This window comes from Fukomys damarensis, unplaced genomic scaffold (genome assembly GCF_012274545.1).
Source record: "Fukomys damarensis isolate Sample0158 unplaced genomic scaffold, DMR_v1.0_HiC HiC_scaffold_14, whole genome shotgun sequence".
Taxonomy (NCBI): domain Eukaryota; kingdom Metazoa; phylum Chordata; class Mammalia; order Rodentia; family Bathyergidae; genus Fukomys; species Fukomys damarensis.
Genome location: NW_022900926.1, coordinates 61,615,972 through 61,688,060, shown reverse-complemented (window position 1 = coordinate 61,688,060; position 72,089 = coordinate 61,615,972). Strand labels below are relative to the sequence as shown.

The 72,089-nt window shown below is 43.9% G+C and overlaps 1 long non-coding RNA gene across 1 annotated transcript; it reads left to right on the top strand.

Moving 5' to 3' along the window:
* Positions 1-26,608: 26,608 nt before the first annotated feature.
* LOC104855232 lies at positions 26,609-46,719 on the top strand. Its single transcript, XR_778351.1, has 3 exons — positions 26,609-26,819; positions 44,317-44,491; positions 46,491-46,719. It is a non-coding gene; the product is annotated as an uncharacterized LOC104855232 (long non-coding RNA).
* Positions 46,720-72,089: the final 25,370 nt, after the last annotated feature.

Here is a 72,089-nt window from a genome sequence, read left to right as displayed (position 1 = left end):
TTGTTGGCGCTGCCTGTTTCTCTGCCCGAGACCATTTGGAAGATAATGATACTGTGTATATGTCCTTCTTCGAAAAAGAACGATTTATGTGGGAGACTTCCGTGGTTTTTCCTTGAAATGACAATACACGCATTTTAGCGACCAAGCTGCGGACTAGCGAGCCTGTAAGGTGCTCTCGCGCTGGCCGAGGGCTGTCACTCCAGTGAGTAGAGGCAGCACGATGTCTGGCTCCGCTCTCCTTTCGAGTGAGGAAAGCGGCCCAAGGAGACCTCAGGTGCTGGAACCGGGAATAGGGCTCGCGGTTTTGTAATTCTGAACCCCGGCTTCCCTCAGCTGGTCGTTTGCCCTCTCTAGGGCCAGGGAGAGGCTATAGGTGTCATTTAACACCAGGAAGGAATATGGGCGTGTTCTTTTTTATTATTCTTTTCTAAAAACTTAAAATGTTAAGAAAAAGCGTGAAAGTAAAGATTAAATATGTTTCAAGAAAAATGTAAAAGATGAGGGCCACTTTCTAGATTCCAAATAAAATGTCCCCTTCGTGGAAACGTTCAGGCAACCTTCGCAGCATAGGGGCCCCCGCTGGTTCTCCATCCTTCACAGTGTAGATTTCATTCGGGATCTTTTTGTTTTGTTTTCTGTTTTTTGAGACAGGGTCTCGCTATGTACTTGAGACTGAGCTGGAACTCAGTGTGTAGCCCAGGCTCAACTCGAACTCACAGGGATCCTCCTGCCTCAGCCTCACAAATGCTGGGATTACAGGCATGCACCACAACGCCAGGCTCATGCGGGATCTTTAATGCCCCAGAAATTGATTACCGTAGAGCAGTGGGAAGCCAAATAGACACCACCCCTTCATTTCTTCAGCAAATATTTATTGATTCCTGTCATGCACTGTACACTTGGGATGTATTAAGGAACAAAGCAGCCAAGAAATCTTTATGCAATACCTGTGATTGGGTGGAGGAAAACACCAGTTAATAAATGTGAGCGACTTGAGATATTAGAAGTCTGTAAGTGTTGTGAGGGGAGAAAAAGCCCACAGTGAAGTGAGGGAGAAACTCCTCATTGGTCAGGAAAGACTCCATGGAGAAGGTAAACTGAGCACATTGGAAGTGGGGGAACTAAGGCTAGCAGCTCACTCAAGTGCTTTTTAGTAGCAAGAAAGGGAGAAGGCAGAATTAAGATGATGGCACATAGAAATGTAATTTTATGCAGTGCTTGTATGTGCCCTGCGGGGCAACGAGGAGTGCTGTAAGGCAGTAAGATTTGATTAGGAACACTGGAGAAGTCCTTTTCGGAGCGTTGAGGTGGAAAGCCAGGGCAGAAGCAGGCCTTGGCCAAGCAAAGAGCTGCAAAGTCGGTCCAGATGGGACAAGTAGCAATGGCCCCCCGAGAAGAAAAGCGATCGGCACACAGGTGGCGGGAATGCCAGAAGATTGGCTGGACGTACTTTGTGGTGTCTGTAAGACATCCAGGAGGAAAGTCAAGGGCACAGGTATACGAGTCTGGAGTTCACCAGGACTTAAATATAAATGTGATCTTGTGATTATCCCACATGTAAGTGCTTTCAGAAGGCACAGGAATTTACGAAAGGTCCTAAGGATTACGCATAAGACTGCAGGGTCCGGAATCGCTGGGCAACTTCTTCTGTAAGAGGACAGAGAGAAGTGGAGGTGAGAAGTCAGAAACAGAGCTGTCCAGGAGCGGACAGGAAGCCAGCGTGACTGCAGGATGAGTGGTTAGTGCTGTCACATGCACAGGGGCAGAGAGGAAGGACTGGAGAGTTGCCCCTGGGTGTTGCCGTGCCTGAGTTACTGGTCATCGCCTCCAGAGCAGCTTTGTGATGGATAGAGAGTGGAGATGTCTTTAGGGTTTAATGTGCTGAGGAGGAAATGGAGGAGAGTCTCCTTTTTTGAATTTTTAATTTTTGAGGTAGTGGGGATTAAATCTGGGCCTTCACACCGAGTTTATCCTCCCACCTGCCTCTGAGACAGGATCTGGCTAAATTGCTAAATTGCCCGGGCTGGGCTTGAACTTGGGATCCGCCTGCCTCAGCCTCCAAGGATGCTGGGATGACAGGCATGTGACACTGTGCCCAGCTGGGATAGTCTAGTGTATGAAGCTTGATTGAGAGGACAGTCGCCGGAGAGAGCTGGTGCTATATAATGATACAGTGTTTATTGTCTTGGATGGCAGATATAAACACGTTTGGCAGATATGGTTATCAACCCAGAAGAAAGGACAGTGAAGATACAGAATGGAGCAAAGTCCTTGAGAAAGAAAGGGAATGGGGACATAGGACACCTGAGGAACCGGCTTGTGGGGCAGACCTGCTCCTCTCCTGAAACGGGGAAGAAGAAGGCGGCTGTAGATGTACGGGAGGGAAGATGAGAAGTTGCCTGCTGGTGGTTTCCATTTGTCCTTCACGTCATCTGGTGGAGATGACAGATGGAGTTCCGTGACGTCTTAGGGAGTGCAGAGTATCCACGGGAGGTGCGGAGTGAGGCTCAGCCTGCGATGAGACTTTCCAGGCAACAAGTGCGCCCATTTGGGCTTGGTAAACCCCAGTGTGGCCCAGTCAGGGCAGCAGTTTCTCTCTGCTGTGAACTTTCCACTGAGCAATGCAGTCCACCCCAGTACATTTAGGAACTGCCATTCAGCCTATGCCCAATTTCTTCTGTACCTGTATGGTCACAACTGCACAGGCATGGGTTAAAGGAGCTCAGCCTTGGTTAACTCTATAGGAGTCCGTACAGATATGTATGAGGAGGAGGACCTACTGTGTACCAGGCTCTGTCCTGGGTAAGTCTCGCTGAGCTTGTGTTTTACCCTTATAATGCCTCCCTGGCTTCATATCATTAATCTCATCTTACAGATTTAGAAATTGATGTTCAATCAGATTAGGAAAGTAAAACTCAACAGTATACTAACCATTTCCATGGAGGGGTACAGAATCTGGCTTCTATTCTTCCTTGTAGGAATCTGTTAGAAGCTCAAATGATAATCACAAGTATGGAACCTTATAAATGAAGGTTTTATTTTAAAACTTGATGTCAAAACTGGAGTTCTGTGTAGGCTTTGTTTCAGTGTACTTTAGTCTACCTTATTAGTGTTCTGCCCAGTCCCACTCACATGGATTCCCTCATACTCAGGTGTGTCACTGCCCCTTGACCTTATTGAAGGATCAAGGACTGACATAGCCACACCGCAGTGAAGGTCTCGGAATGCTAGGCTCTTCCCAGATTCACCAGTGGTCCTTATGACACCCATGTGTGCTCCTGATTGCTGCTAGCCACTGCTCCTCAGGCAGGCGTGCCGACTGAACTACCAAGAAGTTTGTATTGGAAAAAAAAAAATTAGGAGCCACTCTAGAGACAGGTGAACAAGAGCCAGAAAATTATTTTATTTATTTTTTTTTATTGAGTTTATTGGTACATTTAGGGATACAGTACAGTTACATTAATTAGGAGCCACTCTAGAGACAGGTGAACAAGAGCCAGAAAATTATTATTATTTTTTTTTTATTGAGTTTATTGGTACATTTAGGGATACAGTACAGTTACATTCATTGTTGGGATCATGTACCTTTACATGGCAAGTCTTGATTCTCATTTTTTTCCCCTTACCTCTCAGAAAATTATTAAACAAGAAGTTTCCCCCAGAAATTTTGAGTCGTATCTAATTCACAGAAGTATTTCTCAGAATTCCCAATATTTACCCTCTGGGGACAGACACAAAACTTTGCATATAAGCTTTTGCAAGAACAGAATTGGAAAGGGGCCCCAGCACAATTCCCTTCTCAACTGTGTTCTCAGCAGTCACAGTGGGTAAATAAAAGCACTCTTTTACTTCCTTTGTTAGATTGAGTCCTAAGTGCTTCATTTTGTGGATGCTATTGTGAAAGATTCAGTTTCCCTAACTTCTCTCACAGTGGGTTTGTTGTTTGTATACAGGGACTCTTACTGATTTTTTTAGAGCTGCCTTTGCATCTAGCTATGGCTCTGAATTTGGTTATTAAGTCTAGAAGGCTTTTGGTGGAGTTCTTGGGGTCTTTTATGTAAAGTATCATGGCATCTGCAAATAATGATAATTTAGCTTTGAAAAGTGCAGCACTCTGAAAAAGGAGATAGAAGAGGATATCAGAAAGTGGAAAGATATCCCTTGTGTTTGGATAGGAAGAACCAGTATAATAAAAATGGTCATACTCTCAAAACTATTATACAGATTTAACACAATCCTTATCAAAATTCCAATAGCATATTTCACAGAATTAGAGAACTCAATCCTAAAAGTCATTTAGAACCAAAGGAGACCTAGAATAGCAAAAGCAATTCTGGGCAACAAAGGCAAGGGAGGGGGCATCACAATCCCTGATTTGAAACTATACTGTGAAGCTTTTGTGATAAAAACAGCATGGTAATGGCAACTCCCCCCCCAAGAAAACAACAACAACAAAACAACAACAGCAGCAACAACAAAACAGACCCAAGGATTAATGAAACAGACCAGAGATTGTAAAAGAGCTCCAAACACACTCAGCCACCTTATCTTTGACAAAGGGGTCAAACACCTTCACTGGAAGAAAGATAGCTTTTTTAATAATGGTGCTGGAAAAACTGGCTTTCCACGTGCCAAAGATTGAAACTAGATCCATATCTCTCACTATGCACTAAATTAAAGTCAAAATGGATCAATGATCTAAACATTAAGACAGAAACACTAAATCTGCTGGAAGATAGAACAGGTACAACTCTTGAAGACATGGGTGCAGGCAAAGACTATATGAACAAAACTCCAATCACCCAGGAAATATCACCAAGAATCCACGACTGGGACCTCATTTTATTAAAAAGGTTTTGCACAGCAGAAGAAATCACTAATGGAAAAAACTTCTTTTGCCAGCCATTCCTCAAAGGACTAATACCTAGAATTTACAAAGAACTCAAAAAATCTGAACCCCCAAATTTGAAGACCCAGTCCAAAAATGGGCATCTGAAATGAATAGACATTTCTCAAAGAAGCAGAAATAGCAAATAAATACATGAAAAAATGTTCAATATCACTGATCACTCAAGAGATGTAAATTAAAACAACACTGAGATTTCATCTCACTCCAGAAAGAATGGTGTTCATCAAGAAATTAACCAATAACAAATGCTGGCTTGGCTGTGGGGAAAAAAGAACCCTTCTCTACTGTTGTTGGGAGTGTAGACTGGTGCAACTGCTGTGGAAATCAGTGTGGAGATTCCTCAAAAACTTTAAACTAGAGTTCCATTTGACCCAGATGTTCCCATCCTTAGTATCTTCCCAAAAGAATTAAGAGCATCATACCACAGTGATATATGCATACCCATGTTTATAGCGGCACAGTTTGTAATAGCTAAACCTTGGAAACAGCCCAAATGCCCACCAACCATGAGTGTATAAAGATTTTTTTTTATACAATGGTGTGCTACTCTATGATAAAGAAGTATAAACTTGAGACATTTCTAGGTAAATGGATGCACCTTGAAAACATGCTCTTAAGTGAAGTAAAATAGACACACATGTTCAGATATTGCATGGTTTCTCTGGTGTGAAAAACTGAAAGTGTAAATAAGGACAATATGTATAATAGATATTGGGAGAAAGGAAGAATATATTCAAATGAGAAGGGGGAGAGGGAAAGGAAGGAATGGAAAAGGAAAAAAGAATAGAAGGAAAAATGGAAACAAAGCTTTTGTAAATAAGAAGGGAAAAGGGTTGGGAGGAAAAGGGAAAGAAGAATCAAGATGTGTTCAGCTACAAATTCCATATGATGAGTGTTATTATGTATATCTAAAACATACCAATGCAATTAATTTAAAATAAATAAAATAAATGTCCATCAGATCTAAATACTCTTGCCAATTAAAGAAAAGCAATCAAAGTTTTCACTAAAAGGATCAGGTTCCTAGTCTTACCGAGTTATGTACTCTCCTTTCCCATCGTTCCAGTATCGAGTGAGTTCCCTGGCTGGAGAAAAGGGAGGGTAGAAAACTCATGTAGCTGAATCTTTGCCATAATGACATAGGAACTGTGCAAAGGGAAACTTTTCATTGTTATTTTAAAGTTATAAGTATTTTCTAATATTAAAAGGGAAATTAAAAACCTCACTAAAATGAGGTTTTTGAACTATTCTTTCGTTTTAGAAATTAAAATTCCAAACTATATTTAAAATGTCCTTTATTCAAAATGGTAATTTAGTTTTTTTAAAGGATCTATTAACCCTTAGAAATTGTTTGATGTAATCAATAAATGAAGTTTTTATTATGCTGCCATTGACCCAGAGCCTCTGTCGGGCTCCCGCAGTCTGGCGGCCTGCACTGCCTTTGGCACGGCGAGGGACTGAGGCAGGACGAGCAAGAGCCCTGACTTTCCTTTGCTCAGCAGACACGTGGAAAGCACCTTCCCCAAGCCAGGTGCTGGTTATGATGCTTCACTGAGAAAGGAAGCCACTACTCCCTCTCTTCCATCTGTCAAGTCCCCAAGAGGTTGCATAATGTGCTCAAATCTACACATCTCATTATATAGTCTGGGGCTGATATTGGAGTCCAGGTTTTGGTGACTCCAAATCTTGGGCTGTGGTTTCCCTGGCTGTACCACGTTACCTTAGAGACACAACCTGTTGAGAGGTTTCCATTTCTCTTGGAGGCTACACAAATGTACAAGGTGCTAAGAGTCAGTAAAAGGTATTAAACTTTATGCATCATGAGAGAAGTAGTTAAGGTCATGTCTACGAAATGGGAATTAACATTCAAAGAAGTGAACACACACACACACACAATCTGACAGATTGGATTTCCACATATGGAGACATCTTTATAACTTTAATGAAATGGGAATTAACATTCAAAGAAGTGAACACACACACACACACACACACAATCTGACAGATTGGATTTCCACATATGGAGACATCTTTATAACTTTACACAGAATATAGTCACTACAAATCACTTTTTGGCATGTGTGAATAAAAACAAGCATGGTGAAGTTGCAGAAAGAACTTCCTCTACTTTTCCTGAGTACAAGTGTGTGTGCGCTGTCGAGGGCAGAGTGAAGCTATCGGGGAAGTAGGCAAAATAGAGTGCAGAGCTTGGGAGGAGTCACAGGGAGGAAGGAAAATGGCTGTGAGACATGGCTGGGAGGAAGGCTGAAGGTCAGGAGATAGAGACCTTCATGGAGTTTCTGTGAGGCAGTAAGGATTCCTGGGACAGAGAGCACTCACTGAGGAGAGTGTAGGTGTCTTGGTTACCTTTCTCCTCGCAGGGACAAAATGCCAGACACCCACAAGGAGGAGCAGTTTATTTTGGCTCACAGTTTGTAGGAGTTTCAGTCCACGGTTGGCATTTCCTCAAACCAAGATTATCATTTTCCCACCAAACCAGCTTTACTTTCTAAGGATTTCTTCAGTTTTCTTGGAGACAGGCAGGGCCACATGGCAGAGGGCAGAGCAGAGCAGAAGCAGTCCATGGCAGGGCCCACAGCAGGAAGCAGAGAAGGATCCAGGGAGGAGGAGGCCTCTAGGCCTTTCCGGGCAACACCCACCGTGACTTCCCTCTTGTCACCATGCTTCATCTCCCAACATCCCACCCAGCTACAAACATCAACAGACAGACTCATCTGGGCTGAGTGTCACAGACCCATGATCTGGCTTCTTACCAAAACCCCCTCCCATGAGCACATGAGGCTTTGGGGGACATCTGCATATCAACCATAGCAATAGGGGATGATGAAAAGGGGCTATTTCCTGCTGGGCATGGTGATGCACACCTGCAGTCTCAGCACCCTGGGAAGCTGAAGTAGGAGATGCTCACATTCAAACCCAACCTGGGCTATGTGTGATTCAGAAGGAGCACAGTAAGAGCCCGTCTCCAAAAGAGGAAGGGTATTACCACGGAGGCAATACTTGGAATTTGATCTATACTTTGATTGCAGGTGTAAATACTTGACTGTTTTTAAATGTAAAGGGCTTCTTTCAGATATTATTTTATCTCATATACACTGTAAGGTCAGATAACTAGCATCACATCCAATTATTTGGAAGTTATAGAATGTGCTATGAACCTAACAGTAGCTGATGAAGACCAGCAAGGGTCTCATGGTCTGTGGGACTGGACAGGGCCTTCCTCACTGCCTCTCCTATAACCTGACTTCCAGTCACATTCTCTCCAGCACGTAAGAAAAAGATCCTTATGATGCTAATTTAGAGATTTATTCTCAAGGTTTTAAATGCAGATTCAATGTTCATGACAGAATTCCTGACCCCACCCCCAAAATCAGAATTTCCTGTCCTAGTAACTCAAACTTCAAATCTATATTTTCTGCCTGTCTGATACGGTCATTATTGCTTATATATTTCTCAGCAATCCCTCAAGCGCAGGTGATCATTTTCCTGCCCAAGACAGCTTTTCCTTCTGAAGTGATTTCTTCAACTTTCTTGGAGTCATTTTTAACTCATTCCTTCAATTTCCAGGTGAAGAATAGAATCAGGGATGAGACCTCCTTTGAATTCCATAGGACCAAACATTCTAATACTAATGAGAAGAAAAAACGAAAACAAAAACTAAAAAGCCCTGAAGCTGCTCACTTGGTCGTCAGTAATCTGTCTGCTACCAGTGTCTTTCCTCACACCCTAGGCTCGTGTTCTGAGTGTCTCCTCCCCTGCTTTAAAATTCCCATTGATTAGACTTTACCAAGTACAAAAATAACTGACTAACCAAGAGGCCTGGAGTCTCACTGTGTGATTTGTCACAACTCCGAGACCCCTGGAGCCATCCTGTCCAATTCTGTTTCTGTCCTTTCAAATTTCTCTGACATTCTCTCCCTTCTCAGGGCTAAAACTGAAGTCAAAATTTTTGATACTTTCTGCCTAAATTATCTCCTAGGTCATCTTTTCTTTCTCCAGGGTACTATATGCCATGAGTGTCTCCCTTGTCCCTCCCCTGATCAATAATAGACTCTTAGCTTCCCAGGAGTTAACCCTCCATGACCAATCCCCAAGGCTCTTTTATAATATGTCCCTATACTCTCATGACAGAGAAGTAGTTTAGATTACTATGTGATAATTTACTCCACTTTTCCCTGCAACCATTTTAACTTGCTTTCTGGTCCTGAACCATTAAGTACAAGTTTTTAGTAGAGCTATAGAACAATATTCCTGTTGGCAGAGCATCTCGACTTTGAACTTCTCCTCGTCCTTGCACAGCCTCCTGTTTGTCTGACTCAGTGGTCTCAGCAACATTTTGCATTGAAACATCGTCCTGAGAGGACAGGAGAGAGCGACAATTGGTGGGCAGCATCTCCTTCTGATTATGGGGCCGAGAATAATTTTTTTCTTGCCCTGGGTATTACTTCCCATCCTTAGCCTGGTGTTTTCTCACACGGACACTTAATTACTTTAACCCACCTTGTGTTTTTTTCTTTCTTTTTTCCTCCCACTGTGTCTTTAAATGTGCTGAGTGCTTTGAGATTAAACTCTACAGCGGCCATTAATGAAATAAAACAGGTAATACGTTTTCTTGCATCTAATTTTATATTCATTGCTCTAGATTGGCAAAAAAATCTCAGCGCCTTTTCATTTACAAAATCCATATTTTGCAATTGTGCTGTTTGGAGAGCATCTAATAGTGAACAGCACAAAGAATTGTGATATTTCAGACATCATCATGGCTTTTTGAAAATAATTTGACTTTTTACTTCATCTTCTTTTACTTACACAGTCAAAAGATTCATTCATTTTAACTGGGGTGCAGTGGGAGTCAAGTAAAAATTATTTGATACTTCATAGGCAAATATCTAGTTACATTGTATGTGTCATCATTTTTATTTTATTCTTTACTGAGTACCTATCATTAATACGTCTAATGAATTCCTCAGGACTATTTCATGAGTCATATTAAAATGGAGTTTGTGTCATTTTATGAATATATACATTTTATAGTAAATATCTCTGCAGAAATAATACTGATTTTCATTGTCATCATGTCAGAGTTCATGGAAATAAGCTGCTATTCTTTGAAATTATTACTTTAGCATAGTAAAAAAGTCTTTCTTTTGTTAAAAAAGAAAAGAAAACTCTGTCTTAATATTTTATAATTGTATTTAGTGTGAGGATTTTTATTACTGGAAATTGTATTACCTGCTTGGATCTTTTTTTTTAATAATACTAAATATTTCCGGGGGTAGTAAATACTTGGGTATTCAACTTCCTCTCAAAATATAGTTGTTTTGCTTTGTTTTTGGTACCAGGGATTGAGCTCAGGTCCTTGCGTTTGCAAGGCAGGCAGCAGAACCACTGAGCTAAATCCCCGGCCCTCAAAATATAGTTTTATTTGTAGTGCTTTGGCCGCCCCTAAAATTAAACCTTGTTCTTTAATCTAACTTGTTCTTTTTGGTGAAACAGCTGCAGTGTAGGGATTATGAGGGTCCGATTTCAGCCTCAAACCTGGGGACGCCGACTCATGGCCTTGTGCCGCCGACTTGGTTTCTTCGAGCCAGTTCCCCTAGGGGAAGAGTGGACAAGGGCTCTCTCATCACAGCACTGTTCAGATTTCACAGCACAGACGTGTCTAGAGGCCGGGTTGTAAGAAATTTCTAGGGGACTGGGACGCGCGTTGCGAGGTGATGCGCAGCAGCTCAAGACCCCGCGTTGAGAGACCCACAACATAGGCTGCTTTCCCTCGCCATCCTAGAATGGAGAGGGCTGACAAAAGTCTCGGAATAGATTTGAAGGTGAATGGAAAATAAGAAACACAAAGAGCGGCAGAAATGCTGCACTCATTTGTAGGTTAAGAATTCGTAGTGAACCCAGTTTTCGATTTTTCCCTTGAGCAGAATTCCTAGAGAAATTCTGAAAGCAGTGAGGGCCTTCGAAGGCGCTGGATGGTGACTTCAGGCTGGAAGCTGTTTTTTTCTTCAGACTCTTGCTTAAAGAAAGGTGGGATTATATTTTTTAATTAATGTCAATTTCAATTAACATTTAGACTTTCACATGATTAAGCAAACGCCATATCCTTATGCTTCGTGTTTCTCATAATTATCTTTTCTTAATCTATGCTTTTCCTCAAATATTTTACAGGTCTGAACTGTTTAATCTTCTTTGGACATCTCATCAGAGGTTTAACTACGCATGCCACCAGAGGGATGTTAAGGGTAAACAGCAATTTGAAAAATTTGCATTCGATTTTTTAAATCCTATCCTACTCATGGGAAATTCAGATGAGGTAATGAGATTTCTTCAGTTTCTTCCCACTCCTGGTCTCTCTTTATCCTGAGTGCTAATTATAAGTCTTGTCAGCAGCAATGTATAATAATTGGTTTACACCTGGAATTTTTTGACAATATTTCTATATATATGCAAATTTTATTTCTGCAGGTTTATTTTTCCTCCAATTTTGAGTAAACCTGAAAAAAGATAATTTATAGCATCAGAATCATCATAGTGATGATTATCAGCTTCCTTATCACTAAAAGATTCCAAACATGAACAACCCAGGAGGCAGGATTCTGTGTGGAGTAAGTTAAGAGTTCTGGGCTGGGGTTTAGCTCAGTGGTTCTACCACCTGAGGCCCTGAGTTCGATCTTCTGTACTGCCCCCCAAAAAAGTTCTCAAACCCAGTGTATTTGGCTTCTAGTCCTGGCTGTACTATTTTCTTGCCTGCAACTTGGGGCTGGGTACCTTGTCTTTTTCCTCATCTGAGAAATGGGGGTTATAGGAGTATTATCTTCCAGAACTGTTTTGAGATTTATCCTAAGGACTTGTACACAAAGGAAATTTTCATGAAATGATGGCCTGATTCCAGTCCACGAGGAAAAAAGGGAGGAGGTGGTGGGGATACAGATTCCCTTGGCATTTGTGGGAAATCAAACATCTACATACTGGTCAAAGCCAGTGCCTTCTGACAGCCTCCCGAGAATTTCAGATTGGCTGCTGTACTTAATCTGTTCCTACTGCGAGGTGAGAGCTGGTATCACTTCTGTGACCAGACAGATACCAAGGCCTGGAAAGATGCAGCAATTTTCCCCAGCTGTGTTGCAAATATGTAGCGGAAAGTGGTCTCAAATGCCTGGTAACTGGGCTCCAAAGCACTCTTTCCCCAAAGCAGCAAGAGCCATAAAACTTCACATCAGAGAGGTCACCAAGTTTGAATCTGGTCTTCCTTCTGCAGTCACCAGTACCACGCAGCTGAAGGCTGATGCTCAGCCCGGAGTGCCAGGGTACAGCGGCATTTTCACAGTGGCAGCCAGGGGGCCACTGCACCCTTGGGACAAGTCACAGATGGTTCAATCATGCTTCTAGTGAGGAAGATTTACAAGTCAGCTCTGTATATATTTAAATGGGGCTCAGAGGATACTCACAAAATGTTTCATTGCTCCTGTATTAACAGAATCTACAAAAACCATAGTAATTGCCAGGCATGGTGGTGCACACCTGGAACCCCAGCAGTCTGGAGGCTGAGGCAGGAGGATTGCTGTGAGTTTGAGGCTAGCCTGCGCTACATAGCAAGATTTCACCTAAAAAAAAAAACCTTCCGAAAAACTATAATTATTTTTGTAAATGAAAATAAGCAAGCCAAAAAAATAAATGTGATTCAAAAAAAAGCTCTGGATTTTGTAAGTCTTTGCTGTTATATATTTTTTTATTACCAAGTAGCTCTACATAAAGTGAGAAGTTTTTAATAATGCACTTGGGTTATTCCTATTTTGTCCTTTAAATTTTTCATTGAGAAAGTATGTGCATATCCCCCTAAGAGTATATAGAAAACAATCTCATTCCTTTAAGTAGTCATATAATGTTTCATTGTTCTTATGGAAATGTTAAAATTTATTTAGTCATTCCCTCTATTGAATATTTAAGTTGTGCAAAATTTTTCTTATTACATCTTTATATATATATATATGTATATGTATTCACACACATGTATGTGTGTGTATTTTTTGTATGTATTTTTGTAGGATAAAATTTAAGATTTGCCTGCTAATTACTGAAATATTTTTTCTTCTGAATATTTGTGGGTTCATACTGAATGAGATCAACCTGCACAAAATTTATAAACTTTACTATCATGTTTGCCCTTCAGAAACCCGAAATGACTGAATTCAAGTTGTTTTATACCCTTAAGTATCGATTTGGTGTGGCCTTCATGACACACCATACAGTACAGTTGCTCCTGGGTGGTCTACCAGTGTCCTCCTCCTGTTGCTTTAAAGTGGATTGCTTATGCATGTGCCACGGCGGGAAGGGGTGGCAGAGGATTTGGTGATTTGGCCAAGGACAGCTGGTTAAGAGCTCCTCTGTGTCTCAACTTCCTTAATGTGGCTTTCTATTGGATAGTGGATCTGAGCCAAGAGAATATATCACAGACCTTTAAGTTTTGGAGCTGTAAGAACTTGGAAAAATAACTCCCATGAGGTTAGAATTTCTTAAATTTTATCCATGTTTGAAACAAGTACTATTTATATTAATAGTTTTTAATTTCATGGATTACCTACATCATAATACTATAAAAGGTCATCTTATTCAGAGTTTACATTTCATTAAAGATTGAAAGTCATGACAGTCAAGCTTCACAATTGTCTTATTTAGTGTGGCTGTGAAACCAAGCTGTTTAATCACCAGAAATGATGCATTTGCTGTGACTCTGCTACTGAGTATTTTGATGCAAGGATAAGTCTGTGGCAATCAATAAATACATCTAGAAATAAATAAAACTAGTGTTATTTTGACCAAACTTTAACTTGGGGCCGTAAGTGTCATGCCGTTCCCTGACCATCCCTTCCTTGCACAGCAGCCTGGCTGGGGAAGAATCCGGATGGATCCGTCCTGTGAGAGGCCTCAGCCCTTTCTTTAGAGATAGTAGGTGTGTATGCTGATTCCACTTCACAAGAAGAAACCGCAGGGTCTTCCCCCTGTTCTTAAGCACAGAGCCTCAGGAGGGATGCTGGTTAGCGCCGCTGGATCACTCAGGCCTCGGAACTCAGGCTCTCGGGCAGGTGGTGGTCAGGTGCCTCTGAGGAAGCTGCCCCTTGTTACCTCCACAGTGAGGCAGATGGAGATGAGCCCTCTTTCAGCTCTGTAGGTGAGTGGAAGCAAGTGGCGTCTCCTACAGCCGAGCGGTGGCGTTTGGGTGAGTCTCGTACGAGAGGGAAGCCTGCGTGTCAGTGTTCATGCGGCCTCACCGAGTGGCTTTGCCTCTGAACGCGAATGTCTGTGGCACCATTCTGCCGAGAAGGGTCCCAGGAAGACGTGGTGCAGAAGGTGACCTTTTCTTGTTCTGCTAGTTTCTCTCCAAGACGTGCTTTCGTTTCATAAATGAAAACATCTAAAACCACTGCACAGGAGCCTCAGTATCTTTATCCTTTCATTCCTATGGGATTCACAGGAAGGCCCTCGATTATCAACCTGCAAGTTTCCCGCCTCTCTTCTTGTACATGTGGCCACCTCCAAATGGGAGCCGCTGGAATCTGGTGCCGCAGGACTCTCAGGATGGGGGCGCCCAGCTTTTCACCAAGGGGCTGATGCTTCTTTGGCTGACCCATTATCTGCTCTACTAAAGCACATTTGGAAGGAGGCTGCACAGTATAACTTGGCTACTTGGCAGTCTCCTGTCTTTCCTAGCCAAGAAGTAAGGGGCTCATCAAACCAAATTCGGGCCTTCAGCTCCACTTGAAAAATCATAGTGGTTGATGTAGGAATCAGCAAAGTCTTTGAAGTTCTCTGGCATGCAAGGAAATTACAACTTGGTTCTTAACTGAAATGTGAGTTTCCTTTCGCCTCGTTTGGTATCCCGAGCAGAGCTTCGCAGACTTCCAAAGCCAGTATCATGGGTATTTTTGTATCACAATTACATATGACATTTTTCCTTTCTCTTTCTAGATGAATTTCATCCTTTTTTATGTGAATAATTCGGCCAAGAGAGTTTAAATCTAGTCTGGAGAGTCAAATACACTCAAATAATACAAAAATTGAGTGGCTATGGAAAAAGAGGCCTTTTATTAGCCACAGGTTGTGTCTTTATATTCATTGAGCACCAGCAATAAAGATCTTGGAATCAAATGTGACTGAAATAAAAAATCCAAGTCTTCTTTAAGTCTTCCTCATTAATAAAATAAATGTCAGTTAGTGAATCAGCGTTTTCTGAGTGTCTGTGAGTTTAAAGGTGAGGAAAGAGCCCGGGATTTAGCTCAGTGATTCCAGTGCCTGTCTTGTGAGTGAAAGGAACTGAGTTCAGTTCCTAGTACCAAAAAAAAAAAAAAAAACCCTGCTGCTGGATTCTGCAGTGGTGGCAGCATGACTTCCGGAATCTGTAAGGGGCCACTCTGGCGCTCCAGGTTTGGGCTGAGCTGCAGAGCGTCTGAGCACCAGCACTCGCCTCTGGGTCTTGCCTTGATCCTCAGCCCCATGTGCTATGAAAAGGACTTCCAGTCACCAACTTCCTGCCAATCGGAAGAAAATACAAAGAACAGTGAAAGAAAATACAAGAACAGTGCTCCTGACATTTTAAGTGGAAATGCCATTATCGAAATTCATGCAATGCAAACTGTTGCACAACCGACAACTAAAATTGGTGGTTCTTATTTTTAAATCCATAACATTAATAAAAACTACATGTTAACTAAGACCATGGTTTGTAAGAACTGCCTCTCCAATACTTTTCCTGTAGCCTTTTTACCGTTTTCTGCCTTTTCCAAGGCCCAGCAGCACTGCCCAGTTGAGATGGCCTCAGGTGGCCTCTATGTGTGTTTTCTTCTAGGGACAGTCTGTATGCCAAGGTCAGCAACACTTTTGTGTAAATTGCCAGCTAGTTTAGATTTGGTGACTATATTAGTTTCCTAGGCTTCTGTAACTAAATTCCACAAAGTAGGTGGCTTAACACAACAGTTTTTTATTCCAGGTTAGCTCTGGAGGCCACTCATGTCTCCTTCCTACCTCTGCAAGGAGGTGGCCCAAGACCCTTAGCACACTCCTTGGCTAGTAAGTTCCATACATCAGTGTCAGCTGGCATCTGCATCTGGCTCTTTTCCATCTGGTCTACTCCAGGGACACTAGGCTTTGAATTTAGAACCCATCTGAGTCCATCATGATCTCATTTTACCTTACTCACATCTACAAAGTGTTTTTTCTACTCAAGGCCGCACTCTGAGGTTCTAGGGAGGAATGAACATTTAGGAGACACCATCATCGCTTCTCGGCCTTTTGGCTAAGATCAAGTGTAGGAGACACCATCACACCAGCACAAGCACGCTGGCCCATCTGTTACACACTGGGACTTCCAAACCTGAGGAGCTGTCACTTCAATTCTTTCGTAGCACTGAGCATCCAGAAATAAAACATAAATGTCCAAAAAACATTTATTTGTGGATACTGCAATTTGAATTTTATATATTTTTTCACATACCCTTACACGTTATTTTCCTTTTGATCTATTCAGCAATTCATGGCATCATTGTTAGTCTGTGGGCTGTGGCAGAACAGGCAAGTGCACAGAGGCACATTTGACCCTGAGGCCAGTTTGGCAGTAACTGAAATATAATGTTAGTGAGCAGGCAAAGGTAACTCTAGGGCAATTTTTCTTCCTTCCGCTTATAAAAAGAGCCAAATTCTGTGAAAATCTGTTTGTGATTTGCATTAAGGAAGTTTCATTTAACAGCCTCATGTTTCAGGAGAGAGGAAGCCCCACTGATCAGTCCCGATGCCTGTTTGGCAGGATTGTGCCTGGTGCGCTTGCCAAAATTTTGGTGAGGATTTTGCTGTCAAGAGGAAGAGGTGATGCAGGCTTAAGTGAAGAGCGTGATCTAAAGTCTTTGTGTTGAAGGATTAGAACATCTCCCCCGTGGGCTCATACCATTCCCTGTGCCAAATATTGAGTGTGTTTTGGAGGTACTTTTAAATAAAGGCGTTTGTGACTTGATACAACGTGGCATTCTGGCATTGTCTGTGGGTCCCTAGACACGCACTTGAGGCCAGATATTAGGTAATACCCTGGACATCTGGACAGAGTTCAGCTTCTAATGCTAAGACTTGTTCCATCATGCAGGGACACAAAGAAAAATCTAATCTAGTGAAATAAAGGCGTTTCAATTTAAAATGTCAGCAGTACCTCGAGTAAAATTTATGTAATGTAAAATGAAGTTATTGTTAAAGACTGTACTTATGTAATTGACTTTTCTAATTATAAAGTCAATACTTGCTCATTGTAGAAGATTAAAATTAAGAATACTGTAAAAAGTGAAAGTTTCTCTTAATCCCAATTCCCACAGATACTTTCTGAGATTTTGGTATTTCTTTTTCCAAATATCCTTCCCATTCTGGAATTGTAGAGGTAACTGAAAACATACGCCCTGAACAAATATTCCACATGTTTTTAAGAAGAACATAAAGAGCAAAGCATGATTAGGTATTAACCCTAGTTATTCACCGAACTCACAGCATGCTGATAACAGGACAGGAAATCGTTCTGGCTTATGTCTTTGCTCTTTGTTTGTTTTTGTTTTTATTTTGTTTCCAATGAGTAGCGAATGACCAAGTATAAGCCATAACTTTCACGTATATGAAGTCCTATTGTTCAGGAATCACTATGGCTCCAATTGAACAATAGATCTTTCCCCTCCACTACACAAAACTTTGAAGCAGGTACCTATCATCTTCAGTGACACCAACACTTGAATAGTACTTCTCATCCACAACACACTTTACTAGCAGGGGTTTTATCTGGCTAAGAATTGAGCAAATTCTGTGAGCCAGCCTCAGTTTGATGTAGTGAGGAATCCACTGCGGGCTCTCTAGTGGACTTTGTAATGACTGGCATGTGCTTCATGTACTTAGTGGCCCCAAATGGGGTGGCCAGATTATTACCGTTCTTAAACAACATGGAAACCTTTGTTCCTGGACGTAGACAGACAATCTTCTACTTGGGTACAGAAGTGCGTAGAATCCCCTAGCACTGGGGACATATCGCGGACATGCCAGCACGCTTTGTTACTAGTGTCTTCACACGTAATGTGGGCCCTGCAACAGCACAGACCTGGCTGTGAACCCTCAGTCTATGGCCTCACTATCTGAGGGCTGTGGCCTTTGGCAAGGTTTTCAACTGACGTTTGGGGTCCTCATCTGTGCAATGGAAATAGACAGTATCTACCTGCAGGAGTGCTGGGAGGATTAGGGTTGCCGTGTGTGTAAAGCACTCTGCTAACGCCTCACACTGGGTGAAGCTTCAAAAAAATTGTTTTGTTTCGTCTGTGGTGCTGGGACCAAACACAGGACCTCATAGGTGAAAGACAGTGCTCTACTAACTCGGCCACACACCCAGCGCCTATATTCTTTTTAAACTGATATTATTGGAGACAGATGAACCAGTCAGGCCCTCTTATTTAGTAGAACAAGAAAATGACTTCAGAAAGCTTACTGTGGTTGGATTGCTGAAATAGCTACCAGAAGACAATGAAAGGTACTTTTCTCACTCTGATCCTCACTGCAGCCTCATTTATGTTGTCTTTATTCACCATTAATTATGCACCCATAAAATTCCAAGTATTGTGCTGTCTTGAAACCTCACACTCCAGTCAGGAAAATGCAGAAATACATGAATTACAGTTTCTTAGGTGTCGTGATGGAAATAGTCTGAATGTATACTCATGCACATTAGTTGAATAACTAATCCAACTCCAAAGAGCCAGGAAGGCCCATAGTGGCACTGAGGTATTTGAATTAAGCTCTGAAGTCTGTATTAGTGATTGCCAGGCACAGTGTGTGTGCATGTGTGTGTGTGTGTGTGTGTGTGTGTGTGTGTGTAGGGAGAGGAGTAGCCAATGGGAAAGGTTGGACATCACAGTGGGTACCCTCACGGCAGCTTGGTGGCATGACAGGGTTTGCAGATTGAGAACTGACTGGACCAGGGGGTGCTCAGCAAGTCCACCAGACCTGGACCCTCTTTTCCTCCTGAAAAGCTTCCATGTTCTGTGTGGTAGTGGAAATGTTAATAAGAATGAACTATACATAAAGGAATAAATGACTCTTTGGGAACTCATCAGCAAACTGCCTATCATTTATAATGAAACATGTGGTCCAATTTAAAAGCTTTCAAAATAAACCTTTGGAACCTTAGTCCATTTGAACTGCTGCAGCAAAAGTCCCCGAGTGGGTAACTTACAAACGAGACATTTATTGCTCATAGTTTTGGAGGCGGGACAGGTAAGACTGAGCTGCCGGTATATTTTCTGCTTGGTGAGGGCACGCATCTCACGGGTGGTGGTTTCCTGATGTGTCCTCTCTTGGCTAAGGGGTGAAAGGTCCCTTGAGCCTCTTCTATAAAAGGCCCTAATCCCAGCTGTGCCCTAATTACCCCAGAGGCCCTCCCTGCCCTACCATGGCCTGGAAGGGCAGGTCTCCACAGATGGATTCCAGAAGGACGTGAACATTCAGGCCAAGGGAGAACCCAGTTCTCATCAGGGACTCTATGATTTCCTTTATCCAGTAAGTAAACTCTACTCAGAGAGTTTTGTACAGTGGTCCAGTTATGTTTTCAGTAACTTTTGATCTGGAGTGTTAGGACAGCATAATGATTTATGTAAGTCCATAAAGCACAATAAAACTTTACTGATCTGTACTAAAACCTTAGGTGCCTGATTATTTATTCACCATTATAACCCGATTAATGTAAGTTTAATTTGGGGAACTTAATCCAGGTCAGTTTAATTTTGATAGTTACTAACTGGACAAGAGGAATGGTCTAATTCACGACCATATCCTCTTAGTTATATCACATTTCAGGCCAGATGAAAGTATGCCTCTTATGGTAAATATTTTTGCTGTCTTTGTGTCCTTGCATGAACAGATATCCCTTATTTTTTATTTCATTGAGGAGGTTTGTAGAAGCTTGTGTGATTTTTAAAAAGTTCACTGTGTATTTCTTTTTAGTGCAGTCTAAATTATGTTACAATATATTATATTTACATAAATTATATCTCTGGAAATACAGTACTATCAGTTCATTATGTTAGGGTTTTCTGGTTACTATAACCATGTTTTCTATTTGGTCGATTCGGCAATTATTGTTTCTCTTTTGAGTTTTTCATGGAGTTATCATGGGGTATATTTGTTACACTGAATTTATTCACAAAATCTTAAAGCTTTGCCACAATTCTGATCACGACCCATGTATGTATAGCTTAGGCTTTATTTTGTGAAATAAACAATCCTTAAGTGCCTCTTCCAACATCCATCCTTAGGTAACTGAGAAAGAGGACAGTGACGGTGGAAGGAAGTAGACCTAACTTCGCTGTGCAGGGGCAGGGGGAGGTGAGGAGGGTGGGGTGGCAGGATAAAGTATCAGTTTTGGGGTTTGGTTGAACAGAAATGGTGGTTAAGGGGCCTCTGATAAAATTTCTAAAGTTAGCATTTAACAACTTTACCAAAACTCTTCACTTCCTGGGCCACCTTTAGGAACACTAAGGTGTAAGGTCTGCTTAGGCAGTTGGTTCCATTAGTTGAGTAACATTTTCAGATAAAATAATTGCACAACATCATAGCCAGTCCTCTGTATCCATGAGTTCCACAGCAATGAATTCAGCCAATTACAAGAAACATCCGTAATGATCATATATAGATTTTTTTTTTCTTGTCATTATTCACTCAAGAGTATAACAATGATTCATGTAACATTTACATTTTTAGGGTTCTTTGCTAAGTACATTCTCTTTAATTGAAGGACTACTTGATGAATTTTAAGTGCATCAGTCACTAATTTTGAATGTGTTTTAAAGTATATGCATTATATCAGTTTACAGCAGGCAAACTACCATTCACGTGAAGATATGGAACAGAAATCTCGCATGGGAGTGCCACATCATCTCTTAAATGTGGAATTTCTTGAAACATTTTTGTTTTTGCCTAACAAAATGTTCCTCTCCACTTCCATGACCTAAAGAGTTTCCATTACCTTTAAACCCCGTTTTATTTGTTTTATACAAATGTGAGTATCTCAAATTAGAGACTAATTTTTTAAAACTCAATTTGGATCTTATTAATTGGGAATTTAACCAGTTTTATGAATGTAATTCCCCTCTATCTCTGTCAATATCTTTTATGCAAATTTTAATATTTCTTGGTATTTTTCTTCTGCTGCTTTTTCTTGGGTTTTCCATTCCAGAAACTCAGAATGTATATAACCTGTTTTTTGTCTGCAACTCAGTGACAAATTGCCTTAAGAGAACAACCATTCAATGCAGTAATTGCTGGGTTTCTCAACCAGTACTTCAAACATCCACCCCTCTCCGACCAGTGCTTGGGAAATTCTCTCCTGCATGTTAGTATTAACATTATTAACTTGTTTGTTTTTTTAAAAAAGAATTAAAACTGCACCATTTTCCAGTTTCGTTGGGTGCACTGTTAGTATGTCTTTCCTGTGTTTGTCTTGCCCACAGTGACAAAGCACTTTTATTTAACACACCTTTGGCTTAATGGTATGCATCTTGATAATGTTACTTGGCAGAATTAAATCACTATTCATTTACATTGATTATTTGGCATACATTCTGGCACTCTAAAACTACATAAACTGAGAGTTTTAGATCTAGCTTACAAATCTACTTGCATTTAGGTTTATTATCCTACATGTAACAATTTATGACTTTATGTCCTTAACTAGTTTTAACAATCAAATCTTGTATGCACCTCTCTTCCTACTCTCCATTTTTCCTGGTTGCAGGAAACCATTCAGCAAACTTTTCAGAAAAGGTTCTTGGTTGCTGCACTTCCTTAACCCCTTGGCATCTGAGAATATCTTCTAGCTGCCTTCATACACGAATACTAACAGGGCAGGGTCTATAATTCTTGGTTCAAAATATTTTCCTTAAAACTCTGTAAATGTTGTTCCATTGTTTTCTGACACTTAAAATTGTAGGAGAAAATCTGAGGTCAGTCTGACTTTTGCCCCTTTATAGGAAACCTGCTTTCTCTGATAGATACTAGACTGGATATGTCTAGTTGTTGCTGTCTTGCCAACCCCCTTGTCCTCCTCCTCTTCCTCCTTCTTTGACAGGGCCTTGCTATGTAGTTCAGGCTGGCCTTGCATTCACTATGTAACCCAGGCTGGCCTCAAACTTGCAGTGATCCCCCTGCCTCACCCACTTAGTACTTGGGTCACAGGCATGCACCACCGTTCCTGGCCTTCTCATTAAAATTTAAAGGTATGCTGTGAGCCCTCTTTATTTGCAGGCCTACTTTGTTCTCCAACTCTAGAAAGTTTTCATCAATTAGTTCTATAATTATTGTTTCAGTTTCCTTTGTTTTGTCCTCACTTTCAGGTATTCTTAGTACACATAGATTATATCTCCTGGTCAAGGTCCTCTACATCTCTTTTTTCTTTAATTCTCATCTTAATTTCTTTGCCCCATTCCCCTGCGTTCTGTAAGAATTTCTCTTGTTTTCCATTTACTTCCAGGATTTTGTTTTTTAACTGACCCTTTTACGTGCTTCCTTTAAATGGAAGCCCTTCATCCTTTCAGTGTGGTCACACACCACCTGCTTTACAATTAAGCGCACTGGGTAATTAACTCTCTTATAGGACAGTCAGTACTTTGCAAAAGATCATTGTGGGCTAATACACCTGTGTCAAGAGGAAGCATTTTTTCGATCACTTAGCTCTACAGTTTTCTTCTGAACTGTGGTCTTACGGTCTTTTCAATCTCTGCAATGGAGTCCAAAAGTGCAGTGTTCCTAAGCATTGGAGTTGAAAAACAAACAAAATGGCTTCCTACATCATCCTTGGATGCCTTACATCTACATTACATATGATACATAATATAGAGGTGGTTTAAAGTATGCAAGGAGGATATAGGTAGGTTATATGCAAATACTATGGTCTTTATGTAAGAGAATTAAACACCTGTGAATTTTAGCATTGGTGGGGCCCTGAAACCTATTCCCCACAGGTGACACGGATGACTGGATAGTGGTTTGATGTCTTCAAGATAGACATAGCTATTCCCTAAATAAGCCACTGAAGACTTGCTTCTAGAAACTTCCATAGCTAAGGGAACAACTTTAGGTGGATATATCAATAAATCTTTGCTGCAAATCAAGTAACTCAAACTTCAGTAGTTTAAAAAAACAGTGTTAATTTTTTCCGATACTTCTGGGAGCTGACTTAGTTGGGGACAAATGGTCAAGGGTGACCTCACCCAGTGTACATCCAGGGACTTGCTGGGGTGGCTTGGAAGACTGGCATGGCTGGGGCCTCTCTTCCAAGGCATTACCCGGCAGACCAGCCCAGGCTTGTTCATGAGCGTTCCAGGTAGCAGAGGGTGGTGGGTCCCCATGTGCAAGCCTTTTCAAGTGTCCACATGTACCTTGTTTTCTAACCCCCATCAGCTACAGCAGATAACATATCTGAATCCAGGTTAAAAGGTGAAAGTGCAGGTGCTACTTCTCATTGGGAGGAGCGGCAGAGGTGTTTGCCTGCAGGGCTTAGAGCGGTTTGTGGTCATTTGACATTGACCCCAACCAGTCACCATAGAAACTGTTCGACTTCTTCAGTAAGAGGCTACAGCACAGAGCTCCACTATCTGTGGCTTTAGAAAACACCATGCTTAAACACAATACTTGTATGAGCTAGGCCTATAAAAATTTAAAAGCCTATCAATTTTAAAGGCTGACTTTAAGAAAAGAAATGCAAAAATGGAGTAACATTTCTCTACTACTTTACATTGCGTGAAACTTTTTCACATGTACTTCTTTTTAAATAACCTTTTAGGACTCTCTGTAAGCAGTCATTGTTCCGCTTTGCACATACATGTTAAGACCAGCCAAGTGCCAGAATGGCATTTGAACTCAGTTCTTCTGATGGTGAAGCGTGCACCTACTTCTCCTGCCTGTACCCAGAAGCCTGGGGCACACCAAGGAACATTTCATTCAATAAGGGAAAAATGCAGGTGTTTATAGAAATGCCTGGAATTTTGTTAGCCACACCACTTACTATACATCACTTTCTCATTCAGGGAAAAGTTTGAATCCATAAATTTTCATAAAAGAAAAAAGTCTATATAAATAATGCATTCATTAAGGACTCAGTAAATTCTCCTTTTGTATCTGTTTTCTATTTCTTGTGTTTGTTAATATCTTATTCAGTTGTTTTCACACTGTACCTATATCACAAGAAGAGCTACATTCTACAAATCTGTCAGGACACTTAGCATTAACAATCCTGGTGTCTGTTGTTCCGTGAGAAATGAGCTTATCTCATATCTTTCATAAACTTCAGTGCATGCGTGTGCATGTGCATGCATGTGTCCATATACATATGTGTGACTTATTGGACACCACACTGTCAGGCTTCTCCCCGAGAATGTGTGGGTTTCCACTTAGGCATTAGCTCAGTAAATGGCACGGGAGACAAGCAGGCTCCACAGTCTCCCTTAGTGGGAGATCAAACTCCTCAAGCTGCATCTGTCACAGGTAACTGGAGGGCAGTTTTCAAGGACACCTTCTCATCTACAGACCGCTGGGCATGCAGTCCTGGGTATAGGCTGACATGTGACGCAGCCCTTGACCCAACAGCTCGCCTTGGCGGAAGGACCCAGAGAAGCTCTGATTGGAGAATTCCGGGAGCCATCAGAGTATGAGCTGACTTGAGCCTGCTTCACCGCCTCAGCTTTAGCTGACTGCGCTGCACGCTCGGTGGGGCACTCATACTAGGTGCTCTGGGTGGAAAACCATGAAAAGCCCAAGAAACATGAGTTCATAACCTAAACGTGCCCTAACAATGTATCAGCAGAAGGGGCTAAGACAATCATCTTAAATTCTTCATTACTGGGCTCACAAAACAATCAAGGGTTTTGGAACCATTCTTTGTACCTTTGGGGTTAGGAAGACTTGAGCTGCCTTCCAAATCTGGGAGTAATCACAGCTGCTCCCGATTGCACCAAGCCAGGAATTCAGGCCAGTAGTGAAATATTTACCGTTAACCTTTTGTCTCCGTTAGGAGGCCTCAGCCCAAAGGAGGCTGGAGAGTCTGCAGAATCACTTCGGGGGTGCTTTCCAAGAAGAACTAATGCTCCTATTCGTGTATTCTTTGGTTGCTTTCCTCACTTCACGGTACTTAGCCTCCTTTTTATCCTTGGTCTGGATTCTTTCATTGAGTCCCAATTATACCTCTGGCCTTGGCTTTCAGTTTGGGGTAAACTTCATGGCAAACATATACACTGTTTTCTGAGAAATTAGGTGTTTTACAGGGACTTTTTGTACTTTCATAAGACCCATCAATGTATTCATTATAAAGAGCCTGTCAGTTCGCTTTTCTGCTCTTTCTTTCCTTCCACCTGTATGGGAAATCACATGGCAGGCGGAGGCCCCACACAGAGAAATGTTATCTCCTTATTCACGGGAGGCAGTACCTTTCTCAAGTGTTACTGTGACAGTCACAACTCTCGATTATTGCTCACAAGCTCCTTTTAGGCCCTGGTGCTACCTGCCTGTGAGTGGATAGCGGGTGGATCTAGTCTGTCACCGCATAAGGAGGTCAGGGCTGTCCCTATGTCAGCTGTCACACAATCCCTGGACTCCCTGTGGCTGCCCCCAGGAGGGGTACCGCCGCCCAGCCTTCACTCCGGCCTAGTCGGGGGCAGCGTGACTGAGCTCAGGGCAGCAGATCTTCCTCAGGGGCTCCGTCATGCAACTCCTTGGGGTTCAATCACTCTGTCCCCCCAGCGGAACACAAGCTAATGATTAATCGTCTACACGGGCTCGTCACAAACAGTACACACGGCACATCTGTGCAGCTATCTTCAGGCACTCTCCTGCTGCCTCCATGGTTGAAACCAGGGTGCTTAATTCCCCCTGGAAAGAAGGGATTTGCAGGGGCAGTTTAGAGCTACAGACCTGAAAATCAGGATCTGTGTAAACACTTTATTGGCTCTCAAGTTCTGCCCACCTCCAGAACAACTCAAATCTCACACACCTCTGTTAGATCATAGCCCAAGACCTGGGCAGACCAGAACATTAAAGAAATACGAACCTGGGTGTGGTGGTACACCCTGGGGAGTTGAGGCAGCAGGACTGCCAGTTTGAGTGTAGCTTGCTCAAATTAGCGATTTAGTGGATTGTCTCAGGAAAAAAAAGGTGTAGGCGTCACTCAGCATGAAGGCCCCGTATTCAGTCCCTGATCCTGGAAAAAGTCTATCTTTGGCTGAGAACTGCCTGTAGAACATCGGGCATCTCCAGTTTTCTAACCTTTGTCATTGGGTTAGTGGATAATGTTTGATAAATTACTTTGTAGTGTGTCCATTTTCATCATTTATTATAAATTATCTAATAAGTATATATTCATGGAGAATCTAGTATGTTTAAGACAATAGAAAGTGCTATCCAAATTTTAGGACTTTCTAATTTTCTTACAGTACTTAAATACTAATACAGATTAATGTACTTTCTGAGTCTGCTCCGTTTCTTAGAGAAGAAGTTTTGCTCATCTTGGATCCTCTAAATCACCTAGCACGCCCTCTTTTCCGTTCCGGATGCTCATGGATACGTAATAGAAGACACACAATAATAGTAAGGAGAGTCCTGTAATGTCATATAGGAATGCGGGCACCTGGGGGAGAGGGAAGGTGAGCTGATGAGCAGGGAAAGGCTCCCTGGGGTGCTGCTGGTGCAGAGGAGGTGGAAGCATTCTGAGAAAAAGAAACGTCAGATAGGGGCTTCCGGTGCGGCTGGCAGCGCCGGAGGCGGGATGTGGCAACCTGAAGCTAAGATGATCAGGCTCTCTGCAAGTCAGGATTAGATACCCCAGACCTTTGAGCAGGTGAGTCAAAGTCCGTGAGAGGAAGGGAGCAGAGAGATGGCGGGGGGGAGAATGAAGGTGCGCAGTGCACACGCACTAGCACGCGCCCCTGTGACGGACGCATCACATACTGCAGGCTCCGGCTAGCAAAAAGTCTCAGTGAGGTGTGCTGGGACATTTCTCAGATAACAGCACACTCAATAGTGAGAGAGTAACGGGGAGGAGTCAGAGAAATGAACTCTTCAAGCAAGAGCAACAGCAAGAGCGCATGGCCATCTCTTCCCAGATACAGAGGCCTGAGTGACCAGGGGATGGAAAGCCTCAGAGAGAAGACTCTCAGCAGGATGCAAGGATGAATCTGAGGGAAAGGGTGGAATAACAGTGACTTCCAGATCTTCTATTTGGATGACACTGATAATAAAATGACTTAATAAAAACTGGACAGTCAACTCTAGATGAAAAGGGCTTCATGTAGTGTGGGCCTCTTCGTGTTGGGACACTGGAAAGACAGGGTCACCAGCTTGTTAAACATTCAGGACAGGAGCTCAGGAGGGAATCAGTGGTTCCAAAGCGAAATGGATAGAATAGATTTGCCCAGTTTCTTGCTTTTGTTATAATTTCTTTTTTATAAGCTCCCTGACAATAGGACCACATTCTACTTATTTGTTTTCTGCCTGTACAGGTAAAGTACTTGGCAGTTAACAGGCATTTTCTGAATCATTCTTATTGAAAGTTGCCTTTCAATAAGGCAACTTTGCCTGAAACAGCAAAGAGGCTCCATTGCCTGTGCCATGAAGGCATGAAGAGAGAACTTTAATGTGAAATTCGGAGACAGATAGTATTTTTAGGTAGCAGGCTCAAACCTCTCTCTCTTTGGAAATATTTTATTAGCACAACTTGCCAAGTTAAAACTCAGACTTTCTCTTCAGTCCCCGGATGAAAGACTTTAAGGGTGCTTAGGGTGCTTCCACTCACGGGTGTTTGGTTCTCACTGACTCTGAGGTCCCTCAAAATTCTAAGATCTGTGAAGTCAGAAAAAGAGGAACCAAATACAACTGCGAACCCTGTGGTACTGGGCATGTGCACCTCACCTAGAGTCCCTCCCCTTGTGCATGCCTGTGTGCACCAGTCCAGTGCTGGGCAGTCCCTTGCCCAGCCTAGGGAAGGAAGCACTCTCTGCTTCAAGTCTGTAGCTTCTCGATCTGCTTATCCTGGGAGCTCTGTGCATCTCTCCAAGCACTGAGGAAAGCCTGCTCCAGCTCTGACTGCTCTCAGAGGACCTGGATGGCTGCCTGGTGGCCCTGGGAATTGTGCAGCTGCCAGCGCAGCTGTGCTCCTCCTTGTGCAGTGGCCAAGAAAAGTGCTTTCTCTGAGCTGGCCTTTTAGTCCATAGACACTGGGGCACCAGCATGTTGTAGGGGATTTGGAGGCGCTCTTCCCTATAAGTATGACCTCCCACTCCCCTTGCTCCAGCCTGGTCTACAGTCCAAGTGGTAACAGCAGACTGCACAGTTAAGTCCTCTCTCTCCTGGAGACCTTCTCTCCTGCTGAGGTACAGAGAAAGAGAGGAAAATAGAAAATGAGGTTTCTTTGTTTTCCTCCAGTGTCTGGAGGTGCTGTGGTGTCTGAGAAGAGTCTAAATCAGAGATAGGAAGTAGACTCCTTCCTGGCTATGAGATGATTTTCCAGTTTCTCTACCACTCTGGCCTCCATTTCCTTTTCATAGAAAGAGGGGCCCTAACAAAATGATCTTTCTTCAGCTAATAGGAAACCACATTGTCCCCCCTGGGGGACAAAAGACAGAACACACTCCACGTGATTGTTGTCTTGTTCCTGCGGGAGTAGTAGGCAATGGTTAGCTTGCATCTGCTTCGGTGGGGCTTTTAAGTATTGTAGGGAGAATAAATAAAGAGCAAATTTCATAGGGCAAAATTGGTCCTGATATCTCAGTGAAATTCAGGAAACTGCACTCTTGAACTAGGGTTTGTAGGTGGAGGAGAACCTGAGCTTTGAAGAGGCAACTGTAGGCTGAGCTCCCTTTTGAGCAGGTGAGGCTCCCAGTTGAAGGACTGTGGTTCAGACTGGGGGTCCCTGGCTCTTCTCCCCTCCACTAGTGGGGATGAACCCAGGAGCGCTCAGCTCTCGCTGTCTTTACTTTGAGACAGGGTCTTCCTGAATTGTGCAGGCTGCCTTCAGACTTGCAGTCCTCCTGCATCAGCCTCCCAGGTAGCTGGGTTTGCAGGTGTGTGTCAGAGTGCGCGTGAATCTGGCTTGTGGTGGTATGTTCCATCCAGCCTGCCTCCGGTACTGTGGGTGTGCTGCTGGGGCCACTGCGAGGGAGAAGGGGGTCTCTGCAGACCCTTGGCCAGGGCTGGCATTCCTGTCCCACGTGTGCTGCTGGTGCTGACATCACATAATATCTTTGTGCTGGGGCGGAACCAACTCGAATAACTAAAGTGAAGGTCTGACAGCATTGTGCTTGTGCGCAACACCTCAGGAGGAGGAGCTGGGGGTCTTCTGTCACGCAAACGCGGGCTTTGTAACATGTAACTCTTCAACGGGCGCCAAGGGGGCGCTGGAGAGCAGGTCTGTGAGGCGTGGGTGGGCCCGTCGGGCAGGGATCTCCCGGTCACCCCGCGAAGTGCTTCTGTAAACACTTTTCCCAACAGTCTCTAGACGACAGTAAGCAAACTGTTTAGGGAAGGAAAGACAGTTCTTCAGAACAACCGAAAATGTGGTGTCTTCTTTTTATAGCTCTCCGATAACCGTAAAGATTGAAAAAGACAGATGACTCTGGCTATTAGATGTGGCAGAACTTTGTATATTTGCAAAAGTTTCTTCCCTGCTGTTTTTTCTTATTGAGTGACGCTTTCAAAAATAAAAATAAAGAGGTTCTTAAGAAGAAACTGATGCTCTGACCCTAGATCTGGAAACGCTGTGGTGAAAAGCTTCTCTTTACCCGGAGTGTGACGGCTTTTTGTCCCCGAGCAGGACAAGGATCTTTTGAGAGTCACAGAGAAATTGCGCTTAGCTTCAAAGATTTCTGCACTGCAGCGTTAGCGCCCTGAATACTTGCAGATTAGGGTGTGATTTTAAAACGCGGTCAGTTGTTATACGACTTCCATGCCTGCATGTCAGAAGTCCTTCCCTTTTTTCTGGTACCAGGGATCGAACTCAGGACCTTGCGATTTCGAGGCAGGCGCGGTGCCCCAGGACTACACCCCCGGCCCTGGAGAAGCCACTCCTATCAGGCTTTTGTTTCGGAATTAATATCACTGCGCTACATTGATCTCCTCAGAAGAGTCCATTCGTACTGGAGCTGGAGCTCGGCAGTACAGCATCTGCCCAGCCCCGTGTACAAGGCTGGGTTTGACCCCAGCCCCTCAAATCGGTTTACCTCCAAATTCTGCTTTTCTCATTTTTGATACAAGCAATTCATTCATATCCCAAACTCCTGCAACTTTGCCTATTTTAAATTTTATGGAAAAGATGTGAAAACAAATATTCACCATAAATCAACTTTAATTCTCTCACATCCTACTTTCCTTTCGGCTGCTCTAGCATCATTCTTTCTGCTTCTGCTTTCCTGACGGCTCCCTCCTGCACGCCAGGGTCCTGTTGGGTCACTTTCCCGGTCTGCCGGTCTGCCGAGCAGGGCTGCGGTCTCTGCTCACTGGCTCATCCCACTGTTCGGGTCAGCACCCCGCAAAGCCAGCATGAGTCCCCGCTCCAGCCCCTGCCTGCGGTCCCTCAGCTCTCCACCCCTGCCCTGGGTCCCACTGGGTCAGCAAGAGAACCTGGCTTCTGTCCTCCATGTGGCTGGCCTGCCCACTCCTACTTATTCTGGGCCTTTATACTTTTACTGGCTTTCCTTGTCTCACTCTGATCTCTGCAAAATATCTTGGACCAAACATTGCTTTGCTATGTGTTTTTATTTTTAATTAAAAATTTTAAATTTTAATTCATTGTTTATTGGTACATGTTAGGTGTACAATATGCTGACACTCATAGATGGGAACTTGTACCTTTACATGATGTAACTAGGTTCTTATTTTTTCCCCATTCCCCAGCCCTCCCTTCACCCCCTCCACCCTTCCCTGTTTACAAAGACTTTGTTTCCATTTTTTCCTTTTCTCATATTAATTCCATTCCCTTCTTTCCTTTTCCCTACCCCTCCCACTACCTCTTTGCACCTTTTCTTCCTATTTCCTATTTCACCTTATCTATTATACCTTTGATCCTTATTTACACTTTCAGTTTTTCACACCAGAAAAACTATTCGGTATTTACTCAAGTGTGTTCTATTTATTTTGCTTGAGTATGGCCTCAATATGCACCCACTTCACTATAAATTTCTCTAGTTTCTCCTTCTTTATGGCTGAGGAGTACTCCATTTTATAGAAAACCCCCACATCTTCCTTATCCAGTCTCCAGTTGAGGGACAATTGGGTTGTTTCCAAGTTTTAGCTATTACAAACTGTGCTGCTATGAACATGGGTGAGCACATATCACTGTGGTGTGCTTCTTTTAATTCTTTAGGGTAGATACCCAACAGAGGGATAGCTGGGTCAAATGGGACTTCTAATCCTAATTTTCTGATGTAATTCCATACTGTTTTCCACAGTGGTGGCACCAGTCTACTGTGTTTAAATGTACTTTACTTCAAATTCTGTCACCAAACTTTTCCTTTTGCTTTTTGAACAGGGTCTCAAAATGTAGTTCAGGCTGGCCTCAAACTCATGGTCCTCCTGCCTTCTGGGTTGTGGGGATTATAGCTGTGTGCCCCACACCTGGCGACTTATCTTATTGTTAGCTTCCCCTTTAATTCAACCACAGGTAACTTTTAGGGCAAAGCTCCAAGCCTTCATTGCTTTTCTTCATTATGTTCTAGGGCTTTCCTTAGAAAGCCTCACTGTGTCCCCCAGAATCTCTCCCAAGTGCATTGAGGCCGTGGCTTCTGCTCAGGATGCAGGTGCTCCTTGCTTGGCCGCTTACCCGCTTTTTGGCTGTTCAGACACACCTGCGGGCCTCAAACCCCATCTTTTTCCACACAGTTCTGTGCAATTGTCCAGAGACCTGCTGTCTTGCTTTGTACCATAACCCTTGCTTTCCACAGTGCAGTGCTGCTGATAGCACCGCACCATGCCACTCTGGACATGACAGCCCGCAAGTGAGAGGCAGCAGGCTGGAGTTTCCCAGCCAGTTCTTTGTTGTGGTTGTTGTAACGTGCATGCTGCCTGCATACAGTTCCTTACTTATCGCTGGCCCATCCTATGCTCTACGGCAGGAAGGGGTGGAGGAGTGAGCGTCTGTGTGCTGAGTCCTCTTCTGTGCCAGCCTAAACTGCACTCAAAGAGTATCTGCTGAATAAATGAATGACTGAATCGTCACACTTTTCAGGGTTTGAGCTGCAAGTCTCAGTGAAATAAAAAGCCCCATCTCTGTATTTTTAAATTTATTGCAGTGCCAGGGCCCAAACCTGGGCTTTCATACAGCCACATCTCCATCCTTCCTTTTTATTTTGAGACAGGGTTGTGCTAAGTCACTCAGTTGCCCAGGCTGGGCTCTAACTCCCATCCTCCTACCTTAGTCTCCAGCATACCTTATGTAAGCTCCACTACCCCTGGCTAATTTATTTAAAGTTAAAAATAACTCTTTTTTTTTTGCCTGGGCATGGTGGCTCACACCTGTCATGCCAGCACTCAGGAGGCTGAGACAGGAGGATCATCAAAAGCTTGAGGCCAGCCTGGGCTACATAGTGAGTTCAAGGCCAGCCTGAACTACATGGCCAGGCCCTGTCTCAAAAAACCCAAAAAATAAAACCTTTATTTTCCTGTTAGAAAAGCTACATACAGTAGTACCTGATTTAATGGCAGAGATACATTCTGAGAAACTCATCAGGTAATTTTGTCTTTACATGAACAAGAAGGAGTGTACTTACACAACCTAAAATGGCCAAGGCCTCACCGGGAGCTGTAATCTGATGGGACCACAGTTACATATTGACCCTCCATTGACTGTTGTCTGGCACATGTCAGATATATTTTTCACCTACCAGGTACACATCCATAGAGTACACAGTACACATCTGGTAAACTTATGCATTGTACAGCTACACATATTTAGGATTGGTATGTAGACAGGGATATATACTTCTGCAAGTTAAAAAATGCAACCCCATCACTAAAAATAGCTATTTGGCATAGATATTTTTCAGATTGTTTTCTGTGAATTATGTCTATCAATTTTTTAAAAAGTTGGATATAATGTTTTATAAATTCTATCATTTTGTTTATTTAAGACAACAGTGTGAACAAAGTACCTACTTTATAATGAACACCAAAAATGATTTAAAAGTCCATCTGGTTTTTATTATTTTTTTCTTCCTACATACCTACTTTTTTGGTTACACTTTTTTTTTTTTTTTAACCATCTGTGGTATCTGGCTTGAAGCATTACAATTTAAAGTGCAATTTCTAATTTCAAAGAGGAGGCAAACCAAATTATACAAAATACAGTACTTCAGAAAATGTGCTTCATAGCTTTGCTTTATTGCTTTGATTTTCCTTTAAATCTATTTTTTAAGTCTGAAATTTATACTGGAAATCCCTCTGGTGAATTCTGGCTCGAGTGTTAGGGTCCAGGTTGTAGTAGCCGAGCCTGTGTGAGGCGCTCGGAGGCAGCCATTTTGAGGCAGTCCGAGGCCACGGTGCATGCAGGGATCGCCTGGCCGCTGGAGGCCTCCCCATTGCTCTCGCCCTCAGGGTGTCAGGGGTGCGGCAGGTCACCTTTGTCTCTCACACTCAGCTTTTGTCTACAGAAGACTTTCAGGTTTCAGTCAGATTAGCGGCAAAATGGAGGTACAGAAGGCACTATGATGACAGAAAAACGACAGTGATTTAATCAAGAAGTCACTGGTTTACCTTGTAAATGACACAAAAGAAAAAACAGAAAAAATAAATCTAAGTCCTTCGGTGGTGGTTCAATCACAGGGCACTTGCCTTTTCCTCGACTTAGTCAGCTGTGCGCCAGGAAGTCGTAAGTAAGCTGTCAACAGACTATCGTTGGCTTTACAGATATGTACTATCACTTCTCCCTCTTGCCATAGAAATAACAAAACAAGGGCAGAAACACAGGAATATTCATTTCACTTTGAGGTTTACGAGGTATTATAGATAAGGAATTAGAATTAAAGGGCCTTTTAATCTCTCTGCACATACTTTTTTGTTTACTTATGTCTTTGTTTTTGTGGTACTGGGGATCAAATTTGGGACCTTAACTCTTGCTAAGCAGGTGGTGGAACCACTGAGCTAAATCCCCAGCCCCTTACTTACTTATTTTTAATTTTAACTTTTCCTAGTAACTGTCTAAAGGGCCTTTGAAAAATACCCAGGATTTAGATTTTCTTTGTTCTTTGAGCCAGCACAGTTATACTTAACTCAGTGGTGTGTTTGATAAGATTGCTGGTTGTGAGGGAGATGGCTCATTTTAGCTCACGGTTTATGAAGTTTCAGTCCATGGTTGCTGGCCCCTGTGGCTTTGGGCTTGTGGTGAGACACGAAAAAAGGAGACGGAAAGGGACCAAGCTCCTCACAGCCCCCAGTGGTATCTTCCCAGTGATCTACTTTGGTCCAAGAGGCCCCACCTTCTGAAGGTCCCACTGCCTCCCAAGGGGCCACAGGTGACCACTGCAGCTTCAGTGACAGTCAGCCTCGGGACACGTGCAGGAGCCAAGCTGTACCCCGTGTGAGGCAGGAATTTATAGGACTTATACACAAAACGTATCTAAATTTATCTTGCAAGTTTTGCTGATTTCTGAGTCTACAGATAATACTCTAGAAGGAGAAGATAGTAATACTGCTGTTGTTAAAGGTTATCTTGGTGATTTAGTTGTGCCTGCAGAGATAAATAATATTTAATAAAATAACAAAGGCAACTGATGTTGCAGAAATGAACAGTTTTTGTTCTGTTTTATTTTGCTTTTCTGAGACAAGGTGTTGCTGTGTAGTTTAGGCTGGCCTTGAACTCACTATGTAGCCTAGGCTGACCTCAAACTTGTGGTGACTGCCTTGCCTCAGCCTCCTGAGGCTGGGGTTATAGGTGTGTATCACAGTGCCTGGCTAGAAATCATTTATCTCTATTCTAAATGGTAACTGTAAACCAAAATTTACAACTTTCACACCAGTCAGTGTTCATGCAGGAGCTTCGAGTAATCACATACAGCATGTTTTCCCAGTCCGGTGATCAATATCATGTGTAAACCAGAGATGCTTCATTATTCCAAAGGTTCTGCAAAGGAATTTTCAGCAAAGTGCATCGATCCCTCTTAGTGTTCTAGTAATGTTACTATAGCTATGGGTGGAAAAGTACATCTTTTGACACTAAGTTTTATTTGCTTGGAGTTTGTCTTGTAAATGTGTGATGTCCAGAGAGACTCGCAATCAGAAAAGACAGTAAAGCTCCAGCTGGTCACTTTCATTTCTCCTTCCCTGTGGATCTGGCTTGACTTATGCAACTCCAGCAGAATGGAGGGCTTCCTGGACTATCTACTTTCCGAGATATTAATTTCCCAGTGACTTCTCATGTATCAGACATAAGACTTGGAAATCCAGCCTTATGTCTTCTCTTTCTCCTGTCCTCAGCACCCTGCTTGGTAAAACTTGTGAATCAAATTGTTCCGTGGACCTTGAGCACTTTCTATTCCTTGAAGAAAGGCAGTGGTACAAAATGTGGTTTTTGAGGTATTGTGTTACGCAGGAAAAGTGCTGTTGGTCAGTGTTCCCCATAATGTATCTCAGCTTCTAATTTGGGGGTGTGCAGATAACCAGAAAAACAAAGCTGAAAGGAAGACTTCGAGTGACAGCAACCAAACCCTTCAGTTAAATATAACTAGAAGAGCTTTAAGATGTCACTTAGTTTTGCTCCAAACTCACACAGAATATTATCACATTTTCCTTAATACAGTTGACACAGATATCATTGCAGACATTTGTGAAAAATGATAGCCACAAACACTGCAATGTACTTTGTCCAGGTTAAGGTGCCAACTATTACTCTAGTCAGTGTACTTTTCAGTGTTGTGTGGCTTTCCACTTGACCTGAAGGGGAGTCCCACGTTGCATATGATGTGCTCACTTCCTTTGCTGGGTCAGTTTTGTAACTTTATAGCTGACCCACGTTGATAAGTGTGTCTGCATCTTGTTTCCGGGTCTGTGTGGCATAGGATTGCAAAAGTGTGCTGGGACTTACCCACACTTTTTGAATGACCTCCAATTCTGCAGAGCTCGGGCATCATGCTGGGACCTCTCCTGCACACATTCTGGTGGGGAAGATCTAGAAGCAGACCTGCCAGCCAGGAATGGGGCACCGACCGCGCATTTTCAGGTTGTCCCCAGAGCGGTGGCCTCAATTTATATGCACACTTGCGATCCTTAAACTTTGATTCCATCCACGCTAATGCTTGCTGATGATGAACATTAATTCTTTTGTTTCTCTGGTCATTGTGAAAGAGTATTTGTGATTTTAATTTACATTTCCATAACAGAGTTGAATATGTTTGTATGATTTTTGGTGCATTATTTTCTTTTCAATGTTGTCCTCTAAATTCTTGACTTTTTAACTTGATTCTTTATAGTCTTAAAATCTGGAGAACTTTTTCATGTGTTTTGGATGCTAACCCTTTGTCAATTGTGTTATGCAACTATGTCTTCTCAGTTAGACTTGTATTTTCACACCCTGTGCCTTTAATTTTGTTTTTATTATGGAAGGCCTACAAGCAAAAAAATAAATGCACACACACATATGTGTACATAAAATTACCACACGTGTCTACAGTGGGTTAGTCATCACCTGGATAACATTCCTAGAGCCAGATCTGCACTGTTAGAAATGGTAATGGAGGCCCTTCAGGAAAAAAGAAAGTGATGCCAGATATAAATATGGATCCATCCCAAGGAGTAAATATTTTAAGAGCTTAAACAAATCTCTTCAAGTTATAACTAAACTGTTTAAGGCTAAAATAACAATCTCTTATGGGTTGTGTGGTACAGCGTATGAAGACCGCGCGGTGTAAGGGAACAGCATGATGTCTAGAGAAGTGTCTTTGCACGCACTTCTGTGGGGGACTCAGGCTGGACCTGCATGGGCACGCAGTACTGAGGCTTCTTTTCTGGGGCCATGCTGTACTTTTCTATTTTTACGTATTTTCTTTTATGTCCTTCATGAGCAGCTTCATTTTTATTTTATCCAGGCCTTGCTCATTTTATATTAGATTCATTTAATTTTATCAAATGAATACCAGTACATAATCGTTAAGTCATATAATGTTACAGAACAATGTCCTTCCAGCTTTCCTTATCTCCATTTTTCATTCTCTTAAGTCAAATATTTTCAAACCATTAAGTTATAATAATATTTATTTTCATATTTCTAAAATGATAATTTTACTGCTATTCTTCTATTTAACTAATTAATTTATTTATTTATTTTTGGTACCGGGGATCAAACGTGGGACCTTGTGCTTGCAAGGCAGGTGATGGTACCATTGAGCTAAATCTCCAGCCCCCATTTATTTAATGTTCTACTTATTTGTTGCTTTACAAGAAAGAGGACCCAGCTCTTTCAAACTACTTTGAAGCAGGCTTCTTTACTCCCACACACTCCTGTTTCTTACATCATGAGGTTTCTTTTCTTAAATCAACATCCAGTGTCCAAACTGCAAGATTGAAAGTTTTGTTCTTGGCCTAGCTTTGTAGGGAGCTAGTTCTCTTCTGGTACAATCTTATGCTCCTTCCGGGAGAGTTTTCATGTGCCTATCACTAGCTGAGCCCCAGGCTTCTGAATGTAACTGCATGTTTGCCTCAGTAGGAGACACTCACTGACTGGGGACACCTTTCTGGCTCTGCTGTCGTGGGCGCCCAGAATGGGACCTGCCCTCAGGAGAGCCACCACACTAGGCACCTTAAGGTACTGGATCTTGCGGCTTGCGCTTCTCGTAATGTTTTTTTTTGCCATTATTTTCAGTCTCTTCATCATCATCATCATCATTTTTTTTTCTTTTTTTGGTGATCTCTGGGATTCTTTCAACTTTATCTGCAGAATCTTTCTCTTGTTTTGCCTTGTTTTGTTTTTCTCATAAATTTTTAAATTTCCAGAGTTATGTTCTGTGGATGTTTTGTCTTTCTTCTTTCCTTCCTTTCTTACTTTCCTCCTCACACGTACATTTGTGTGTGTGTGTGTGTGTGTGTGTGTGTGTGTGTGTGTGTTCGTGCGCATGTGCCCATGCCCGTGTGTTACTGGGGATGGAACTTAAGGGCTTGCATATGTCAGGTAAACCCTCTACCACTGAGCTGCCTCCAGGGTTCTTTTTCTCTTTTCAGCCACTAAACTTTGTGGGCTGTCCTTGAACTTCAGATTGTCCTGATTCAGCCTCCCAAGTGTTGGGGATTGTAGGTATGCACCACCATACTTGACACTTTTTGTAGATTTTTAAAAAAATAATGTTTTTGTTTGTTTGTTTTTGATCCCTACATGTCCTTGTTTTGACATTATTGGCCCTTTAAACCAAATGTCTATGGATTGTGGCTATTTACTCACATTATGAGCTAGGCATCAGAGTTGACGGAATCCCCCAGGAGCACTGGCTCTGCAGAATCGATTCTGACTTAGAGTTCCATCAGGTCCTCTACGGTGAGTTTACTTGTGAAGGTCTCTCTCATTGCTAGCTTAATGAGCGGATTTGAAACACAAGGGTAGATTTTATATTTCAGCAAGTACTTTTTTGGCATCTATTGGTTTCCATAAAAACCATGTACTCTTCAGTTTCCAGTTTGTTGATATAGTTTCCTAACAGCAGGAGTTGTTTAACAAGAGTGGCTCAGAATGGCGACACTGCTCTTCTCTCAGGAGAAACTGAAATTTTCTGCTTTTTTGGAAAGGGAAGCCTGGGGTGGGGAGACCAATGTCAGCACCAGTCCTGCTGCCTGTGTTTGGGGTCGAAGTTGCAGTTCTTTGCTCTGATCTGCAGAGAGGTTAATCTGTGGAGATTTTCTTGTTACAAAGATGTGACTTGAAAAGGCTCTTACATATTTGGAAGGACATAATAAATTTGGGTTGTTTTAGGCCACTAAATTTATGATAATTTGTTCCAGTAGCAATAGGAAATTAATTCAGTCCCTTACTCCTGGCCTTTATTATATTTTAGCTCTATGCATGCTGTTCACACAGTAGCAACCACTTCTGTCTTAATAACCAAGAATTAGGGCAGAGTGAGTTGTTTATATTACAGCTAAAGGAATAATTAGAAAATTGATTAATTATGCTTCTGAGTACCATTCTATCCCTGGTTAATTATTTCCTGGGACTGTAATTCCCTCTTATAATTTATGGAAAGTTGGATCAGAAAGAAGTCTAAGTATGATCTAATGAAGTCCCAAACTCTCCTGTTAGAAGAAATTGTGATCCGCTGAGATAAACTTGAGTTTCCCCAGTCATCCAGGTTCCCTTTGACCCTGGGCTTAAAATGAATCACTCGCGGCTCCCGGACTAACATTTGTCCTATCTCAGCACACTATTTCCAAATGAAATGGTTAGGACTGGGAAATACTGAATGAACCTGGCCTGTTCATGTGAAGTATGAAGGCGTATGAAATTCAGGCACTCTGCGTGTCAGTTGACTCATTCTCACAGTGTAACATCACCATCGTGATGTAAGCCCTGTGGTGGACTGACTGATGGGCAACTTGTAAGGCCCAGCTGAACAGAATCAGCCCGGTCTGGTCCTGGAGGACCCTCCTGAGGATTGCTCTCAACAGGCACAAAAAGAGACCTGGAGGGGAAGATCAGGGGTTGTTGACTTTCTAGAAGCTTGCTGTGGATGGTTTTCCTGGTGTGAACTCAGCTGTTCTAGTCAGAGGAGGAGCTCAGGACCTTGCTGGCCCAGGGAACAGCTGCTGTTCTTGTCAGGGGAGCTCTGGTCTTCACTGTGATCATCACTTCCTGGCTCCAAAGTGGATCCCTCAGCCTCACCGGCGTAGGTTTTCTGGCTTCCACCACTGGCCTTTGGGCCTTCGGGGTGCAGATCCTCAATGCAGACGAGCAGGAGACATCGCTGTGGGCTCCAGGCCACTGGCTGGACTCGAGGAGGACACTGCCTTGGGCTCTAGGCTTTCAGCTGAACTTGTGTGGGACACTTTAGGACCCACGCCCTCAGCTGATGGGCTTCTAGTGTGTGGTTGGTCTCTTGCACTCCTTTGCATTTGATTTTTGGGGGTAATTATCATAAAGTAATCCTATGAATTATGCGTCCTGTAGTAAATATAGTCCTTTGGCAAAACCCTGACTACAACAAACCCCAAAGCTAGATGCCTGTACGAAAATCCCATTTGTACTACTTCCCTACAAGATAACCCCAGATAAATTATTTAACTTCTCTGTAATGCCAGTTTTGCTTGCAAAATAAAGAGCATAATAGTCCTGAACTCATGGGTTTGTGGGAAGATTTAAATGCATAATAACTGTAAAGGTCACGTAAAAGGCCCAGACCATACTTAATACTAAACAATTACAGGCAACTATTAAAATAAAGACAAAATACTCCAGCTCAACCAAAGAACAATGTTTTATGAGTGTTAGTATTATCTATTAGTGTAATGATTAAATAATCTATATTATTTATATTAGTGAGTATAGTGCTTATTAGTGTTGTAATGCATTCCCTGCCGGGATGGTTCTTAGCTACATCATATGGTGAAGGCGTGAGCACATCATCCTAACACAGGGCTCAGATATCCCGGTAAGTTGGCTCTGGACTGAAGCCCTTGTACTCTTCTATGACAGGAGATATTCTGTGGCAAATCAGCATGTGAGAGTCAGGCGTACTCTCCATGGTTAGGGTCACACTGATTCCAGCGAGCGTACCAGGCCTGGTTCTATCCTCCCAGCTGCATTGTTCTAAGAACAGAGCAGCTGATGCACTGTTTCACTTCTTTATAATGCTGACCGTGGCCATTTGACAGACTTGCTTAGGTTGGCAACTTCTGAGCAGAAGGGCTAGATTTGTGTGCATCTTGGAGAAGGGGACAGTTCAAAGAGAAAGCAAGCTAGGAAAGAAACAGGAAGTGAAAAAGTAGAACAGAAAGACATAGGTAGATAGAGGAAGAGAAAAGAGGAAGGAAGAAAGTAGGAGCCATGAGAGGACATGAGAGATAAATGAAAGCACAGGGGGGAAGCGAACCTAAGAGGCTGTGGGTAAGAGGTGGCAAAGAGGCACAGGCGTCTTCCACAGACAGTAGCTCTGGTGCCTACGCAGCACTTTGGTCACCTGGAAGAGTTGTTGAACGCTTTCCAGCCTCCACTCCCAGAGCTTTTGATCCAGCTGGACAGACCAGAGCCCCGTAATTTTTATTTCTGACAAGTTTAGCTGTGATGCCAGTGCCCCTGCTCTGAGAATATTTTGAGAATTTTGGGGCGAAACTCTGTTCATGCCAAATAAATTATTCTTGGGTTCCTTTTATTAAGCTATATTCTACATGCAGCAAATTGCATTGTATTAATGTTTTCCTAACACAGTGGTTCCTTAACATTAGCATTTCCATACTAGATCATGTAGAGATCCACCTGTCCCTATGTATTGTCTCTGGCAGAGATGGCTTGGATAACATTCTAGAGGCTCAATTCTATTTCCATCAGAAAAATAGAATGATCCAGGAAGTTTCCTAGTCTCCAAGGAAAAGCATGCATGTGTGTAACTAGAATCGAAGACCAAGGAGCTAAAAAGTGCCTACATCTCTTCGACTGCATCTGGTCTTGTTTAAGATATGGCCCCTTTGTTCTCTATCATAATTTCAAACCCAAGGGAGGAGGTTTTGGCGTGTTATGTGGAATTCCTCCCACTTCTTGGGCTACTGATTTAGTGGGTTTTTGCTGCAGGGGATCTCAGGTGCTGGGGAGGAGTCCACTGAGGCTGACACCCTTGGACAGCTTCTGTCAAACCTGGAGGTGCACAAAACAGCTCTGAGTTGCATCACTCCGTGCACAGCACCCCCGGAAGAGGAGTCACAGACCCAGCTGCAAACCAGAAACAAGACTTCAAGAACAAGAAAAATGGGACTTGTCAAGATACTGAAGTTGGCAAAGATTTTATGGAAAGAGCACCAAAAATCGTTAATTATAAAAGAAAAAAGTTGTTTAAAAATGAGATTTCAGAGAAGACACCATTCAGAAATGACTAGAAAAGTCGTGACCTAGGGGAAAAACTCTCAGCGTGTAGGTAAATGACAAAAATCCAGAATCCAAGAAGAGTCCTAAGTGCGTCTTGTATCGTGGGGGATGATGGTTATACTAGCATGTGCTACTGTCGAGATTCATAAAACCAAAACTCTACGTGTCTTGTTGTCTGTAACTGCTATAATAAAAATGAAATGAGGGTCACGTTTTATTTAGTGCTTCTTCTACTTAACGTCGTGAATGTTTCTCTATGACCTTTATTACTTTTTGAGAAGGTGTTTTTGATGGTTACATATAGCTGCATAATATGAATGCATCAAAATTAGGTTAATCTCAAATGTAAAAAAGCACTGATATATTTTCTTTTATTTCCATGTACCTTGCTTGGTGTGCTTTTTCTATTATGATAGGGTGTGTTTATACCAAGGGTATTTAACTTTCTTGATTAGGGTTAAATGCAAGGTTAAATATCTCTCCCCTTAGCTGTTTCCTGTTGTTTACCTGCCATCCTTCCCTTGCCCTCCTTCCTCATTTCCCTCCCTTCTTTCTGTCTTCCTTCCGCCCTTCTTTTCTCCCTCTCTTCTTCCCTCCATCCCCCTTCGTCCTCCCTTCCTTTCTCCCTCTCTCCTTTCTCCCCTCCCTCCATATTTTCTGGCTTTTGTATTTTACTCCAATTTTTACTTTGCACAACATTAAGTCATAAACAGAAGGATGAAAGGCTATGTAAAGGTACCTGTGCAGCGTTCTGTCTACATTCTCCTATCCTAATATTTTGCCAGATTTGTGTTCTCTGTGACTTGTACCTGTGAGCCCATTTTCTCGAGGTGCAGATGCTGCTTTGGCATGTGAAAAGAAGCCTAATACCTTGCAAAATTATCACTCATGAAACTTAAAATTGATTCACTAATGCCAATTATAGAATATATATTCGAATGTTCCACACTGTCCCCGAATACCCTTTATACTATTTTTTTAAAAATCAGGAACCAAACAAAGATAATGCATTGCATTTTCATGATCAGATTCCTTTAGTTTTCTTTAATATAGTCAAGAAAAATCCCTCAGCCCTTCTGAATATGTGACATACCATGGTATTTTAAGGTGTTCAAACCAATTATTTGCCGGAACACTCCAAAATGTGGGTTCATCTGCTTCTTTCCTCATGATTACATCCAGGGTGAACATTCTTGGCAAGAGGGTTAGGAAGGTAGAGGTTGGGGTATTGCATCAACCATGGCAGTGTCCTCTTCAGTGACGATGTTAGTGCAATTTCCTGGTAAGATATGTTCAGTAGGCCTCTCTCTCTCTCTCTCTCTCTCTCTCTCTCTCTCTCTCTCTCTCTCTCCCCCTCTCCCTCTCTCCCTCTCTCTGCCATGACAGAATTCAGCAGGTGGACATTCTGTGCTCCGACCCCTCGGCCCATACTGGTTTACCAGAGATCCTTACCTTGCTCATTTGCTGTATCAATGGCTACGAAATGGTGATTTTTCTCATTCCACTATGTTTTAGACATTCGTTAGCTAGCAGTGTTCTGTATAATAGTGCTTTTTATGTTTCCTCTCCTTTATTTTAGTATCATGAATTTTTAAAAAATTCATGGTGTTGTAACATCTTTTGGACGTTTTTATTTCTCATGCTCAGATTGCCCTAACTTTAGCCAGGGGAGACCAATGGCAACATCTTACAATCATTCTAGATTGTTTCAGGCCATGCAAGCCCCCTGAAAGTCCTTGTATAGATTTTCAAAGAAGATTTATTTACTTAATGTTTTAAGGCAGTATCCAGTGGAGCTGTGGCAAATATTTACCAATCAGCTTGCTGACTAGAAAAAAGGTCCTATGCTCAGGCTATGGATCCCCTGGTGTCCACACTGTCGCCTTGACTGACTTCAAGTAGCCAGTGGGGAAAGATGCATGATTGTGTACTGCTATTTAGAACAGGTACCGTAAATTTAAATAACCCAAGACCATGTACGATAATACAATATCATCAAAGAATTCACCAATAACTTTTAGTTACTATATTTTATTTTGCTATGACTATTTGTTTATACAGTTTAATTTTAATAACATCTGTTTTAACAAGTGGCTTACCAAATTCTTTGCCAGAATGTAACAGCTCTTGGAACAAGCCGGCCTTAATATCCAACCCCTGGGACTATTTCCAGTCAAGGTGGAACCCCAGCCTTTGGCTCAGAGTAAACATGATTAAACAACGAAGAATACTTTAGCATATTTCCCCTGAGAGAATTTTCCCCTTTGTCACCCATTTCCCTTGTTCTTCCCCACTGCAGCTGAGGCCCTTGTTGTAGCAGGGTCAAGATGCACGACGTCTTCAGGGTGCGGAGCTGCAACCTGGGGATGAATTCAGAGGCGGTGTGAGCAGCAGGGGAGCCTCCGGGTCGGTGCTCACCTCATCCCTTCTCGCCGCTCTCGCCCCTCTCCTTGGAAGGTGCGGCCGACAGGACGGTGGGTTGCGAACCGTGGTGTCATGGAGATCTCTGCCAGACCTGAAAGACTGAAGCCAAGGGCTGGAGGCCGCAAGGCCCCCTGAGGTCTCGGGGCTCTGGCAGACTCCTTTTCTGGTTTAGGACACTTTGATGAGTCTCGGTAGCATGGTTTAAGGAGAAGGATTTTGAAGCTCAGAGAAATGACGAGATTCCGGGGCTCACAGAGCTGTGAGTGACGGGGGCAGTTGTCCTCCGCTCCGTGCCTCAGCCCGCGTCTCACGTCGAGGCGAAGGACAGGCTCTCGTGTGGTCCGATGCCCCGGACACGAGTCTCGGAATGAGAACACAGTGACGTTTTGGTTTGCTCATCGCAACTTCTATGAAACACACCGTCGTACACACATGCACATCCACACGCGCACACGCACTCATGTACACGCGGGTCTTAGTTCAGGCTGCTACAGACAGAGTGGCCTAAAAACCACAGGGACATCTCTTTTGCCTTCTGGAGGCTGGAAGTCTGAGCGCGGGGTCAGCACGGCGCTGGTCTGGGTGGAGATCTTCCGTCGGCAGGTTCCTGACCTCTGCACCTGCCGCCTGGCAGAGGGAGGAGGCAGGGGAGCTAGTGACCCCTCAAGGGCACTCATCCCCCTCACCAGGGCCCTGCCCTTAATGTTGTCACTTGGGGAGGGAGGGTAAGTTTCCAACAGGTGGATTTGAGAGCACACAGTCCTGCTGGGCGTGGTAGCTCAGACCTCAATCTCAGCACTCGGGAGGCTGAAGCAGGAGGATCATCACAAATTTGAGGCCAGCCAGGGCTACATAGAGGAACTTGGTTTCAAATACCCAGACCACACCAAAACAGAGCGAAAAAAGCAGTCTTTAACTCTTCCTTCATTTTCTCTCTTTCCTTCTTTCTTTCTTTCTTTATCTATCTTCCTAATGTAAACATGCACACATATATGTCTAATCTATCAGTCATTTATCTTTTTTCCATATATATCTACATACAAATACTAATATTCTGAATAAAACTTACAGAACGTACATAAAGGGTCTATTTTACTGTTTTTAAAGTCTATGTGCATGGAGGAAGATTACAGAAAGTACTATGAAGTAAAGAGTAGGTGGAGCATTGTGGGTGGTTTTATTTCATCATTTTTGTTGTTTTCAGACAGACTCAGGTGGTGCCATCAGAACTCAGAATACCCAGCCTTCTGCTCAGTCACTGTAGGTCTGACTCTGCCCCGTGCACTGGCCCCTAGGGGCTGAGTCGTTTTCCCCAGGACTGGGGTGGCAAGGCACAGACAGACCTCATTTCTCCCAGCTCTGAGGCTGTTCGGGGTCATTCACTCAGGCCCTTGGCAGAGCTGGCTTCCCGAGGCCACCGGCTAAGAGGCTGGCCCCGTGGTGTCCTCAGCAGCCGCCCTGTGCAGCTCCAGTCTCTTGCCCCCCTGGACACAGGCACCCCCTTGCGCCTCATTTGACCACATGTCCTCTCTGGAAGCCTCTCCACACGCAGTCCCATGGGGAGAGAGCCCCAACATGTGAGTTCACGGGCGCACTGCCACGCAGCACAGAAAAATGAGGTTAAACCTGGAAAACCACTTCAAGGTGAACCGAAGAAAGGCCTGACGCAGAGGACGATCTTTGCAGGGCTCATTTTACCTGGCGATTATTCCCAACACCTGTAGGGCCTGAGTATCAGTGGCCCCGAATCAGTCTCCCTCTTCTGTGTCCACATGGCTCCTCAAGTCCATGAGAACAGACTGTAGTATTAAAACGTCTTATGTCTTGAAACATGCCTTTGTCTTTGAGACTTTAAAAAATAATGTATTGATTTACTTTTCTGAAACAAGCGCACCCTCTTGATTTTTTAAAAAATGACTTGATTTTTTAAAAAATGGCTTGATGGATACATAATACAGTACATGAAAGTTCACATTTAGGCCTGTGGAAATTCAGTCCTAAACATAAAAAGAATTTTAAACACCTCTTTCGCTGTGTCCGTCCCTACAGATGATGACTTATGCACCCAGTTTCCTGCTCTGAGGTAAACACATATCCACACATGTATGCAGACATAGACAGTTGGAGCAGGCCACCGAGAGGACCATAGGCCTGGTCACGGTGAGTGAGAGCTCTGCAGGGGTCAGGAGAGACCTGCCCAGGACGCCAGCCCCAGATCTCCCGATCTGTGAACCCCTGGCAGATAATGAAAGATTTTTGTTGGCTTTAGCTGCTTCCTCCCAGGATGATTCACATAGACAAGTAATAGATATGTGTTAACCTCTGTCTATTGTATTTATGTTTTCATTCAACAAACATTCACAGAACACTCACTATAGCAGCACAGACAGGAGCAGAAAAATATGGATGTGGTGTGCGTGTGTGTGCACACGTGTGCAAGTGTGTGTGTGTGTGTGTGTGTGTGTGCATTAGACAGAGCTGGCCTGAGCCATTCTGGAGCTCACTGAGCGGGCCTGAGGCCCACAGGGTGGGCAGGCGGCAGGACCCTGAGCAGGCTGCAGTGTGTGGTGTGAACTGGAGTTGCTGATGCCCAGGGCGGCTGTCAGGAAGGAAGACAGAGTGTCGGAGACCCGCACATGGAGCTGCTGTTCGGAGTCTCCCCCTGGCCAAGGGAAGCCCTGAGTCTTCTCTTGAACCAGGCCCACCTGAGAGAACCCTTTTCTTCTGTCCCCCAGCCCCCGGAATCGAGCCCAGGTTCTTGTGCCCGCTAGGTAGCTTGGTATTGCACTGATCTAATGCTAACCAACCTACCCTTTGCTTCCATCTGCACAGTACCTTCATATCAAAGCAGCTTAGGTTGGTTGAGCAACTGAGAGGAATGTGTACACCTTTTACTGCAGCATCTCCCTTCTGTCTTCCAGCCTTATAGAAGCCCCATCCAAAAACAGAGCAGAAAGGAGCTCAGGGACTGCAGTGCAGCCCAGTAGGGCTGCACATCACAAAGCTGTCACATTAGACAGTGCCAGTATTGGTCTAAGTCCTCAGGATACATGAATGAATGAGACAGAGAAGATCACAGTCGCCATAGAGCTTACATCTTAATGGGAAAATACAAAAATCAACGTCTAAAATGCCCTCTAAAAAGTTAACAAGTCATTAGAAAATTGGAATGTGATGGGGTTTTGTTTGTTCATTTTGGGTTCTTTTGTTGAGGCAGGGTCTCGCTATGTATTTCTGGCTAGCCTTGAACTCACTGTGTAGCCTGGGCTGGCCTCCAACTCTTGGCAATCCTCCTGCCTCAGCCTCCCCACTGCCAGGACCTCAGGCTTACGCAACCAAGCCTGATGTGTGGCAGGTGTTAAGAAGAAAATAAAACTAGGTATGGGTCAGGGTGATGGGGACAGGTTGCTAAGAAGATTGGGCAAGACTCCTTGGAAGAGATTCGCAGTAGAAACCGAAAGTGAGACACTGCGGTTCTCCACTAAGGAGCAGAAGAGCCATCGAAGGGCCAGCGCAAGGGCTGAGCTCAGAAGGGGACACGGGCAGAGGGCAGGCCAGAGCCTTTCTCCAGTGGGACAGATACCCCACAGGCTGAGCGGGGCCTTGAGGCCGAGGTGTGTGGGTTGCTCTATGCCGCTGATGGGCCGAGGTGAACATGGATGCTTGGGAAAGGGAGCCAAGCACGGCTCTGCCTGCCCTCTCTGGGGTGGACTTTTGGGTTATGTTTGTATCCCGAGCTTGGACCTCTGGGCTCTATGAACTCGGGGGCCACCCTGCCCTCCCCGCCTCTTCTGCTCCCATTTCCTCTCCTCCAGGCTGCACCCTTCTGTCATCTGCTGTCTCCTGCTGGCCTGCGTACCCTGCTTCTGCTCAGTCTGCCCTTTCGGTTCACACCACAAGACCCAGACGAGGTGGCACAAGCCTGTGACTTCAGCCCCTGGGACACTGAGGCAGAGCGATCTCGCGTTAGACCCCAGCCAGCAGTGCAGGGACTAAAGGAGACCCGGTCTCTGGAGGAATAAAGAGGCCTGGGAATGAAGCTCAGGGCGTAGGCTCCAAGTTCAGTCCCCAGGACTTCTTAATTTTTTAAAAAAGTTTATTGGTACAGTTTAGGTATACAGTATAGTTACATTCATCATTAGGACCTTGTACCTTTATGTGACAGATCTTGATTTTATTTTTCCCCATTCCCCTGCCCTCCCTTTACCCCCTCCACCCTTCCCTGTGTACAAAGACTTTGTTTCCATGTTTTTCCTTTTCTCATATTTTTTTTCTTTTCCCTTCTTACCTTTCCCCTACCGCTCCCACTTTTTAATTTTTGGTTTTTCAGAGACAGTCTGGGTATGTAGTTCAGGCTGTCCTTGAAATCATGTAATAGTCCAGGCTGGGTTTGAACTTGCAGCAATCCTCCTGCCTCAGCCCCCTGAGGCTGGGAATTTAGGCATGCACCACTACATAGGATAAACCCCCAGTGCTGTAAAAACAAAAACAAAACAAGATTCACTTAGCAAGAACTGTCCATTCAATATTACGCATCAGTTCTGCCTTTCTTTGGTGACTTATCTGATTTTTTAGAAAGGTGTTTAGAAGCTCACATGCCATTTCTATATTGATGATGTGTCTAAGATAGCAATTCAGAGCTTTAATAATTAAATTGAGAAATGAGCCATGAAGAGCAGTTTTTATTATTTTCTAAAGGCCAGCAACTGCCTTTTACTCATCTTGGGGCCTTGCTCCCACACCTGGACCCCGGTGTGTCTCCCGCTGCGCACACCTGGGTGGCTGCTGGGTGTCCCTGAGCTGAGCTGGTGTCTCCGTGCGGCCAAGACTGACAGCTCGACAAGGTCTGCTGTGACTGCCCGGGCTTCGAAAGTGTGGGGCGAAGAATTGGGCTGGGCAGTCGCCGGGAAGAGAGCACTTGGGACACCTTGCGGGCTTGCATCACGGCACTCTGGGCACGTGCGTGGAGCATAGTGGGCCAGGGGACGGGTGTGCATGTGAGTGACAGAAGCAGGCCTGGAGTCTGCTCAAACAGTACTTCCTGTGCCTAGCCACAGAATGTATTCTTTTACCCCATGGGGGAAACTGGAAAACAGGCACCTGTTCTGAAGCGTGGGTAGGAGTATGAGTTTTCTGTTGCTGACCGGGCTTGCGAGGGACATGGGATCCTGCTTGACCGCTGGAAGACCCCCGTCCTACTCTTCGGTTTGTTGCTGTTAACACCTCACCATGTGAGGTGCACAGGGTGCCGGACACCCGTTCCCCTCCCTGGCCCAGGCAGAGGACAGGGGCACACAGGCCTGGCCTCAGAGAGGAGCCGCTGGGCCCCAGAGCTGGCACCTTCACCCGGCAGGAGACAGGGCCGGGTGTGAGCACCGAGTAGTCACAGCCTCACCCGAGGGCAGGGCTCTACAGGGTGGCGCTGCTTTGGAGCCCGTTTTCCTTAATCCTTATGTGGTGGTCTCTGTGCTTAGGCTCCCTTAAGTGTCAAGATAGGCATCAGATTGTTTCTCACCCAGGAGAAACACGGTTATTTCTTACACTATTAACAGTCAAGGGGAAAAATGGGGAAATGTTCGGGACCTCCAGAGAAGGTGCTTCCCCGATGTTACCAGGATGGCCTGAGTGACAGGTGCTGGTTCACAACCACACAAACCCGGGCACAGCTCGTGGGCCAGCACCTGCGTGCGTGAAGCCCAGAGTAAATCAATCCCCCTTCCCCCAGATGAATCACAATGGCCACTATTTGCTGATACTCACTTTCTTAGGGTTTCTTTGCAAGAGATGGAAGACACATCCCAGGAATTGTCCCCAAGAATACGCCTGCCCTGCATCTCCATCAGAGGCATGTGAAAGATGAGGTACAAACGAGAAGCTCTCACCTTGAGGTTTCCAAATTGAATGGCTGATAGTTTCTCCAAAAAATTTTAGTAGATGTCCTGCTTTTGCAAACAAAGTACATGGAAATTGCTTTAATCAGCTGGGTGTAGTGGCACACGCCTGTAAACCCAGCATTCAGGAGGATGAAGCAGGAGGACTGCTGTGAGTTCAAGGTAAGCCTGGAATACATAGTGAGACCCTATTGTAAAAATAGAAAAAAATCCCCAAAAGAGAGATTTTTTAAAAATGAGACTTTTAAAATAGATGTCTGTCTTTGTAGAAAAAGCCAGTGAAAATATAGCATTACAATAGGAGTTATTGGGCCAGCCATGGTAGTGCACACCTGTAATTTTAGCATGAAGGAGGCTGAGGCAGGAGGATCACCAAGAGTTTCAGGCCAGCCTAGCTACATTGTGAGTTCAAGGTCAGCCTGAACTACATAGACCCTGTCTCAAAAAACAAACAAAAGAAGATTTTCATAAATTGATTGCTTTTCTAAAAATTCTGTAAGTGTTCTTTCTGCTCAGCTAGATATTGATTAATTGGTGCTGAGCTTCGAACTCAGGCCCTGGCACTTGCTGAGCAGGTTCTGTACCCTTGAGCCCCCCTACTCCCAGGCAAGGCTGCATCCTGACACAGAGAAGGCAGGCACAGGGTTGGGGTTGTGGTCTGACCGGCTGCTTCTAGAATTTTATGAGAACCCAGCTAGGCTCCATAGATCCTTGGGTTCACTTTCTCTGTGAAATCAAGGTTTGCACTGGCTCACTGCTGAAGGCCTGCTTTTCAGTTAATGATTCTATACAATTTTTTTTCCTCTGGTTTCCTTTTGTAATAACAGGGAAAGTTTGAGACATTTTAGTATAAGAAATTAAGAAAATAGCAATCAGGATGTTACAAACGGATGTTAACCAAAGACCCACATTTTCATTACACAAATTCTCATGGAGGGTGAGGTAAAATGAGAACCAGCATTGGCATGTGCTCGTGTGGAATATTATTTTATTTCAATACAGTGATAGTCCTAACAAATGAGTTTCCAAGCAATATGACTTTCCCTAAGGGGAGAGAGAATGTTGGCCTCTGTCCGTGTAGGAAGTGTGTGGGCAGGACCCTCGGCACTCAGGACAGCCTGACTTTGTATAAAGAGTCTTTCCAGATACTCCCTGAAAAGTTTTTCAATTACATCACTCCAAACACAATCTTTTGGACTGGGACTGAACCCAGGCCTTTGCACTGAGCAGCATCCCCAGCCCTTTTTAATTTTTTATTTTGGGGAGGTTTTCCCTAGGTTGCTGAATTGCAGAGCAAGGCTGGGCTTGAACTTTCCACCTTCCCACCTCAGCTCGCCAGGGTGCTGGGGTCAAAAGTGTGAACCCCCAGGCCTGGCTGAACAGGTTACTAAGGTGGATTGTCTCATCCTTTCTTGTTAGCAGGGGCAATGTATGGGGGCTTCTGCCTCTGAGGGAGCTGAGTGAAAACAGAGGAAGGAGAGAGCGGGTGGCGGGGCATGGTGGGGCAGCAGTATGCTCAGAGCTGTTTCCGGAAGTGGATATATGTTGTTGGCGTGTTGCTACTGTCTGAATGTTTGCGTCTCCCCAGATTCATATGTTGAAACCCTAACCCTAACTTCCAACATAAATGGTGTCTTAGTCTGTTTTCTGTTGCTTTATCAAAATACCACAGATGAGGTAATTTCTGTACAGTAGAAGTTTAAAGCCAGGCATGGTCATGAATGCCTGTGGCTAGCTACTCAGGGGGCTGAGGATCATAAGCCAGCCTGGTGGAGGGGAGAGAGAGAGAGAGAGAGAGAGAGAGGAGAGTTAGCTTTTGCTAACTGAGTGGTCTGAGGGCTGGGAGACCAGTGCCCTGGCCCTGCTGGCCCTGGCCGGGGCTCCTTGCTGCGTCACAGCCTGCTGAGGACAGCACAGAGCACCTGAACCTGCTCAGGCCTCTTCCCTCCTTGTGACTCTCCTGTCCTGCCCGGTCCTGGCCACACGAATCCCCTAACCCAGTGCCTCCCCATGCCTCAAGTCATCAATTTATGAACTTGGGGTTTAAGTTTTCAGTGTGTAAAGCCACAGCACATGGCAGTCCTGAGCTGAAATGCTGCATGGGAGAGCATTGGCCCATGGAGGCCTGGGGTCAGTCCCTGGAGGAGCGGCGGGCACAGCCTGACCCCACTGGGAAGACAGCACAGGGCCACTCAGCCAGAGGAGGGGCCCTCCTGCTGCCCTGCTGTCCGTCACCCAGCCTGCAGAGTGTGGGGAACGCGTTTCTGTTGTCTCAGCCGCCTGGAAAACTAACACAGCACCTAACCTAAATAAATGCAAGGACCAAGAAAGCAGCAGAACAGCTCATTTTATTTGAGCTAGCCCACAGAGTGAAGGTTTGGCTTATTTGAAATGGAATTTTATGTGGCTTTATTCGTAATCAAAAGCATGCCTAGCTGAATGACACAAGCGTGTGCACACGTAGTTAAGGAGATGACAGCGGTGCTCCAGTTCACCAACTCGATACTCTCCACAACTTAATTCTGGTTGCGAATCAAGCTGGACGAGAACTGAATGGACTTCAGTGGTTGGTTACTGATGACCTTAGGGGGAGATGGATTCTTTCCTGGAACAATGAGAATGCGAGATCCCACTTACAACCAGTCCCACAGCTCAGACTCCATTTCAGCAGAACTCCAGTGTGAGGCTGGCGTCTTATTCACATCAGCGCAGTGGAGTTAAGGAGCGAGTGCTGCAGAAACAGTGTTAGGTTCCACAGAGCTCACCGGGGAAAGAAGTGAGGCAGGTGCCTGCAATCTCAGCCTTCCGGAGTCTGAGGCAGGAGGATTGCCTCAAGTTTGAGGCTTCAAAGTAGGCTTGTTATTTTAAATTTCATTCCGGAACAGGACAACTCCTAAGCTTTCAGTATACTATCAGATAAGACAAGTTGTTATTTTATTTTTTGAAAATTTCATTAGTACATGTTTGTAGTGTGTAATGATTCTGCCAATTATGTCATTAGTACATGCATATAACACACCTCAATACTTTTCCCCTACCTTTTACCCCTATTTAAAAAAAAAGAATTGTTTGTCTTTTTTCCCAGCATTACATTTATTCATTTATTTAGGTCTTTATCAAGTTAATCATCATAAACATAAGTTAACAGCCAGACAAACAGGCCAAAAAATCATATAAAACTCATAAAACAATTATAGTACTTTTAAATACACTGGCTATGCTGGATTACAATCTTTTTTTCCTATTGAAGGACACATTTTTTAAAAAGATGTATCAGCCATGTTTTAACTGTTACTTTGTTGACTGTATAAATGTTTTTATGGCTGGAGAATCTTGGGTGGGGCCCTGAGGTGCTGGGTTAGTGCACAGCATTTCGGTTCGGCAGGTTGGGTAAATGCCAGCAGCTCATCATGCTGGTTACAGTGAACACAGCCTGTGCACCTCACCACATGTGACAAGTGTGTGAAACACAGGATACTCGTGATCACCTTGATTTAATAATTTAACAGTGCGTTCATATAGCTGAACATAGTAGCACTCCCCATAATTCCATATAATTTTGAGGCGGAGGTGATGGGCAAGCCTGTAATATCTGTCTACTCAGGAGGCTGAGGCAAGAAGATCTCAAGTTTGAAGCTGGTCTGGGCAATATAGTGAGAATTTGTCTCAAAAAAAGTCTCATTTTTCTTTTTCTATTATGCTTTAATAAAGCTGCCAGGAAAAAAATAACAGCTGACTATATCTTGCTAAAGCGCTCATCTGTGAGTGGGTAATAAACGATCTGCTTTGTGTGTGAGTCAGTTTTATCATAGTGGTACGCTCTTGAAAGGCAGTTTGGTGAATCAGTAACTCACTCAGTTGTAATCGTAGACTAGATTGTCAGCTACAAAGATCGCCTTCTCTGTCTCTCTCTTTCTCTCTCTGTCTTTTTTTTTTTTGCAGTACTGGGGATTGGACTCAGGGCCTTGCCCACGCTCGGCGAGGGCTTTACCATAAGCTACATCTCCACACCCTAGTGTTAAAATTTTTATTTACTTTTGATGGTGCTGGGCATTGAACCCAGCGTTGAGCTACCTCCCAGCCGTTTTTTATTTTTTACTCTGAGATGGAATCCTGTTCCATTGCTAAACCAGCCAGTCAGGGCCTGACCTTGGGAGGGCTGTTGTCACAGGCCTGCCCACTGCGCCGGGCTCCACGGCCCTTTTCTTTCTTATTTCTAAGGTACCCAGGCTGGCCCCGCGGCCTTTGCATTCTCTCCTGTCTCAGCCTCCCAAGTAGCTGGGGTCACAGGTATGCGCTGCTGTGTCCATCCCACCGCAGAGACTGGCGAACATTGAGAAAGAACTGACAAGGAGCCAGTGCAAGCCAGCCCGGGGCCGTCGGACACCCTTCCATTCCTTCTTAGTCTGTACGCTTTCCTTCCACGCAAGTTGTTAAGCGTTTCCTGTAGTTCCTTAGTCCAAGAGAGAGAAAGAGTCATGAACAGAAACCAGTGATGTACTTCCAAAATGCAGAATGGCTAAAGAATAAGAAGGGAAATTTAAGCTCTCAGCATGAAGGAGGTAATCAGAAACTGTAAGAGGCCATAATGAGCTAAAAGCAGCTGTGGGGAGTTGTTCAATAACCAGGAAAACGATTCCACCTGCGTCTGTCTCGAGATCACTCCTACAGGAGAATTTTTAATAACTAATGCTCAAAAATGACCCTGAGTCATTTTTTTTAAAATGTACTATTATCAATATCCCTGTTTAAGATGGTCTCATATATTTAAGAGTGAATCCCACCTGAACATTTGCAAATATCAGAAAGATTTCGCATGTATGGAAAGATTTGCCACCCGAAGAATTTTGCCTTCCATATAGTTTTTATTAATGTCCCAAGCAAATTATTTTATTGATTTAGATGCCTACATTCACGATTACACTGTAGTTTGTTCACCCTTACTAAAATGGGGCATCTATTCCACTGGTTGATGGCAAATTACAAAATCATAAGTAAACGTGTACTGCTATTGTTTACTGAGGCAGGACGAATGCTACATTGTGTCAGATAAGCTAAGCCCCCCCATATTAGCAAACATTTGTAGGAAACCAAAGCATAAGGAAGAATTAAGGGACCATAAAGAACACGGTGGACTTGAACACGATGTGGCCATTCTACAGCCATCTTCCTTAGCATAGCTTCGATGGGTACATTGTTATTCAAATTCAAATTATGTTCAAGTAGTTCAAAATGTCAGTTTAGGATTGAAAAAGCATCGAAGGCGGAGAACACGTAAGATGAAGTTTGCAGTGCTCTGACTAAATGAAGGCAATGTTTGTCACGCTGCACAAAGAAACTGTCTAATACAATTTATACCAAGCTTTGAACAATGGGCCTCTTCACTGCCATGCGGTATGGTGATTCCTTGACAGCACATCCAAGTGTGAAACTAGGCCATGATGATGAAAGAGAAGGGTCTCTGTGTCACTGACCGGGGCAGACATCTTTCAGGGTGCAGGATACCATCCCTTCCTTCAAGGAGCGATTGCTTTGCACACATGCCTTACAGATACCACACACAGGGAATCTGGCTTTTAATTACAAAGTAAAATATCTTTCCAACATTGCATAATTACTGCTTGCCTTTTGCGAGGCAATGAACATAAGGGAACTTGACATTAAATGTTTGATGTGTTGCTGTGACATTTTCTGGAATTTTATTTGCTTCTGCTTTTAAACTGCGAGCTATGTTAAATTTGAATCTCTTGGGTGGGTGGGGTAATAGACTGATATAGATTTTTGTTATTGTTTTTAGAATGACACAGCATCTAGGAGCCTAGTTCTGACGTTGGAGTGCCTCAGCTGGCAAAGTGCACAGTTCAGATTTGGGGGAAAACAAGAAAATACAGAAATACAGAATGGAGCCCTTCTTTATTTCACCCTTCTAGTACTTTCCTATTTTCCTGGAAGCCTTTTGGCCAGGGAGGGTGTCTCTGGCTTTCCCTCTGAGAGAGGGCAGAGAACGCAGAGCAGTCAGGGCCCAGCCCTGAGAAAGAGCCTCTGAGAAGACAAGGGAGTGTGGCAGGCCTGGTGGCTGCGTGTGGCAGGCTTGCTGAAAGGAGCCGACCTGTTGACGCAGTGGGTAAGACTTGGAGAGGCATCTCTTCTGTCCGCATCACCACAAGAGATGGAGCCTGTAGGTGCTGAATATGCTTTCTTGTGGTCAGGCAGTGAAGGGAAAGAAATTCTTTTGTAATTAGTTAATTTATCTTTTAATTAATTAATTAATCTTTGGGGATCGGGCCCCAACTCTCACGCACACCAGGCAGGGGCTCCCTCTACCACATCCCCTGAAGTTAAATTCTTAGTTGTGAGAGTTAGAGGTCTTGAGTTAGAGCCGAGCCACCCGGGGGCTGAAGCCGTAGGATTGGAAGTTTCAGATCAGCTGGGGCAACTTACCGACCCTGTTTTTAAAAATCAAAAGGACGTGGCTTGGTGGTACAGGGCTTGTCTCATGGGTGAAGCCTCGGGACATCCCACTATTTTAGGTGCTAATGTTCCTGCCAAATCAGCATGGCTAGGATGCGAGGAGGGGATGCTTGCGGCTCTGCCCGGGGCTCCTCCCTCAGCTTGCGTTTTGCACTCAGTGCCATTCAGAACCAACTCCTCTGGCCCAAAGGGAAAGATCTGGGTTTCCATGTCATTATTCTAGTGATCCAAAGTAACAGGAGAGGGGTTGCTGATGTACACATGCTTCTTGGATTTTCTATCTGACGCTCAAATTCCCTCTTTTTTTCCTTTAAGCTTTTTTATTATCTAGTTATTAATTTAAATATCAAATGCCTATCATGGTATTACTGGTAATATCATTTGCATTTATGCAGCAGTACATACACAAGATGTTTATGAAGAGTTTGTTGTTGCTGTTTCCATTCTGGGACCAGAGTGGATGAGCTGCCTTCTGTTCCGGGCTCCTTTCTGCCGGTTACTCGGGGCACAATGAAGAAATTTAATCTGCCTCCCAAAACCGTTTGCGTTTTATACACTGTCTTTAAATGTCATGCTTACCCCAAATAGGCCGGTCATCACCGGCATGCATATAGTTGGACTAATATGGAGGCTTCTAATTCATCCAAGATGATCTTGCTTTTTAAAATTATGGTGCTGTTTTTATCAAGGTGAGCGCTAGAATAATTGATATGGTTATGTGCATAAGTGGCTTGAAGGGATGTTGCAGATGGACAGTTCCAAGTAACAGCGAATTCCTTGGCCTACACAGGTTTTCCAAGAGCGGCTGCGAATCCAGTGACGCACCGACACGAGTTGTTACCAAGACAACCAGCACAGCCGGTCGGGAGGAGTGAGATGCAACAATTCCAGCTATATTTCTTTCCGATTTCAAAATACAGGGATAGCATCTAATTACCAATGGAAAAGTAAATAATCTTTGGTAAATAATAAATTCAGATCTTTGCAATCAGGACTAAAAGCATTCTTTCCAGTAATTGGCAGTGTTAATTCGCACTGGAAAGTTAAATTTAGCCCTTAGAGAAATGTAGCGACTGTTCTACTCAACTCACCCTGACGCAGCTTTCCCCGTACTGACCCTCTCCAGAGCTTTGCTGCACAACGTGGAACTTACAAGCAGAGATTCTTATTTTCTGGTCAGGAAGAAAAAGCAATTCAGGAGAAAAATTAATTTAGAAAAGATTACAACATTTGAAATGCGGTGAAAATGGCAATAGATTTTGGTGTTTGCAGTGTTTACTTATGGGAGTTATGAGCCACTTTTAATACTGTCATTGATATATTAACTATATAGATGGCCCTATAATTTTAGACAATTTAAAATTTCTTATTGACAGTTTTTGGCACATGCTCTAAACTTCTTGATGAATTTTTAAAGTAAAGAAACAAATGATACTAGATTGAAGACCAATGCAAACTGGTTTTATTGGTATGGCTTAGGATTGTATCTGATTTTCTTTAAACCATTCATATTAGGAAACTTCAGCAGTAAACTATCATGATTACATGTAGATTTACACACACACACACACACAATGTATAGAATATAAAACTCAGATTGTCCTACTGAGATGGTTTTAGGTGACAGTATGACCAAAAAGTTTTTGACCTTTAAAACATTCAGCATGACCCTTAGTTAGTGAATAGTTGATTAGTAACATTTGATAATTCTCAAAAGCCCATTGCCATCTTCTCCTCCTCTTCCTTCTCCTCCTCCTCTTCCTCCCCTTCTTCTCTTCCTCCGCCTCCCTTCCTCCTCCTCTTCTTTCTCCTCCTCCTTTTCCTCCTGTTCTCCTCTTCCTCCTGCTCGTATCCTGCCTTCCCTCCCCGCCCCTCCTTCTGCCCTCTCCTCCTCCTTTTTCTTCTTTTTGGCAGCACTGAACATGGAGTCCAGGACCTCACGTGTGCCAGCTCCCCTCTGTCACGAGCCGTGCCCCTCCCAGCCCCTCTGTCATTCTTAAGTCTCATAGCACTTTCATTCCAACTGCCCAGGGGGAATGAGTTGCCATTTCTTCTCTCAGCTGCCCTTGCAGTGTTCTTGCCTTCTCCCTTGCCTGTGAAGCCTCAGAGGTGCTCCTCATGTTGCCATCCACAAACTCGAGTCTATGAGAACTTGAAACCTCCACAGCAGTATTACAGCCTTCATGACCCCCAGTGGTACTTACACCTCTCTGTATAACTCTGCATTTTGCTTTGTTACTTGAGACATTTGTTAGGATGTTGTTTTTCTAAACTCCTGGTCCTCAGTAATTTTCTTATTCTTATTCCCTACTGTGTATGAGGATGTTGTTCTGCAGGTACAAATCTCTTAATAAATATTCACCAACTGGGGCTGACAGTGGCCATCCTGCCTCCTCAAGATACAATACAGAGTTAGTTGAGCTTTCTACTTCACAATGATCCCAACATATCCTAAAATAGAGATACCAAGTTCATTTCAGTGCTCCACTAGGAACTTTAAAATATTATCTGTAATAGCTAACATTTATTCACAGTTTACTGAGTAGGCACAGGGAGGTCAAGGTCTAAAACTTGTGTAATCAGGATTTCACTTATGCCTGAGAGCAATTTGTGCCCTAATAATATCTATAACACAGCCCACTGAGACCTGGGCTCGTAGGCAGCTTGCATAATGCTGCTCAGCTCCTTAATGAGACTCGAACCCAGGCTCCTTCGGAGTCCACGGTTCCTAAGTTCCCAAGGCCAGGCCAGGAGCAGGATGGTTGAAGTCAGAATTTTCCATGCCTAGCTGAGTAAGCGGGTCATTTAAATCCCTTCATGCTTCCTTCCTAATCCAATATTATAAATCTGGTGATACATCTACCATACAAGGTATGTACAAGGCTCATGGAAATAGTAAACCAGACCTAAAGATGGCCTTTATGGAAACATAACTTAAGCAAAATTTTAGTCTAAGAATTATAGAATTTTAAGAATTCATTTATATCAAGTATGATAATTTATAAAGCTTTTCCATGTTTATTATCTATTCGATTCTCACAGCTATTAAATTCACTGACCACAGAGCTGGACTTACAGATTGCACCACTCTGCTAGGCTACAATGAACTCCTTTTGGGGGCGTTGAGACAAGGTCTCACCATGTAACTCTGGCTGGCTTTGAACTAACCAGACAGGCTGTCCTCACATTTGTGGTGATTCTCCTGCCTCAGCCTCCCAAGTGTCAGGAGTGCATGGTGATGTGCACCACCATGCCCAGTTTAGAATGCAATCTTAAATATCACTTTTCCAGACTGTCTCAATATAGCCAGGTTCAATGGCTCACCCCTGCAATCCCAGCACTTGGGAGGCTGAGGCAAAAGGATGGCAAATTTGAGTTCCTTCTAGGCAACAAGAACATGAATGGCTCAAAAAATAAAAATGTCTGGATGTAGTGCCATGATAGAGCACCTCTGGGTTCAACCTCCATCACTGAAAAGAGAAGCCAAAAAGAACTCCTGGATCATTCCAGCAATCATCACCTCAAAGGGAGCCTGCAGGCACAACCGAGACTGCACGAGGGCACCGGAAACTCGTGCTCGTCGTTCACGAATGAGGTCGAAAGGGCAGCTTTGTCCCCTTCACATGGGTGGTGCAGGAGTTTTAACTCCAGTCAGGGCCCACTGAGAATTATACATGCCAAGCTGGACAGCAAGCCTGACGGGACCTGGCCGGGAAGCCGGGCTGTGTGCCCACCAGCTCCAAGGGCGCCTGCCATGGCCTTGGCCTGCACTCAGCGCCATTGTGAGGCGCCCACCGGCCCCTGCTTGTGTGTGGATTCCTCTCATTGCGCTTTGGTGCTCTTGCCTCATGGAAGGGAAGACGGGAAGGCGAAAGAGAAAGGAGCTGGGAAAAGCCAGGCACAGGGAGTGGAGTTTAATGGATAAAAAGGTATGCAGCATTTCCTCACTCCCTTCCCTCCCTTTTTCCGCTCTTTCCCTTTCTCCCTCCCTTCCCTCCTCGCTTTTCCCTGGATTAAACTCGAGATGTCTCACGTGCTAAGCCAGCTCTCTGCCACGGAGCCACATCCCCAGCAAGACTTTCTCTTTTTCTCAAAATTTTCTTTCTTAAGAATGAAGCTCTCTGGGTGTGGTGGTGCGATCGCAACCCCAGGTGTTTAAGAGACTGAAGCAGGAGGATTCCGAGTTCCAAACCAGTGGGACCTTGTCTCAAAAAAAAAAAAAAAAAAAAAAAAAAAAAAAAAAAAAAAAAAAAAAAAAAAAGAAAAGAAAGAAAGAAAGAAAAGAGAAAAAGAAGGAAGAGAAAGAGACAGGAGAAAGAAAGAAAGAAAGAAAGAAGAGCAAGGGAGCAGAGACTGAGTTGGTTGGTGCCTTGCTGTGTTACCCAGGCTGGCTGTGAATCCTGGGCCCCAGTGATTCTCCTGCGTCGTCTCTGACAGCCAGGAGACAAGCACACCCCTCTACACCCAGCTGTGATTTTAGGAAGTTTACCGAATCTGGCAATTCTATAAAGAAGTGTCGTACATGCTGGCCCCGCCCCTTTCTGACACGAAGCTGGTGAGCAGCTCGACCTTGGAGACGTTCGCAGGTGAATGCAGTGAGCTGCTCAGGGACACCGTGAGGGGCAGGAGCTCCCGTCCTGTGGGAGATCCGGCCGGGGATCGAACTCCGGACCTTGCACTTGCAAGGCAGGTGGTGGAACCACTGAGCTAAATCCCCAGCTCCTGGAGCATTTCTTTATGAAGAGCTGTCTTTTCTTCTCTGCTTTATCCTCTCTGGGTTTGCTGAGAAAAGTTGTTGCTGTACCACTGGGACCACTCAGTAGCACTGTCTATCAGCTGAGCAGGTTCCGAATGAGAAGACAGCTCTCAGCAAACAGTGCTGGTGCTTTCAGTCTAACGGTAAACAAGTGGGTGCTTCCTCTTCTGTGTCAGAGAGCGGCCTCTCAAGGAAAGCAGCTTGCCTTTCTCAGGTTTCTCAGCTCAGGGCTACCTGCCTGTCCTTTTGGGCTCCTCTTCCCTTACAACAACAAAGGAAACTCCAAACAGCACTATTAATTTTATTATTCTGAAAGATGGGTGAATCTGCCTGAAACAGGTTTGCTGAATGTGGATGCAGTTTTTGCCAACTGCGACAAATTATATTCCCAACTCTGTAAAACAGCCTGTACTGTGGGCATGCATTATGTTACGATATTTAAATCTTGATTCTCCCCAAATTCTAGGCGTATATTCTCCTTACTAGATAATAAGAAAGTCAGAATCAGAGGTTTTACAACTTGCTTGATGTCGATAGTAGTCTCAAAAGGTAAATTACACTGCCCTGGTTTCTGCAAAATTAAAGAAGTGTTTTTCAAAAACTACACAAGAATGTTTTATTTCTTTTTAATATCAGTTTGTACATTTAATGGCAATCATTATGCTAAATATTTCTAATTCGTGTTTATATTTTATTTTTTCACAACATTAGGAAATATTCACTATTATTTTCATTTTTACAGATGAGAAAATAATGGCTAAATCCTGAGTGATCCAAGCTGATTAACAAGTATCAGAGCTGCCCGGCATGGTGGTGCATGCCTGTAATCCCAGCACTCAGGAGGCTGAGGCAGGAGGATCACTGTGAGTTTGAGACCAGCCTGGACTACATAGTGAGTTCCAGGTCAGTCTCAACTACATAGCGAGACCCTGTCTCAAAAACAAAAACCAAAAAAACAAAAAAACAAACAACAACACTCAACAAGCAAGCAAACAAACAACAACAACAAAAAAAACCAAGCAGTACAGCTAAAATTCAAACACAGGATTCTCTGATTTAAAGGTGTGTTAGCTAAAATACATTTTCCCTCTGTTGCTGGGACCAAAGTCTGGGCTTGGTAAATGGCAGGTAAATGGGCAGCTGCCAAACTAAGGCCCAGCTGAATTCTATGGAACTCGGCTCAGTGGTACAAGGGGAGACCTCTAGTAAATCATTGATTTAATGATAGGGTTTTTAAATTCCAGGCTACAGTCGTACTTACCCCCCCAATTTATATACCGGTTAATCTGAACATTTTCATTTGGGATTCTTAAATACTTCTGTTGTATGATGATTTTCCATTCATTTGGACTTTAAGAAAAGAATTGGGGTATCTAAGTGATTTTAGAAATCAACTAGATAAATTGGATGAAGAAAATAAAACACAGAAGACTGAGGTACATCATTATCATGCAGGGAAAATGAGTGATTTTGCAGACAGTGCTCACTTTGTCACACCGCGGCTGCCGTTTCTGCAGTTACTCATTCTGTAGCTCAGGCCCCGAAGCTGGCAGTGACCCTCGTCCATTACGTTTTATCTATAATACACAGAACAGCAACGAGGGCCTGCTCAGGGCTCAGGCAGCGTCACGCGCGCTTTCATGTCGGTTACCTGTCTCCCCTCACAGTTCACAGGGCTGTGTTGAGTTGGAAGGAAGATGGTCCCTATGTTGCAGAAGCGGGGTTAAGCTCGGGGGGTTAAACCTCGGGGTCAGGCCGGGCAAGCTGAGCTCAGCGTGAGGCGCAGCTTTGCTATGCCGTCCCCGCGGCTGTGGGCTCTGACACCCTCAGCCTCGCCAGGCACAGGGCCCTTGGGCTGGGCAGTACCGAGGCCGGGTTCTGCCACCGCATCTAACCTGCAGCTGAAAAGGCCTCTGCTACGAGGAGGACCACTCTTGGCCCAGAGGCACCGGCTTTCCCCTTCATTCTGGGCGGTCCCGTGGCAGCCCGGTTCTCTCCAGGGCCTGGTGTTACCATCTCCTTCACCTCTGCCTCTTCTCCTCCGGACCAGAGACAGCTGAGTGGGCGCTGCTTGTCCCTCGTAGAACTGGTGCTGGCTGGCTAACTTCTGTAACAGCTGCCTTCTCCATTCATGGCGGGCGAAGAGCTCATTTTGTGTTTGTTTTCTTTTTTGAATCAGGGTCTCAGGCTGGCCTTGGACTGTAGCCCAGACTGGCCTGGGGATTGGGGCAGTTCACCTGCCTCAGCCTCCCTAGTGCAGGCACTGCAGGTGTTTGCCACCACATCTGGAAAGGACGCTATTTCCTAACACACACATCATCATCGTCATCTTCATCATTGCCATCGTCTTCGTCCTGGACACAGCAACCAGGAATGATGGTTCTCAAGGCAGAGCTGGTGCTTTGGATGACATTTATTATATGACTATAAACGCCATACATTTTCAATGTAATAGTAGAAATTGTTTTGGTTCAGTCACTGTGTAGGAGATGGCCTCGTATTGTAGAGCCAGATCTCTCAGAAGAGAATTTCCCCTTCAGCAGTGCTTTTGTAGCGAAGTATGTCTTCAGAGTCCAAACTCTGTTAACTAGAGCCACACTGTTGCCCTTCCTGCCAAAGCTGATTAATAGAACTCATTGGTGAGGAATCTTGGCCCGTGTTAAATGTATTAGTGATTTTTATAAAACTGGCAACGATGACTATAATTTTCTCAAATTATGTTTCTAAATGAAAACTTCTGTGGACGTTCGGGGAAACAACTGTTTGGATGTCTTGGGAATCCAAGCTTATCTATGAAGCACATTTTTGAAGTATTGCTATTTTAATGCTGCATGTTTGATGGCACTGTTCTGTGCCATCTCTGAATTCCTCAGAAGAGGGTCAATTCTATGGCAAGTGGCTGAAGGCTGGTGAGTTTTGTCCTTGTAACCGAGGAAGCTTGGTTCAGAAACTTGGGGTGGCTCCAGCGGCAGGGGCGAAGGTGAGGAAGGGAAAAGCCAGCTAGTAAATCTCATGTCCAGTTTCTGAAGCTTTCTCATTGCAATCTCAGCTCTTGATGGGGAAGGGGCGGCGACGTGGATGAGGTGTCCCTGGGTCCTGCATGGTGCAGGAGGACACTGAGGAAGGCAGGGGCTTTGGGAGGGTCTGAGGTGTCCAAAGGAGGTGAATCTGTCTGTGTGGTCAGTGCTAAGGAACCGAGGAGGAAAAGCCTCCCAACTGCTCTTATGGAAACTCAGGCTTCACAAAGAGAACCTGCTGATGTAGGGTACAGGGGCCTGAACTCACTTAACATGAAGTGACCTTTAGTCGGGGAATTGCATGGCCAGTGTACTCCAGCTCAACACCATCCATGCTTTCTGTGGCTGGTCACAGTGAGCCTGGGCTGGAGGGGAAGAGGACGCTTGGCTGGTACAGGCTGGGTGTGCCTGGTCTCACTCGGGAAGTGGTTGTGTTCGCGCAGTGCGGAGCTGGAGAAGCCGAGGCTGGCTCCCTTGCAGGGTGATTGACTGTCTGAGGTATAGATGAGGGGAGCTGGGTGACCCCTGAGGTGGCCTCAAAGTGCAGTCTGCCTCTCGGGGAGCCGGCTCTGTCTTGCAGATGATTTCCCAGGAGTGGGGAGTGGCGTCTTCCCTGGGAAACAGTCCAGTTTATTTTGCCTCCATTTGTCTCTCCTGGATGCACCCTCTAAACACCTGCAGAAGGAACTCTCAAGACACATCACCAGTGCCTTGCCTTTACATCGGTTCTAGGCACTCTTAGAAATGCCTCGATCATACAAATTAACGTCACCTAGCCTGAGACTTTGGCAAAGGTGAGTCATTGCAGGTGTTGGTGGTCACAGAGCAGATGTGCCCTGTGCTGGAGGCAGTAGCATTACATTGGCCACCACCTAACAGGGTCCTTATCCAGCCCGGTCACAGCCCTGCAGTGGTGCCATTCTGCCAGTCAGTCTGACACAGACATTTGTTCAGACCTGGTAATCTGCAGAGACTAAGAAAATAATGAGAGGGAGTTTGGAAACCAGGCGGGAGTTTCTGCTGTTCTACCACACTGTGGTGGGGTTAATAAAGCCATTTTACTTGACTTATAAATTTTAAAAGTATTTGTATTAGCCCACATTTGCAGTACATAATGATTATGTTCACTGTGGGGAGTCAGTACATGTACATAACACAAGTTTTTTCTTTGTTTTTGCCAGTCTCTGGCAGCTCTGGGGAGAGCCCAGATCCTTCAGCAAACCTTGGTCCTCTGTGACCTGGCCTTGGAGGTCACTGTCACTTTCACTGTCCTCTTCTGGCTGAGGCGAGAGTTAAAGGACTTATTATTATTATCATTGTTATCATTAGTAGCAGCAGTAGTAGTGACAGCAGCAGTGGTAGTAGATGTACTGGGGATTGAACCCAGGACCTAACACAGGCTGGGAAATGACTTACCGGTGAGGCCCATCCACAGACCCCTCTCAGGGTTTCAATACTAGCAGATTTTGCCCATAAATAAATGATTGGCAAGCGAATAGCTCTGTTATTCGACAATAAGGCCTCTCCATCTGCATGTCTACGTGTGAGCCTGAATCTCAGGATTCTGGGAGGCTGAGGCATGAGGATGGCCAGTTCAAGCACACCTGCTTAATTTAATGTCTTGGTGAGACCCTGTCTCAAAATATAAAATGAAAAAGGACTGGAAATATAGCTCAGTGCGACTGCTATAGATTTAATCTTCAGTAGTGCAAGTAAATAAATAAATAAGAAGATACAACCTCCAAACCCAGAGGCAGGCTGTCCTGACTGACGGGAATATCCCACCCCCCACATCTGTCATGACAGCAGTTACTCTGGTGTCGGTCCCAGCCTGGGACAACACACGAGGCTCCTGTTCAGGCTCCTGGAACCTCTGCTGTGTTGGCAGAGGGGATTCCGTCCAGTGTGTCAGATGCTCTCCTGTCAGAAGGGCGCTCCTGAACAGTGTGAGACCCTGGGCCCCTTCTCTCGCCCTAGGGGTGGGAAGGACACAGCGCCTCTGACCCTGCAGTGAGCTGCAGTGGCGCTAATCGTGGCAGCATTTCCCAAGAGCGAGTTAGGAAACAACTTCCCGGGGCTCGGGTGTGGGGTCTTCCTGGTCCAGGGTGACGGGAAGGGATCACCTGGTTGCCTCGGTCTGACATTTCCATCTGCTGTGCAGCCTGCTCTGTGGGAACCTTCCTAGACGGTAGAGGCTGGGAGAGGTCTGGGCTGTGCTCTGGGTGAGTCTGAAATCGAACCAAACTGTACCGAACTTGCAGACAAGCTCATCTCAGATGTGTACTTACCTAGAAAAAGAGGTTTAGAGATACAGGAAGTAAGTGCCAGGTTGGCCAGGAAAAGAGTGAAAGAACTTACCACACCCCACTGCTGGGAGAGAGCAGGGACTGGCTTGCCTTTCCACGGGTCGTCCTTCGTTCTCAAGGGCGAGTTCAAGTTGTATTTGGTTCTGGAGACTTTCCTGGATGCTGCAGATTATCACTCCTCTTGACCCTGTTTCTCCTCAGTATCTGATTTTTTTTTTTTTGTACCGGGGATTAAACTCAGGACCTTGCACTTGTGAGTCAGGCAGCGGCACCACTGAGCTAAATTCCTGGCCCTCATTTAAAAAACATTGCTCACCTAGTGATTTGCCTGTGAGGAAGGACAATGACCTTGAACACAGCACTGATACATGCCAGGCACCTCCCTCAGTGTTTCAAGAAGCAAACTATTAGACCCTTGGCACGACTAAGTGATGTCACCCACACTTTACATGTGCGTGTGTGCGTGGAGATACAAATAGCAGGGCTTTGGGTGTGTGGTGGGTCTTATCTACCTTCCCACTGGAATTCTCAAGAATTGGAAGCTTATCTCTTGTCTGTTTGGTATCTCAGTTTCCCCTGGTGCAGTAGGAATTCAGAAGAGTCCGCTGTTGACGGGAGCCCCTAACTTTGCTGCTAATCTCATAAAGCTGGAATCTTAGCCCTGAATATGCGTAAGTACCATGCAGGCCACCGAGTCCCGGAAATGTCATCAGGTCTGGATCGTAAGTTCCCAAGCAGAGAAAAACGGTAACTATGTGGGACCTGCTGCCTTGAGAGTGCATCAGTGCTGCTTTTGAAACAGGAAGCATACTCAGCATTTGTGTAAAAGAGGAAGACAATGCTTAAAATGCTAGACACAGTTGTGACTATTGGAATATTCCCTGGTGATTTCCTGCATTGCCTCTCTGAAAGTTTTCTGATTTTCATATATATTCCAGTGCCAAGTGGTATTTCCTGTGTCAGGAAAAACGGGGCTTGACTGCTAGAACGGGTCACCAGCAGCAGCAGCAGCTGCAGGAGGGGAACGCTGACCAGGGCATAGAAGCGAATCTGAATCTTGATTTCAGAGTAAGACACACACGCAGAAGAAGTATATGAGTATGAAAACGTATGAGTATCTTATCATGAATCCACCAGCCTCAAAACTATTTCCTTTTAAATTTTTTAAACTCTTGCCTTTCAGAGTTAGCCAAAGATCTTTTTTTTCTTTTCTTTTCTTTTTTTTTTAAATCTTGAATACTGATGTTGTTAGATGTTCTGTCTGAGGAATCCACTCCAAGCAGAATCATGAAAATTATAAGTGGGAAATTTGGTCATTTCCCCTCTTCTGCAGTACAAGTGGTTTCCTCACAGAATGCTCACAGATATTTTTTCCACTGCTGTTTCAAATTACTCGAGTGATGAAGCCATGGCTGGTTCCCTTGGGAGATTATCCCACAGAATAACATAGGTCTTGGTATCATATGTGTAATATATTTTCACTAATCTTTAACTCAGTTTCTTTTGCTTAATTTCTTTCCATTACTCAGACCACCTGCACTTTTTCATCAAAGGTTACAAGGTGCTATATTTGGTGGGAAAGGAAATCTTGTGCCAAAGCCCACTAAAGGAAAAAAAAAATCACACAATTTCATGTCCATCACAGCTTCTGATGAGAATTCCAAAGAAGAAATTCTGAGGTTCTAAATGCCTACTGATAATAAACCCTCGCTATTTTAAATTTAGTTGATTCTTTTTCCCCAAAGTATTGAGAGAGTCCTGGTTTCCTAAAGGGTTGGGATGTGTGTGTGTGTGTGTGAGTGTGCGCATGTGTGCACGTGCATGTTGGAGTTCTGTGGGTGTATCGAAGAGTCCCCCGATCTGTGACCCCATGGTCCTAACTTTTCCACGTCAGACTGGTTACTTCCTCCTGGTTTTCCCATCGCGGAAACAAGAAGCAGTCCATATACTCACTTCTCAAGTGAACCATTTGGGGACCTGGGTCCCTGCGCAGCTCCAGCTTTATCAAATGCTTACTAGAAAGGTGTGCAGAGGTTTTGTGACTGTGGGTATTTCCTAAACAGAACTGGCAAACTAGATGATAAGAGATTCCTAAAGATTATTAAAAGTGGGTGTGAAAAAATACTAGGCTCTTTATTTTGGTCACTTGCCAGGCATCTCATTTACTGAAAAAAGGAATCAAATGAGCGATCTGATCAATTTGGACTTGGTTTGTTGGGAATTCGTGTATCCCATGTTCCTGCCAGTCTCATCTTTCTCCATAACCTGAGCCTTTGCAGTCTGTTGTCCTCCAGGACCATGGACCTTAGGCTCACCTGTGCTTTCCTGGACCCTACACAGCCAGAGCTGAACCCAGGGCCGGACAGACAGCACATGCTTTGCTGGATCATTGAATAGGACTCATGCTCAGTTTAGGAAACCTTGCAAGGCAGTTGTGTTCTTAGCATTTACAGCTTTCAGTATTGATCAGTTTTGACGTTGCCTCAGGACAAGTACAGTGCATCATTTGATATGAAAGGAACAGAAGCCAGAAAAGGAAAACAGGAAATATATTTTTATTAAATTTAATACAGGTAAAGATGCAAGTAAATAAATTAATAATAAAACAAAACAATCAAATGTTACAGAAAAACCAATGTATAATATGTAATGATTCCCTGGGAAAAGGGGAAAATTTTATACTACTGTGCCTTCTTTCTCATTACTTTGAACTTTTAAATGCAAGGAACCCCTCACAGTCACATGGACGCAGAACTGAAGGGACTCAAGTTTCTGTCTTCACAGTCTCTGTTTTTAAAATTTTGTTTTGGTTTTGTTGTTTTGTTTTGCTTTGCTGTAGTCAGGATTGAACTCAAGGCCCGTATACTGGGCTGCATCCCTACCTCTTCTGGAGACAGGATTCACGAAGTGGCTACATTGACCAATCTGGACTCAGCCCTTGTGATTCTCCTGCTTCAGCCTCCCATACTGCTAGGGTTGCAGGTGTGTGCCTTCCTTCCTCCCACCACCCCCTGATGCTTCTTGTGGGGGTACTAGGGATTGAACCCTGGGCCTTGGCACTGAGCTAAATCCTCCCCTTTTGCGGGGAGAGGGGGTGGAGACTTGCTCAGCCCTTACATTGCTCAGGCTAGGCTCCAACATTTGATCCTCCTGCTTCAGCCTCCAGGGGGCTGGGATTATAGCAGTGCACCAGCACCTGGCCAAAGTCCTAGTTTTAAGTGTGTGAGTTTGTGGGACACAACTAGATGCCCCCCAGCAACCCCCAAGGATCACAGACCATGGGAAACTTGAGGGCAGCTAAGTCTCTGGTATGAAACTGGGAGATTTGGGGTTGTTTAGTACTTGGACCCAGGAAGCTACTTTGAGTAGGAGGAAATGTCACAATTAGTGTTGTCTAGAATTGGCAGAGTACCCAGGAAATAAAAAGCAGAATAACTTTGAGTTGAATCTTTACTTTTTTATTGTTTCAAAATTCTCTCCTAACTTTGCACATCTTTAAAGAAGGGTGGGGGAACCTATAGTAGAACTGAGTGGAATTCAACCCTTCAAGAGGTCGGGGAACTCAATCTGGGCCTTGTAGCCCAAGGTCAGTCTGTGTCGTGGGGTTCTGCCACCAGCTAGCTGAGATCAGGGGAGTTAGTTCTGCATATGGCAGCACATGTTGTATACAATGACAGCAGTGATATAGTCTGAAAGAGGTCCTCCAAAGTCATTTTTTTCTTTCTTTTTTTTTATTCCACTCTGCAATTTCTTTTTTTGTTTGTTTGTTTTCCTTTTCCAACTCAGTCTCTTGTTCTACCATATTATCCCTCATCTCCCTTTCTGTTTCTGCTCCTGTCCTAACTCAGATTTCTTTTTATCATTTTTTCTCTTTTCTTTATCTTCTTTTCTTATGTCATTCTACCTCACTCAAGGGTCATTATACTTCTATTCTGTTTATCCCTTCTGAATTTAACAGTTTCCTGGCAATTGTGCGGTCATTCTACGTCTTCTGGCTTCACGTGAAACCTTCTCCAATTCTTTTACTTATCTACTCCTCTCATCCTAACTCTGTCTTAAGCCCCCATCCTAAATGGTAAATATCCTTATTCAAAAGTTTATTTACTGCAAACATATTTTGGGTTGCTTCTTGATTTTAATTTAATTCACATGGTTTAAAGGTGATAGACTAATGATTACCACAAGTAGTCAATTTGCAAGTTGTGCTTGATCATATTGTGGTATTGATTGTATCATTTAGGATAAAAGATTGTGATTGACTCAATGAGATGTTTTCTTTGGTATTATGAAAATGAGAATGTCTATGAGTCTTAGAGACCCAAGGGCTAAAGCCCAACTATATCAGAAAGATTTAAGTAATAACCCAAAAATTAAACCAAGATCAACCAACAACAATAGTAAAAATGAGAAAACACTTAAGCAAGACACAAAGACATACTTCCAGTTCACCGATGGCAAACAGTAAGTAGGGCAAATGAGGATAAAAAGTCTGACAGTGAACTATTAGGACACCCTGAAACTCAAAGCACAGGAAGTAACAAAACAGATCAATCAGGCTCTAGAAAAATTCAAAACAGAAATAATTTCCCAGATAATCATAGAGATGATGAGCAAAATGAAAGTTATAATTCGAGACTCTAGAACAGAAACTGAGAAAAAAATAGGTGATCTCAGGACCACGATAGAAGCCATGAAGGCCCAGCATAAGAAAGAATTGGAAACAATAAATGTCCAATATAAGAAAGAAATGGAATCCATAAAACAGATTCAAACAGATATCCAGGAGATTAAAAACTCCATTGAAAGTGTTCACAACAGAATAAAAGAATCCAAAGATAGAATCTCAGATATAGAAGATAAAATTGCAGTCAGTGACCGTGAAAAGAGAGGTCTCTTAAAAACAGTGCAGGATCATGAGAAATTGACCCAACAACTCTTAGATGATGCAAAGAAGAATAACATAAGACTGACAGAAATCCAAGAAGTAGCAGGAGAAAATGCAAATGACTTAAAAAGCTGTTCATAGAATTAATTATAGAAAACATCCCAAACAGAGGGGAAGAATTTGACATACAGATAAGTGAGGCATATAGGACTCCAACTAGCTGTGATTAAAAATAAAATCTATACCTAGACATATAATAATCAAGATCCCAGAAACCCAACAGAAGAACAAAATACTATCAGCAGTAAGAGAAAAGAAACAA